This window comes from Nicotiana sylvestris, chromosome 4, assembly GCF_000393655.2.
Source record: "Nicotiana sylvestris chromosome 4, ASM39365v2, whole genome shotgun sequence".
NCBI classification, from domain to species: Eukaryota; Viridiplantae; Streptophyta; class Magnoliopsida; order Solanales; family Solanaceae; genus Nicotiana; species Nicotiana sylvestris.
The window spans coordinates 48020601-48077818 of record NC_091060.1 but is presented as its reverse complement, the minus strand read 5'-3'; the positions used below and the strand labels follow the sequence as shown (position 1 = coordinate 48077818).

Genomic DNA, 57218 nt, shown 5'->3' with positions numbered 1-57218 from the left:
CTTTCATAACCTAAGTGGCACAGCAACTAGAGAATGATTCGGGGTATCACAGAAGTTCGTATATCACACAACTCAAAATATTTAATTCAAGTAGTCAAACCCAAAAAAAAAAACCTATATAATCCAAGAAAATCTTGTACTCTAATGTGGGGCAGTTCTGCTGTTTCGGAACAGGTGATGACTACAGTGTAACATCCATTCCTCATCATGTGGTCTTGCTTGGACAAAAGATCTTGGGATTCATCTTTACTCTTGCCCAATTAATCTCTTCAACTTGGAATAAAACTGGGAGTTTTGACTGGAATTGCGATATCTTCCAGAGGAACTATCATTCACAGTAATATCATTGTCTTCACTCCCAGGAGAGGACGGAAGCGACAAACTGCTTGCAAGATCTGTATCCCACTGGTCACATTCTGATGCTGCACATTCTAAGATCAACTGTTTGGCCTTCTCCTCCGATTTTGGGCTTAAAGTGTCCCTAAGATCACATTCTGATGCTGCATATTCTAACTTAGGTCTTGGATTGTTCCAAATTTCATGACGTAAGATTGCAGCAAGTGAACGAAGATAAACGACCTCTTCGACATCACTGTACTCGTCCTTCTGATGTCCTAATAGACTCAGAAGATATCCACTTGTATCCGTATCAATTACCCGTTTCCTCAGCTTAGCTAATATTTCTTCATGAAGTTGTGGATTCCGAAGTTCTAGGCGTAATTCTGCGGTAATTAACCGAAGACACTCTACCTCTTCAACATCACTGTATCTGTTCTTCTGACGTCCTAATAGTTTAAGAAGATCCTCATCTGTATGCGTTAAACTAGTTACCCCTTTCCTCACCTCAGCAGCAATTTTATACTGCAGCAGTTTAGAAAAGAAGAAAGTAATATGCAAACCGCAAAAGATCACGCAATCAAACTTATCAGAATACTCTATCTCCAATAGTCAGTGGGATTGAAACACAATTGTGAGAACGAAAGAAAGTAATGAACACAAGAGCAAAAGCAAAATATAAAAACAATAAATAAATGTGAACGTAAACACGATAAAATAGAAAAATGGCCCATTTAAATATAGTTTCCATCAGACTCAACCACCTACATAGTTAAGGAACAGTATCCCCTTCTCAACGTAATTGACTGAACATTTTGGAATTCATCGAGGCAACTTGGTTGTAGAGATTTACTTAACTTAGTTTACTCGAAATTCTTCGCCAACATAGAAGCCAGCTATTTAGTTTCAGCTGTAGTTTCATCAAATACTGTTATTCGGCAACAAAAAGAGCCAAAAAGTAACAAAGGCAAGGTATTGACTATGGAGTTCTACGCTAAAAAGAAAACGAGAACATCATTCTTAACACATTGGGCACCAGTAGGAACATCTCTACTGAACCATTTCAATAGTACAGGTGCTGCCATGTCACGAAGAACGACCATGGAACTAATGGATGACTTCTTTCAGCTTGATCGGAATCGATCCCATGATTGAATAGCAGGGGAATCCTGAACTAGACACAACAGGATCAATTGACTTTGCAAATCTAATTGTGTGCAAGCATCTTTTCCTTTTATTTTTTAGTTTGGCACTACGCCGTCACGGACTGAAGCAAGTTCCCAGAGATTTTTTTCACTTGTTTCAGCACTCTATTGTGCTCTAAAGGGATTACATGTCATTTAAAATGCGTTTGCTAACAAGTGAATCCTTTTACAAAGTGATTACAGAAAATGAGTAACAAGAGCAGGGGCGAAGTTAGAGTGTCCGTTACGGATTCGGCTAAACCCAGTAGCTTTCATTCAAACTTTATATTTATCGTTAAAAATTCATTGATTATGTATAAATTTTTTTTGCAGAACCCAGTAACTTAATATAATTAGAATTTCGAACCTATACGCTTGAAATTTTGGCTCCGCCTCTCTACGAGAGGCCATTTTCCGTGTAAATAATATGAGAATAATAATGCAAATTAGAATAACCAGGTTTTCTCACTTGTCTAAACTAATGCATTATTTATTTAACTTGACCATGCATTCAGTAACAAATGGATGAATTAGTAACAAAGGCACATTGCATTTTGTTATATGCCTTCTTGACCAGCAAAGTGTGTGAGATATGCGTGAGAAGGGAAAAACAAAAGATATGTACTAGAAAAAGAAAACGACAAAATGAAGGTAAATTGCAAAACGGCGGATAAAGCAAGATTTATTTGCACTTACACCCATATTGCTCATTTGATTATATGTCATATCTGAGCCGTAGGTGGAAACAATAGCAGCTTCTTCATCTTCTTCACCACCCATGTCGAAATATTGTACTGCAACTCGCACACCAGTGAATAGTTATTAGAAGTGGGAAAGACAAAGAAATAACCACAGCCAAGGTCTATTATTATAACTTATAAGCACATAAGTTTACTTGCCTCCAGTATTGTAGGTGCGGACCACAAGAACTTCATTTCCCATGCTTTGTTGTTCTTCTAGAATTTCCTCTGCAGAAGTAACGACAGCTTGGCTACAATGATGCAACTCAATCAATTTTAATGTGGGAATATCCCCAATTTCTGCAGGAATCTCCTTCAACTTATAACAATGCCTTATGACTAGACACTCAAGGTTAGGAAGACTATCACTGGTTGCTTTCCATTGCACCAAGTTCGTCATCAAAATGTGTAGCAACTTGAGTTTCTTGAAACCCCCTTCGCTTAAATTCCAATTGGTCCCTTGAATAGCAAAATATTTTAGTCTGAGCATCTCAAGATTGGGTAAGCGACCAAGCATTGTCATATCCGTCCACAGTAAATGTGTTCCTACGAGTGTCAAACTCTTCAGGTTGGTTGGGAAAACTGTCACGACCCATTTTCTAAACAAGCCGGGACCGGCACTCGATCACTAAACCTGACCGAGCGAACCATCTCTGCTGATCAAATCTATTATAACTTCAAACTTTATATGCAACAAGTTAATAATCCAACCAAATACTTTTGATTAATATAAATATTTAAATAAAGCAACTCCAAAACTTTATACGTACTAACTACCAAATTTATGCTAAGTTATTATAATAAAAAAAAACATCTAAATCTTAACCCATTGACTATGTCTATGAAGCCTCTACTGATAAACTGACGCACTGCTCAGGACATGAGATTTCCTGGCCAGGTCTCTAAATAAACAAAGAAATAGCTAAATGAAAATGACTCTAAGAATACTCCACGAACAAAAGCGGAGCTCACCAATATCACTGGAAGGGAAGAAAATCCTAACTCGTAACCTGCTCGCCTGCAAATCCAGTTCCTACGTTGTACCGCAGACCAACGTAGGTTCCCAAAAGAGAACGTCAGTACCATCCACTGTACTCAGTGAGTCTCAACAACAGGGGGAGAAACTTTAATAACACATACGTTACAAGCAAAGGTTCTAAATGCATGTAAAACATAAAGCTTATAAGAATAATTCTAAAATAATTGCATAATAGCAATTTATGAATATTCTAAAAGAAATTCTTTTCCTTTTTCTTTCTTTGAAAAAAAAATACTTCACTTTATACTTTGGGAGTTCCAACTATCCTGACTTAATTCTGTCTCAGACACCGTGTGATCGGCACGGGTTCGATCCCAACCTGATCGAATAGGCCCAATCCACGAGGTGCCACTCGCTTCATGGTTCTCAGCGCTCATGTATCATACCTTAGCATGGCTAAGTAAATTCTCAGCAACGAGACCCTCGGCTCGTATGCTCCCTACTTTGGCACAAGTAGTTTCAGGAAGTCAACGCCTTGGTCAGGACCCTCGGCCTGGACGATGACCCCTTCTCAGAATAAAGGATACTCCCCAAAAATCTTTTCTTTCTAAAACTTCTTATTGTGACTTTTCAAGTCTAAATCCTTTCTTTATAGAACATTATGTACATGTTCATATTGGTGTCCTTAAATGTAAAGCATGGCATAAGAATGAAATAAACATATAAAAATATTTTCAAAGATTCTCTTCTTCATAATTTTCAACATGAAAATAGCATATAAGAACAACACAAAAATTTGAAAATTTAAGCACATATAGCGTAATAGACCATCTAAACTTTTGCTAGAACAAATTCTACATTAATGGGCTCACTCGCTCTAATTAAATAAAGATAAACTCTTTTAAGCAATTCATCAAACACCTTGTATGCGTGCTTTTGTGAGTTAAACCACTTTAGTAAAGAGTTATATCAACTCACCTCAAAACTCCTTGAGCCAATACGTAGACCCCAGTCCAATCGACACCAGTCAAACAATCGATTCTACAACAACCGGTGTATTTTGATCAATTTTAAAGTACTACACCTAATTATGAAATTTATTAATGATATAGAGGAAGAAGGGATTTAGCTATTCAATTCTTACCTATTACTACTGTAGGGTAATTGACAATAAGGGATTTTACATACCTGAGTTCAAGAATAAGTGAGTTGTGAAGAACCCTAGTATTTTTCGTTGCCTGCGTGCTAGGTTTCGTGAGCGAACAGAACTTAGTGTTCTGTTTTTTTTTCGTGGCCTCTGCTTTCTGCTTTTCACGATGGAAGTTTTTTGGTTAAGGCTTCAAGAGCCTTTGTCTTTAAGTGCCCATTTTATGGGTTTTTAGGCCTTTTTCCCTTTTTTTTTTTGTAACTAATAATTAATGATACCCACCTTTAATAAATAATAATATTTTCCTAATTGTATATCCAATTATTTATGAGTGTGTGTGTGTGTATATATATTTATGTATATTCACTATTAACAAGAAAAATAATAATAATAATAATAATAATTTAATTCTATAATTAGTGTATCTTGAAACTATTATAAATTTGAGGAGTGTTACAATCTTCCCTCCTTAAAAACATTCGTCCTCGAATGTTGCTAGGCCCTTATTCTTAAGCTAACAATCATTCCTTAGGTCCTTGAACCTCTTAAATTTTCTTAGCACTACTCACTTTTCCAAGGGACTTAACGTTTTTGGCTAGCTCCCTAAATTTTCAAAAATTTCGGTAGAGTTTCCCTTATAAATTGTACTATCCAAAAAAATATCTCTGTCACAAATACCACAACTACACCAACAACAACCAAATATACCATAACAGGCCATTCATAGGCACCATACACAACCCATAAATTAATTACTCACACTCCGGCAAGAAGGTACCACAATAACTAACAATTATCTGAAGCACAACACTTTAGCAAAAGTAAATCACTTTAATGAATTAAATATACTCTAGCGTAAACTAAATCACTACAACAACTAAATATAATCTAGGAAGGACATAAACACTTGCTAACTTGTATTTAATAAATGGAATATAAATGTAACACCGAACTTAGGTTCACATATCTTTTTCCTCAAATAAATATGGCTCATATCTTTCTCGACCTCCCATGTATCCTCTTTTGAATCATGATTACTCCACAAAACTTTTACCGATGCTAAATCTTTTGTTCTCAACTTTCTTACTTGCCTATCGAGAATTTCTATAGGTACCTCTTCATAAATCAAGCCTTCTTTAATTTCTATAGTATCAGCAGGTATTATATGCGACTCATCATGAATGTACTTTCTAAGCATAGACACATGAAAGACAAGATGAATAGAGGACAACTCAATGGGTAGCGCTAGCTTATAAGCCACGTTTCCTTTCTTTTCTAGAATTTTATAAGGTCTGATAAATCTAGGGCTAAGTTTCCCTTTCTTACCAAACCTCATAACTCCTTTCATTGGTGAAACTTTCAAAAACACCTTATCACCAACCATGAACTCTAACTCACGATGCCTCTTGTCAGAATAAGACTTTTGACGACTCTGAGCCTCTTTAAGTCTTTCTCTAATTAGCTGAACTTTCTCCAAGGCCTCACAAACAAACTCTGGACCAATCAACGGCACCTCTGCTGGTTCAAACCAACCTACCGGAGACCTACATCTCCGCCCATACAATGCTTCATACGGAGCCATACCAATGCTGGCTTGGTTGCTGTTATTGTAAGCAAATTCTATAAGTGGCAAGTGATCATCCCAATTACCTTCAAAATCTATAACACACGCACGCATCATATTTTTGAGAGTCTGAATGGTCCTTTCTGCCTGGCCATCGGTCTGTGGATGAAAAGCGGTGCTTAAATTGACCTTGGTACCTAATCTTTTCTGAAATGCCTGCCAAAAATTTGTCGTGAACTGAGGGCCTCTGTCAGATATGATTGAAACTGGAGTACCATGCAATCAGACTATTTCTTTTATGTACAACTGCGCATACTGCTCTGCGGAGTCTGTCGTCTTTACTGGTAGGAAATACGCGGACTTTGTCAGTCGGTCTACAATAACCCAAATTGAATCATGTTTACGGTATGTGCGAGGTAGACCTACTACGAAATCCATATTAATCATCTCCCACTTCCACTGTGGTATCTCTATATCTTGAGCTAGGACACTAGGCCTCTGATGCTCGGCTTTGACTTGCTGACAATTTAAACATTTAGCCACATGATCTGCTACTTGTTTCTTCATGCCTTTCCACCAATACAACTCTTTCAAATCTAGATACATTTTGGTAGCACCTGGGTGGATAGAGTACCTCGAACTGTGAGCTTCCTCCATTATGGCCTTCCTAAGACCATCTACATCAGGCACACATAACCGATCATTCAACTTCAAAACTCCGTCACTTCCTAGAATGAAAACAGTGATTTCTTTGCTTCTGACTCCTTCTTTTAATTTCACTAAGTACGAATCTTCGTCTTGCTTAGCCTTAACATGCGCAACAAGGGAGGATTGCGCTAAGGCATAAGCAGTTATGTCTCCTTCTTCGGTCTCATCCAATCTAATTCCATCATTTGCTAGTTTTTGAATTTCTCGACCCAAAGATCGCCTTTGTACTGCAAGATGGGCCAAGACACCCATTGACTTCCTACTAAGTGCATCTGCTACCACATTAGCTTTGCCCGGGTGATAAAGGATATTGATGTCATAATCCTTCAATAGCTCGAGCCACCTTCTCTGTCTCAAATTTAGTTCTTTTTGCTTGAAAATGTACTGGAGGCTTTTATGATCTGTAAACACTTCAGAATGCTCACCACAAAGGTGGTGTCGCCATATTTTTAATGCAAACACCACTGCTGCAAGCTCCAAGTCGTGTGTGAGGTAGTTCTTTTCATGATTCTTTAACTGCCTGGAAGCATAAGCAATAACTTTTCCATTTTGCATAAGAACACAACCAAGGCCCACTCTGGAGGCATCACAATACACTGTGAACCCACCCGAACCTGTTGGCAAGGTTAGCACAGGTGCAGTGGTCAACCTCTTCTTTAACTCTTGAAAACTCTGCTCACAAGCGTCTGACCATTGGAACTTAACTGCTTTCTGAGTCAACTTAGTTAATGGAGCTGCAAGTGAGGAAAACCCCTCTACAAACCTTCTATAGTAGCCAACTAACCCCAAGAAACTCCTAATTTCAGTTGGCGTTGTCGGCCTGGCCCAGTTCTTGACTGCTTCTGTCTTCTGAGGGTCTACTTTTATTCCTTCACTAGATACCACGTGGCCTAAGAATGCTACTGACTGCAACCAGAACTCACATTTTGAAAACTTGGCATAAAGCTCATTCTCCTTCAAGGTCTGCAAGGCTATTCTAAGGTGTTCTGCATGTTCTTCCTTGCTCTTAGAGTATACCAAAATATCGTCTATAAACACGATAATAAAGATATCCAGGAATGGCTTGAAAACTCTGTTCATGAGGTCCATGAATGCAGCTGGAGCATTTGTCAACCCGAAGGACATTACTAGAAATTCATAGTGCCCGTAACGAGTTCTAAAGGCTGTTTTAGATATGTCCTCCTTTCTGATTCTCAACTGATGGTATCCCGACCTCAAGTCTATTTTTGAAAAGTACTTTGCACCCTAAAGTTGATCAAATAAATCATCAATTCTTGGCAGTGGGTACTTGTTCTTAATGGTAACTTATTCAACTGCCGATAGTCGACACACATTCTGAGAGACCCATCTTTCTTTTTGACAAACAGGACCAGGGCACCCCACGGTGAAACACTCGGCCTGATGAAGCCCTTGTCAAGAAGGTCTTTCAACTGTTCTCTCAACTCATTAAGTTCTGCTGGAGCCATCCTATAGGGAGGTATAGATATGGGCTGAGTGCCTGGCATGAGATCAATGCCGAAGTCTATGATTCTTCCGGGAGGAAGTCCGGGAAGGTCATCTGGGAAAACTTCTGGAAATTCTCTAACAATTGGCACTGACTGAAGAGCTGGTGGTTCTGATTCTGGATTAATAATGTGAGCCAAATAGGCGAGACACCCCTTACTGATCATTCGTTGTGCCTTAAGATAAGAAATAAACTTACCTACTAGCGATGTTGAACTACCCTTCCACTCTAAAACTTCTTTATTTGGAAATTGGAACCTGACTATCTTAGCATGACAATCTAACATGGCATAGCAGGAAGACAACCAATCCATACCCATGATCACATCAAAATCCACCATTTCTAACTCTATGAGATCAGCTTTGGTGTTGCGACCTTGGACTGAAACTATACAGCCTCTATAGACTCTGGTGACTTTCACTGACTCGCCAACTGGAGTAGATACTAGGAATGGCTCACTAAGTTGTTCAGGTTCTAGTCCGAGGTTAATTGCAAAGTATGGAGTCACATATGAAAATGTTGAACCTGGATCCATTATGGCATAAGCATTATGTGAGCAGACTAAAAGTATACCTGTAATAACTTCTGCAGATGCCTCTGCACTCTGACGATCAAGTGTAGCAAATATTGCCCCCCTCCCTGAGTAACTCGGTATGCACCTTTGCCTACTCCATGCCTGGACTGATTATGAGAACCACGAGCCTGAGGCGGTGCAACTGCAGTAGCTGAGGAACTAGAAGGACGAGTTGATCCACCACTGAACTTACGTTGCAACTTTGGGCAGTTGGCCTTTATATGACCAATGTCTCCACAATGGTAGCAACCATGAAACCCGAGCTTGTACTGACCTGAATGTTGCCGCTTACATGTTCCACAAATACTTTGCTGGTGTGAATGTTGCTCAGCATTACTCTGGCTATGTGAGGATGATGTCCTAAAATTCTGATTCTGGCGAGACTGATTTCCATTATTCTGAGTACGTCTGAAGGAAGACCCACCACCTGACTGATGACTGAACTGAGCTGGTGCTAATGACTCCTTATTAGAGGAATTCCTTCCGCCTCCGCTGGATGTACCATTAAACCTGCCCGTTGTCCGGGATTTCTTGTTATGCTCTTTCTCTTCTCTCCTTTGTTGTCTGTCTTTTTCTAAGTGCTTGGCGAACCCCACAACAGATGAGAAAGCTGTCATTCCTACCGCTGCAGCTGATGTCGTATCCTTAATGTGGTAAGCCAAACCGCCAACAAACCTGCAAATCTTTGCTTTTTCTGTCTTAACTATGTGGGGAGCATGCTTAGCTAACCTTATGAATTCCATGTAGTACTCTTGCACACTTTTATTCCCTTGCGTGAGCTGTTCGAACTCTGTAGCCTTAGCTGCTATATCCTCTTCTGGGATAAAGTTAGCCATAAAGGCCTCTTAAAATTCTTCCCAAGTAGGTGGACCATCATCTTCATCTCTCTCTTTTTCCCACATCTCAAACCAAGCGCCAGCCACATCTCTAAGCTGGTAAGCAGCCAGCTCCACAGCTTTGTCATCAAATACTTTCATCACTCGGAGGGCTTTCTTAACACCCTCCATCTATAACATTGGATCTTCATCAACTATAGAACCATGGAACACTTGAGGACTCAACTTCAGAAATTCATTCACTCTTGAGGGCTCAGAATTGTTCTGCCTATTTGTTTGAGGTGGAATCTTATCTCTTTTCTCATTCTGGTTGGCCATAAAGGCCTTAAACATCTCCATAGCACTGTTGACTGCATTGAACATCTGACCCACCTCTGGGGATATAGTTGTTTGAGTCGGAGCTGCTGTTGGGGTTGGCGTTGGATCCTGAGGTACTTGCTCATCATGCTCCACCCCTTCTTCATGTTTAACCTGGGGTACTTGAACCCCCCTTGTGGATTTACCCTTCCTTTTCTGAGTTCGAGCCTTTTAAGTTATGCCTTGAGCCACAATAGTAGCAATAGTTTCTTGAGCAGCATCCGGAGTGTCGGTGTCAGAGTTGCAAGTACGAGCCATTTCTGCGAGTTTAGGAGAAAAGAATACATAAGATAATTTCTTAGAGGTAGGCTCTACTGCACGATCTAAAGTATGAAAAAAAATATTTTTCCTAAATGCTTGTAGCCTCCTGTTTATAAGTATGGCGCGCTTCATACACATAAACAAGACTCTACTAACACGGCTTCATAGACCCCTAGGACTCCATAAACCTGGCTCTGATACCAAGTTTGTCACGACCCATTTTCTAAACAAGCCGGGACCGGCACTCGATCACTAAACCTGACCGAGCGAACCATCTCTGTTGATCAAATCTATTATAACTTCAAACTTTATATGCAACAAGTTAATACTCCAACCAAATACTTTTGATTAATGTAAATATTTAAATAAATCAACTCCAAAACTTTATACGTACTAACTACCAAATTTATGCTAAGTTATTATAATAAAAAAACATCTAAATCTTAACCCATTGACTATGTCTATGAAGCATCTACTGATAAACTGACGCACTGCTCAAGACATGAGATTTCCTGGCCAGGTCTCTAAATAAACAAAGAAATGGCTAAATGAAAATGACTCTAAGAATACTCCACGAACAAAAGCGGAGCTCACCAATATCACTGGAAGGGAAGGAAATCCTAACTCGTAACCTGCTCGCCTGCAAATCCAGTTCCTACGTTTTACCACAGACCAACGTAGGTTCCTAAAAGAGAACGTCAGTACCATCCACTGTACTCAGTGAGTCTCAAAAACAGGGGGAGAAACTTTAATAACAAAATGCATGTAAAACATAAAGCTTATAAGAATAATTCTAAAATAATTGCATAATAGCAATTTATGAATATTCTAAAAGAAATTCTTTTCCTTTTTCTTTCTTTGAAAAAAAATACTTCACTTTATACTTTGGGAGTTCCAACTATCCTGACTTAATTCTGTCTCAGTCACCGTGTGATCGGCACGGGTTCGATCCCAACCTGATCAAATAGGCCCAATCCACGATGTGCCACTCGCTTCATGGTTCTCAGCGCTCATGTATCATACCTTAGCATGGCTAAGTAAATTCTCAGCAACGAGACCCTCGGCTCGTATGCTCCCTACTTTGGCACAAGTAGTTTCAGGAAGTCAATGCCTTGGTCAGGACCCTCGGCCTGGACGGTGACCCCTTCTCAGAATAAAGGATACTCCCCAAAAATCTTTTTCTTTCTAAAACTTCTTCTTGTGACTTTTCAAGTCTAAATCTTTTCTTTATAGAACATTATGTACATGCTCATATTGGTGTCCTTAAATGTAAAGCATGTCATAAGAATGAAATAAACATATAAAATTATGTTCAAAGATTCTCTTCTTCATAATTTTCAACATGAAAATAGCATATAAGAACAACACAAAAATCTGAAAATTTAAGCACATATAGCGTAATAGATCATCTAAACTTTTGCTAGAACAAATTCTACATTAATGGGTACTCACTCGCTCTAATTAAATAAAGATAAACTCTTTTAAGCAATTCATCAAACACCTTGTATGCGTGCTTTTGTGAGTTAAACCACTTTAGTAAAGGGTTATATCAACTCACCTCAAAACTCCTTGAGCCAATACGTAGACCCCAGTCCAATCGACACCAGTCAAACAATCGATTCTACAACAACCGGTGTATTTTGATCAATTTTAAAGTACTACACCTAATTATGAAATTTATTGATGATATAGAGGAAGAAGGGATTTAGCTATTCAATTCTTACCTATTACTACTGTAGGGTAATTGACAATAAGGGATTTTACATACCTGAGTTCAAGAATAAGTGAGTTGTGAAGAACCCTAGTATTTTTCGTTGCCTGCGTGCTCGGTTTTTTTTTTTTCGTGGCCTCTGCTTTATGTTTTTCACGATGGAAGTTTTTTGGTTAAGGCTTCAAGAGCCTTTGTCTTTAAGTGCCCATTTTATGGGTTTTTTTTAGGCCCTTTTCCCTTTTTCTTTTTTTTGTAACTAATAATTAATGATACTCACCTTTAATAAATAATAATATTTTCCTAATTGTATATCCAATTATTTATGAGTGTGTGTGTATATATATATATATATTCACTATTAACAAGAAAAATAATAATAATAATAATTTAATTCTATAATTAGTGTATCTTGAAACTATTATAAATTTGAGGAGTGTTACAAAAACTTCCCATAGCAGACCAGGCAGCATTTGGAAAAACTCTACGGAAGAGGGAATTGCTAGCTGAATTCTTAGCTTCTGGAGATCAGCTAAGCAAATCAGACTATCAATAAGCTTAGACCATTCATGATTATCTGGATGGATCAATACTCCCAGCTTCTTTATTTTAGGGGCTGCTGTAAGAACTTCTATCCAGTTGGAATTTGCAGCGGGTATTGAATCAAGTGTTTCCAAGTTCTGAAGACCCAAAATATTTTCTTCCTTTGGAGGAGCATGCACATACATTCCCCCATAATAGATGTATCTCAAACTTGACATCTTCCAAATTTCCGATGGCAGGGATAATTCATCTCCAACTGGATGAACAATCAGCGTCTGTAGATTCCACAGATTGGATATTGATGCGGGAACATTGGTACCAGTAGTACAGGCAACGTATCTCAAGTGTATTAGCTGTGTTATGTCACAAGGAAAACTTGAAAAGCGAATACATTCTACATCCAATATCCTTAGCAGTTGAAAACGAGAATCTACTATTTTGCAGCACAGATAGTCAAGGTAAAATGTATGGGATACACCCAGGCATAAGATTGCCCGAACAGAATTCAAATTACCTTTCTCCAAGTCAAGATTCTGGTTATTTAAAGCATCTGGATTCAAACACATTTTGCGTTCAATCTCCATACCTTCAGAGGACACATCAAAACATTTAGTTATGATATTAAAAAACTTCTCAGCTTTTCCTTCTTTCAAGCATAATTGTCGAAGGAGGTCATGAATTGTGCAAGTTCTTAATTTACCATTGGCTCGCTGTCTACTAGCCAAAATCAAACTTCTACTAACGAGATCCTCTAAAGACTCTTCCGCTACCTCTTCCAACATTTTATCACTCTTTGTGTTTAGAAAACCCTCAGCAACCCAAATTCTAATCAACTTATCTGCAGGAATCTCTGCATCTTCGAGGAAAGCTCCCGTATAAAGAAAGCACGCTTTTAAGCTAGGAGGCAACCAGTTGTAACTCAACGACAATATTGCTAAACAATGCTCAGTGGTGGAACCTACATGTGAAACCACATTTTCAGCAACTTTTTTCCAATCTTCATATGTCCTATTCATTTTGGAGAGAAGCCCACCAATGACAACAAGCGAGAGGGGTAATCCTTGACAATGTTTTGCCATCTGCTTCCCTATTTCCTCCAACTGAGGAGGACAGTCTTCCTTTCCAAATACCTTGTCAGACAGCAAAGTCCAACCATCTTCAAAATTAAGGAAAGGCATGTGATGGGGAGGGCAACCATTACCAGCACAATCAGCTACTTCTAGAAGCCTAGTAGTTATCATGATTCGACTTCCATTATTATCATCAGGAAATGATCTTTTAACTAGGTCCCAGGCCTCTATACTCCATAAATCATCCATAACTATCAAATATCTTTTGCCTTTTAATTTTCTATATAAGTGCTCTAATAATTGGTCATAGCTCTTGTCATGATATACTGCAGTCACATCAGAAGTACCAAAGCTTAAAACATTTATAAGAATTTCTCTTGCTTCATATTCTTGAGAAATAGTAACCCATGAAGAAACATCAAAACGAAATAATACTGATGGATTGCTAAAAACTTGCCTGGCAAGAGTTGTCTTACCCATACCGCCCATGCCAACAATTGAAACAATATTAAGCTCCCGCGCTTGCCCAATGAGTCGATCTCTTATGTCGTTGAAGTCATCCTCCATGCCAATGAGAGTAATTTCCTCATCCAAAACATCCCTAGACGAGAAGTTGTTGCTGGCTGTTCTTTGATGTGTAGGTGGTCATTCTTGAACTTCATCACCTCTCCTTGTATTGAATCCATTACATTTGCTATTTGCTTCAACTCGTCATAAAGGTTACAACGAGCATTGTTTTTATCATTTTTAGTGTTAGCCACTTGGATACTTCTTAAGCACAAATCAACAGTATCTTCTGCTTTATAAGCTGCATCTCTAATCTTTCTCTCCAAAAAAGTCAACCATTCTTGATCATTGATCCGATTTCCAATATCCACAAGGAAAGTTTGCAAGAAAACCAGTGTTTCATAGAGAGAATCAAGGGGTCCCCGAATATTTTCAGGAATCAAAGTTGGATTGAATTGCAGGACTTGCTCAAGAGTTGTCATTAGTGAAGTTATAACAGCATAAGCCATCTTTGTCTCTCTCGCCAGATCTGTTTCGGTGCTTTTCAGTGAAGTTATATCAGCAAATACTTAGGAAAATGCATAAATGTTTCTTACTCCGCCCCACAAACCAAGTAGTATTTTTTTATTGGATTTACTTGTGGGTTTCTTTAAGAAGCACGAGAGCGTAATTTAAGGGTCTGTAAGTTCATGAACTCGTGCTACCCATATGAGATTGAGAGTTTATACAAGTTTACACAGGAATCTTGATTTCATTAATGATTTCTAATTTGTAAACATTTAACCAAACAAAAAATTAAAATTATTAAATTATTGTCCGCTCAGCTCAATACTCGTTACTTACGACATTGTAATACGCTGCACCTCAAACAACCAACTTGAACATGTTTAAAACTTCTGACTAGTAAGTGGGAGTCTAATTGTAGTAACCAAAAATGGAATTTTTAACTCCTGTAGCAAATAACACTTTATTTATTTTAAATAAATATCATTTAAAAAAATTATATTTTATAGATACCTTTTAAGGTTTATTGCTGTGAGCACGTGATTTTTGTTTACACGACAATTACTCCAAAAGAAATTAAAAAGATAAAACAAATGGTTTTGTTGTACAATTTTTGGAGTTTACGTGGCACTTTTGGCAGTTATTTGTAGTGTTGTTTGTGATTGTTTAGTATCGTCGAACAAAATACAAAAAATATATACGTCACATGTTGAGTTTAGGATGTCATTCTACTATTAGGAATTAATCAAACCATAATTTGGTTATTAAAAGGAAAATCACAAAATATGCATTTTTTATTCTACTTGTTGTCATTGAGTGATTTTATTTTAATTAAATGTTTAATGTGAGTGATAACTGTTTGTTTGAGTATTAATTAATATATGTATGGTTTTATTTTGATTTTTACAATTTAGTTAGTAATTTTGTGTGAATTAGAAATCAAAAGAAGAAAAGAATTGGTTTTTATAGGATAAATCAGAATTGGGCCAGTTTCAGACCCAAAAATCAGGCCCAAACTCATTAACCCAGTCCGGTCCCAGACGCAAAAGGAAACGACACCGTTTTTGGCACCCTCCATCTGAACCGTTGGTCAAACAGATCCAACGGTCCAGGTCAGGCCTGTCACTAGTCCAAACGACGTCGTCTCTTTAAGTTAAGAGATCAAAGCCGTTGATCACCAATGATCCAACGGCCAAAAATCCAACCCCCGTCCCGTATATAAACCTCCCCCTTCACCCTGCGCCCTAAGCCAAACCCCCCCTCCCTTGAGTCGTCTCCCTCACCAGACCCAAACCCCACGAAACCCTAGCGCCACCCCCCTTTCCCCTCACTGTAAACCCGGCGGCAACAACGCCGGTGACCCCCAGACTAATACCCCTAGGCCACCTCGACCCCCTGAACACAGATCTACTAACCGTAGGTCTCGAATCTTCCCCCACCGTCTCGAATCTTCATTTGAAGATTCGAGCCGGACCCTAACCCATGCCAAAACCCCCCAAATCCATGCCAAGCACTCCCCTGACCTCCCTCGTGACCAAACCAGGCTTGGTTTGGTCCGAATCTAACCAGAAAAACTTGAATCCCAAATCTGCCCTAGGAACCCTAGAAGTCCAGAATCTGAGTTTTTGTCCGTTTAAACAAGAAGTTTGAGGTCTAATAGATTTTAATCGAAGTATTCTCAGTTGAGAACACTTCGATTAAAGTCCGTTCAACCCCAAAAGAGGTTCGAGTCAAAATTCGAGACATGGTCATCTGATTTTCAATTCTTTAAAGTATTTTCTTCTTCTTTTCCTTGCCAGTTCTGTTGTTTGTTTTGCTTAATGTTTGTTCATGTGTTTAAATGGTAGTGGATTTGTTTTGTGTCGACTGTTCTGTCCACCTTGCCTGGACCTTTATTTGGTCAAGTTTTTCTCTATTTTAACTGATTCGGTGTATGTGTGTTAAACTATACAATCGATTGAAAATGAATTTGGTCGATTAGTTAGTTTCAGGTTTAAGTTTGTTTTGATAGTACAATTCGCACCTCCTGTTAGTACTATTCGATCCTGATTCATTTGGTATGAATTGAATGTGCGCATTGTAATTCACGCAGTTGATTCGATACATGTCGTCAAATAGTATCAGTTTGGATTGATAGTAATTTGACTCCTGTTGGTTTAATTTTATTCGAATCAGTTGAGAATTGATTACATAGTGTGTTGGCCTTTTAAGTTGAATCAGAAACCACAGTAGCATTGGTTATAGCTGTAATTTTAATGAAATCTCAGAATTTAAGTCAAGTGGACTGCCAGTTTGAGTGTGGGTTGAACCTTTAGAATAATCCATAGTGCAAACACACCTTGGCTGACATCTTTACAGATGAGGAGTCAGGTGTAAACTGAGTTTAATAATAAAAAGGCTGAAGATGCACATGAGAATGGTAGTGGAACCTGCTGTACAACAAGGTATCCACTGCTTTTCTGAATTTCAGCAGTTTAAAGTAGAAGAAACCCCATGCCTAGACAATCCTAAGTGGAGATGACAGCCTTTAAGGTTTATTTTAAGCCCTGGGCAACCTGTCTTTAAAGGCAGTTTCTTCCTTCTATAAAGGGGACAGTGAGGAGTTCAGAGAAAAGAGAGGTTAAGAGCTCAGAAAAAAAGATAGAGGAGGGAGAGTTCTGAAATCAGAAAGGTAGGAGAGAAAAAGAACTGGAAAGGAAAAGGGGTTTTAGGACCAAAAGAGATTTGAGAACAAAGAAGAAGCTGAAAATTCTACTTTTACTCACTTTTTCTGTTTGAAATCAGCATCAACTGTTTTGTTCTATTCGAAACTTGAGTTTCTTTCCTTGAGTGTCCGAAGATCAGAAACTTTGTTCCACTGTTATTGCGGATCCATTTATTTTCTGCCCGATCTCAACTGAACCTCCGAAATTTTGTTTTGTTTGGATATTTGAGTACTGCTTCATTGAGATAATTCTGGTTCTATCCACTGGGGTGTATTCTGTTTGTTCGTTACTATTGCTGTTCGCTGCTGCCATTCTCTTGTTGCTATTGCTCCTGCTTACCCCTGTCTCCTCTTGTGTCCAATATTCAGGTACACACTTAAGCTTTACGCTGATGTAATAATAACAATGGGTGTGAAATGAAAGGCGCAAAGAATTTTCAATCGTTTGGTGTTGTACCAATAGTCTTATAGAGTATTAGTAGATTTGTGTAGTTCTTTAGGTTGTGACTCAACAGGAAACACATTAGGTAGTTTCGTACTTAATTGAAACTTAGTTGTTTAGGTACTGTGATTTATAGTGGTTCAGTTGTATGTATGATAATTATGCAATTTGTAAAATGCACGAGTAGTTGGTATATCAATAACTAGACTTCATCTTTAGTTATATTTTGTACATAAGGTATTGTTTCTAATCTTGCCAAATGTAATATAGTTTCTTTTTCATCATTTCAGCTAACTTTATTAAATCCGATTCTGGTAGGCAGTCTATAGAACCATGTTCGAATCCCATTAGTAGCAGTTTCTAGTAGTTGACTCCATTAATCTAGTTTAAATAAGTTAGTTTAAATTCGAACTTGAAGAACATTTAGCGTAAGTTTAGCATTTTCATTAATCTTGTATGTTAATCTCCTTTAGAAAATTAAAAGCATGTTCACCCATGGAATGAGGCAAGAAACAACTCCCGCCTCGTAAATAATTAATCAGATAATTAACAAGAATCCGTGTTTGGCCAAGCATGTAGTCCAATTAGTATGTATTTTTCTTTCTTCCATTTCTTAGAGACGAGCATAATAGAAAGAGTGTAGCCATTGTAGGTTTATCCTTTCGTAAGATGATACGAGCCTCGCCAAATAAAATGCACAAACTGCGGGCCCTCATAAATGTTTTTATTAAAAATACTTAGAATTTGGGATGAGCCGTTTAAGCAAATTTCACGGCCTTCCTCAAAGATAATAACATGTTAGTCTCTTTAGGTACGTTTTTAATAATATCACTTTCCTAAATTAGGGTGCGCATTTATGTGACCCAAACCCAAATCTCAACGAAGTCGGAATGTGTTAACAACCACGGGTGCATTGATTGCGACATGGTTTGAGATGCATTTTCATGACGTTGCAATTCTATTAAAAAATAATAATAATAAAAGCGGTTTAAACTTAATGAAAGCACATAAGTCATAACATGTATTAAAATAAGATATTTAGCCATTATAACAATTTAAGCGACCGTGCTAGAACCACGGGATTCGGGGGTGCCTAACACCTTCCCTCGGGTCAACAGAATTCCTTACTTAGAATTTCTAGTTCGCAGACTTCATTTGGAAAGTCGAATATTTTCCTCGAATTGGGATTCAAGATAAACCGGTGACTTGGGTCACCAAAAGCCAAACCTTTCCCAAGTGACGACTCTGAATTAAATAAATAATCCCCTTTCGAATATTGTCACTTAAATGGGAAAAACTCCCTCGCGCATTTTACCCTTCGGGGCGGGTGTGCAAAAAGGAGGTGTGACAGCTCTGGCGACTCTGCTGGGGATTGGCTACCCAGAACCACTGGTTCAGGGTTCAAGAATTCGAGCTTAGAATAATTGTTATATTTGGCTTTATTATCTGATATTTATTACATGTTTCGGCATAACATGCTAAATGTTGTTTTTACCGCTTTGATATTATCTGAACTGCATATAAACTGTGTTGAAACCCTTCTCTTCTTACCTCCGGGGAGAAGCTCGCTGGTCGAAACTCCCTATTCTGTTAGTGTCAATACCTGAAATAAGAAAAAGGCCGAACAAGTTACAAAGCCGGACGATCTCGCGGGTCCCCGGTACGTAGCCCCCTCCTCGACTCGAGTTGTCCGCTCGGGTACACAGTCTAGAACATATACCCAGGTTATAAACCTAGTATAACAAAACCTCATGCCGGATCCCTAGTAGGAACGTTTATTTGCATCATGTTGCATTTGACATAGGGGACTCAACATAGGGGTTGAGTTCGTCTAGGACATGCAACCTGAAATGAAAAGACCATCTTGCTGCATCCCGTTTGTTTTGCACATTTATTTGCTTCAGTTCTGCATGCTGACCGGTTTCTAAAAAAAAAAATTTAAAAGAAAATAGCAGCGTAGGGAGATAATTACTTATTTTTGGAAAAATAAAACCAATGTCCAAGTAGTGTCAAAACCTCGCCGGAATTCTCTTAAAAAAAATGAAAACAAAGTTTGTCTTTTGGTTTGATTTATTAAAAAAAAAAGAAACATATATATATAAATTTTTTTTTCTGTTAATCACTTCAAAATCCAAAAATATATACATACTTATTTAAAAGTAAAAATAAGGGAAAATTCAAAATTCAAAAGAATGTTGTTTCTTTTGTAGTATCTCTTTTATAAATTCAGACTAATAGTCCAAATACTTCCTCAAAAGATTTTTCGAAATTTCAAAAAAAAAAAAGGGGTAAAAAAAAAGTTCAAAGAAAAAATATTTCTTTAGTCTTCATCTCTTTTCAAGAATAAAAAAAAACAAAACAAAATATAAAAAATCCAGAAAAATATTTTTTCTTTAAAAGATTGTATTCAGAAGGGGTTTAGTTTATTTACTCTACGCCTGATCGGCCCGAACTACGCCGGTTTGATTCTCACAGGGTGCGAGATACGTAGGCAACCCTCATCGGGTCCAACCTCCCCTTTTCAAAATAGCCAAAATGTTAGAATTTTAATTTCGTCATGAATGAGTCGGGTAATGCCGTTTGGTCAAGGATAGCCAAATGTTTCCGAACGGGACGCCGGAAGGCTGACTTTGCACAAACGGCCATTATTGGTCATTTTTATTTTTTTGACAAAATTGCCCAACAGCCTTAGGATCCTCGTCCCCGAGGCTCTGTGAGGCCGTGTTCCCCATGTTGGTTCATTACTAAAAAAGAGAGTCATAAATAAATCAAGTGATTGTTTTTGTCAAAAATAGCCAAATGTTCCCGAAAGGGACGGCGGAAGGCTGATTTTGCATAAACGGCCACTTTCGGTCATCTTTTAGAGTTTTTGATCGGTTGATCCTCACAGCCTTAAAATCTTCATCCCCGAAGTGCTGAAAGGCCGTGTTCGAAAATCGAATCTTCTTTTTTTAAAAAAATATAGTCAAAATATTTTTGAGTCAAATCATTTTGCTTAAAGTCACCTTAATAAATGTGCAGGATGAGCACAATGTAAAATGAACACTTTTCGATAATGACTGAAATCCCTGTCAAGTTATAGCTATGGTGGAATGATCTAGGTGCTGAAGGGCAAGATGAGGTCAAGAAATATCTGAAAGGTCTCACGGGTTTATTGGAAATCCATCCTCGGGGAGATATCATAAGAGCTTTGGTCACCTACTGGGACCCAACGCACAATGTTTTCCACTTCTCCGATTTTGAACTCACCCCGACTCTGGAGGAAATGGCTGGGTACATCGGAAATACTGAACTTCCATTAAGGCAAAAATACCTGGTTGCCCCAAGAGCTGTCACGGTGCATCGATTTCTAGACTCATTAAAAATACCCAGGACGGTCCATAACCCAGATTTGGCCGCCGGTTTTTGTAATCCATGCTTCATATACGACAGGTATGGTCATGTAGGAGGATTCAACAATCCGATTAACAAGCTATGCAGCAAAGGTAGTCGTCAGAAGTGGGATGAGCACAGACGGGTGGCTTTCATGATAGCATTTTTGGGCCTTCTGTTATTTCCGAGGAAAGATGGAAATATTGATCTGAAAATATCCGGGGTCGTCAGTACTTTGCTCACTCAGAATGACAGCACTCTCGCGCCTATGGTGGTATCCGATATCTTTCGAGCTCTCACAGCCTACAAAGCCGGGGGGGGGATTTCTTCGAAGGGTGTAACTTGCTGCTACAAATATGGATGACTGAACATCTCTGCCATCGTTCCGAGCTTTTGAGCCATGGTTCCTCAAAGAAAACTTGCATAGAAGAGTTTTACACGAGAACCAAGGAGGTCAGTCTGCCCAAAGGAGTTATGGCATGAACTTCATTCTTTCAGACTCTCACTGCCAGCCAAATACAGTGGACACTGGGATGGTTGCCTGTTGATGAGGTCATGTATATGCCAGCAACTAGAACTCATTTCCTACTGATGAGACTTAAGAGCATTCAACCTTACCCGCCCTGCCGAGTCTTGAGATAACTCAGAAGATGCCAGATAGTACCACACGAGGAAGATCTTAGTGCTCAAACAATTGAGATAAACCCCGACGGACAATTTCCTGAAGCAAAAATCCGCCAGATCTGGAATGAATGTCAATATTTGAAAGCAGATACTTGTGTGCAGGATCGGGCCAAAGGTGAAATGGAGCCAGGTTACCTTGCATAGTACAGAAGAGAACTTGAACACGAAAAGCCGGCTAAAAGACCTCACATCCTGAATTTCGCCGAGTCGTCGCAAAGGCAGTGGGATTGGTTAGCAAAAGAAAGAGGCTATCAAGCCGAAATCAGCAAGTTGAAGCAACAAGTTAAAGGTCTGAAATATGAGCACAACGTGCAAGTTGCTACCGATCTGGGAGAAAAGAACAGGTTGACCCAGGAAAACGAGATGCTCAGGGCCCAGATCAAACAGATAAGGATAGATGCTGATAATCAGCAAAGGAGCCGGTCGGATGAACGATTGATAAAAGCTTTAAGGATAGAGATTGGGGAGTGCCGGAGTGAGTCAGAAACTACCATAGCAGGGCTCTAAGTACACTGGGAAAGAAGGACAGAAAAGCGTAACCGGCACCTGCGACAGTTGGAAAGGGATCATGAGCGAACCATTGCCAATCTGAAGGAAAAGGTGGACAGAGCGTTTGAGCAAACCCGAACCCTTGGAGTTGAAAATAGACATTGCCGCAAGCTTTTAGCTCAGATGGAAGTAGAAATTCAGCAGTGGCAAAATCAATGCCTCCAGGATTATCGGGTTATGACAGCCCGTAAGGATCAAATAGAGCACCTACTCAAAGAAAGAAGGCAAACCAGGGATAAGATTAAGACCATTGCCCATGCCATCATCAGAAGGTGTCTACGATGTGAAAACATGACAGCATTACCGTTCTCTCGGCAGTGATGATTTATGTCAAGCAGACCATGCATGAGCTGGAACAACTTGAAAGGGACCTCACACCTAAGACCGCGGCAAGGCCGAATGATGCCCCGCGGGCGCCAATTCTCGGAACCTTAATGTATTCATAGGTCGAGTCGGTCCGTCTTTTGCATCAAGGTGTATTAGTCTGTTGAGTCTGTACTTATTTCAAGGCTTGTTATTTTCTTTTTTTCGAAAATGTTAGTTTGTAATAGATTGTTTCAGTAATAAAATGTTTGCTTCTTTTACACTCATCTATTTTGAACTACGTAATGATTTGATTCACGCGGCTTCGTGATACGTAGGCAATCCTCATCGAATCCGGTCACATTTTTAACTGCAAATAACGAAAATGATAATAATAGGAAATAATAAAATAATAATAAATAAAGGAAAGCCTAAAGAGAAGTCGGAATGACGCATGTCTTCGTTGCAAACATGTAGAAATTCACTTAACTGTATAGGTGCATCACGCCCCAACGTGCGATTACCTATTTGTTATTTGTTTCAAACTAACCGTTTGCTTGCTGCTGAGTTATCCAGGTTTTTAGAAAAGGTTGTTTGGTTCGGTGGAGGTCTGGCCTCACATTCATACTTCACAAGGTCGAAAGGAAGTGTTCAGTTACCCGTTGTTAAGTCGAGAGGGAGTATTCACACTTACTTCACAAGATCAAAGGGAAGCATAAAGATGTCTTCAAAAATTCTTTTGCCGACAATTCCTGTTTCCGAGGAGAGTTCAATCTCGGCCGTCCTGACGCCCGAGTCAGCAACTGCTGAGGAAAACAGAATCCTGCGGCTCCGCATGTTGGAAATGTTGGATGACTGGAATAACGAAAAAGAGCCACCGAGTGTAATCCCTGGGTTCCCTGAGTTGTTCTCCAGGACAAGTGGGACTTCCAACGTCCCCATAAACTATCCAGCTACCCCATTCGGGTACTCAGCCATTTCAGCCCTCTCTACTGGATCGCCCTCTGATTCTTATACCCAGATATCAACAACGGACGTAGCTACGAACATATTCACTGCACCTCCCTGTCCAATCATGGCACAACCTGCTACACACAAGCCAAATTTTGACTCATCCTCATTCACATTCCAAGAACCATCCTTCTCACTGGAACCAACTCGGTTCACCACCAGCACTCATCCTCAATAACCTCAATACGAGTTTGCACCTGGGCGGGATCAAAACCCCAAAGCTGCTGAACAAGATGAGATGGCGAAAAGGATGAGGAGCCTCGAGCAGAGTTTGAAAAACATGCAAGGTTTAAGCGGACAGAAGAGTGTCTCCTATACCGATCTATGCATGTTCCCTCACGTGCACCTACCCGTGGGTTTCAAAACCCCAAAGTTTGAGAAGTATGACGGGCACGACGACCCCATTGCTCATCTCAAGAAGTATTGCAACCAGTTGCGGGGAGCCGGCGGCAAAGAAGAATTATTGATGGCATACTTCGGAGAAAGTCTGATAGGAATGGCTTCAGAGTGGTATATGGACCAAGACATATCTCGATGGCATATATGGGATGATCTCGCCAGAGATTTTGTGAGACAATTCCAGTATAACATCGACATTGCACCAGACAGAAATTCTCTGTCAAACTTGAAGAAGAAACCTTCAGAAAGCTTCAGAGAATATGCTATTAAATGGCGCAAGCAGGCATCGAGGGTAAAACCTCCCATGGACGAGTAGAAATGGTCACTACTTTTCTCCAGGCTCAAGAATCAGACTATTTCCAGAATATGATGTCAGCCATGGGAAAGCCTTTCGCGGAAGCAATCAAGATCGGGGAGATGGTAGAGAATGGTTTGAAAACGGGTAGAATCTTAAGTCAAGCAGCCATAAGGGCAACCTCCCAAGCCGTCCAAAGCGGGTCCGGAGGGATGGAAAGAGGAAAGAAAAAGGAAGAAACATCCATGGCGGCATCAGAAGCGAGGGAATATCGTAATCCTAGGCCCCGCTTTCCAAAAAGAACCCCACAACATTACTACCCCCACCAAAATGTGACTTATTCTCCTCAACCCTACATGGTCATGAATACCCAGCCTTATGTCCATCCACTGCAGCAAGCCAATCGAGGCCAAGCTCCACCTCCTAGAAATCAGCCTCCCTACCGGAACCACTATAATCCATAGCCCCCTCAAAATAACTTCCGCCCTCAGGAACCACCTAGAAGACGGAATTTCACACCCATCGGTGAACCATATTCTACTTTGTTCCCAAAGCTAGTCCAGATGGGTTTCCTGCAGCCAGTCCCTCAGACAAGGAACAATCCGGCATCACTTGCTTACAAAGCCGGTGTTAGGTGCGCTAATCATTCAGGAGCAGAATGGAACGATACAAATGATTGTTGGGCTTTGAGAAGGGTAGTTGAGAACTTAATAGAGCAGGGGAAGATAGTACTAACGGACGAAGAGGTCCCAAATGTGACCAACAATCCTTTGCCCGCCCACAATAACGGGCCGTTGATTGGAATGATTTGTGAGGACAAAGAATTTGATCCTGCTTTAAAAGCTATAATCGCCATCGTCGATGCAGGGAAAAAGCCTAAAACCACCCCGAAGCTAGAGAAAGGGGAAAAGAAGACTAGTGCTGTCAAGGTTGAGCTCGAAAAGAAGGTTGAGACAAAAACAGTAACGATGGTGCCTATGAGGAACGAAGTTCTTTACGTTCCACGAGGTCGAGCAGAGAAGCCGCAGAGATCCGAAGTCAAAAGGGCAAGACCAGTGTACGTACCAAAGGGGGCCTATGTGGTCCGGGGGACGATTCAACCACCTCAGCTGAATGAGCCAGTGGTTATCGGACGCGTACCACAGAAGCCAATGACAGACCCGTCCACAGTACCGTGGAACTATCAAAGAACATTGGTTACGTACAAAGGCAGAGAAGTCACGGGAGAACTTCCGGAGAATGCTTTCATTGGAAGGTATTCGAACACTCAAGAGTTAAACAACGCCACACGGAAATGCTTCCCACCCAAGGAGCCTGTAAGCGTTGAGGAAGCGGAAGCTTTCTTCCAAAAGATGAAAATGTCAGACTACGAAGTGGTGGATCAACTACGCAAGTGCCCCGAGCAAGTGTCCATGCTATCTCTGCTGATGAGGTCGGCCGAACACCAAAAGATCTTACTCAAGACCCTGAACGAAGCGTACATACCAGTTGAAACCTCAACCGAACAACTGGAACGAATGACGGAGAGGTTCTTCGCCGTTAACCAGGTCTCTTTCAACAAGAACGACTTACCTCCAGAGGGAGAAGCTCACAACAAAGCCTTACATCTGACAGTTAAATGCGAAGACTACTACGTCAAACGAGTAATGTTGGATGGAGGTTCAGGTGTTGACATTTGTCCGCTTTCCACACTGCAAAGAATGGAAATTGGGACCGAAAGAATCCGCCCCAATAATGTCTGCGTAAGGGCTTTTGATGGCGTCAAGAGAGACACCCTCGGGGAAATAGACTTGGTGTTGACTATAGGACCGGTGGAGTTTGAAATAACTTTCCAGGTGCTTGACATGGATACGTCTTACAATTTTCTCCTCGGCAGACCTTGGATTCATGCGGCAGGGGATGTACCTTCCACTCTTCACCAAATGGTGAAGTTTGAATACGAAGATCGGGAAATTGTTGTCAACGGAGAAGACGAACAGTCTATTTATCGGGACCCATCCATCCCATATCTTGGAGCAAGGGAATGGAGCGAGCACACGGTTTATCAAGCTTTCGAAGTTGCGCTAGCAGAGCAGTACGAAGAAGGAAGACCTTGCCCCCAACCTTTCTTGTCCAACACCTCAATCATGGTGGCTAAAGAAATGATCCGACATGGATTCAGGCCAGGGAAATGGCTCGGACGAACGTTGCAAGGAATAACGGAACCCATCACCCTGCCTTCCACCAAGAAACCTTTTGGGATAGGTTTTCAACCCACTCCAAAAGATGAAGAGTGGGCAAGGAAGAGGAAAAATGAGGGTTGGAAACTACCTCGTCCATTGCCAGATTTATACGAGACTTTTGTCGGACTGAAATACATCGAAGAAGAAGACGATGAGGTTTTCACGACCGAAGAGATCGAGGAGATATGTGGGGCAATGAGAGGAATGCTCTACGAAGCTCACATGGTTCAACCAGGAGAAGGCACAAGCACCGCTGAGATGCTATATGTGGGGCCAAACGCCAAGCTTCGAAACTGGGAGGCCACGCCATTCCCAATTAGACAGGAGTCCGGGTAGACCTGTCCTGCCACCTTTCCTGCATCACGAGTTATCCCCAGGATGTAACTCGGACGTTTTTCCCTTCAGTTTCTTGTTTTGAATTCCTGAAATATAAACCTTGTTATCTTCCAAATTCCAAGGAATAAAAATCAGTATTTTCTCATTTTTTCCTTTATTCTGATTTCTGTTATTTTTCCTTTATCTTTTCTTTCAGTTATAATAATGCGGCTTTAAATAATATGACATGCTTGCGGACTTCACGCCTAGATCACAACGAGCTGTTTAATTGTGAAATAATGAACGAAGAATCGGAATATGACGAAGAAGAGGCTTTTAGGGAAATAAATCGAGAATTGGAACACTTTGAGAATAAACCTAAGCCGAATCTGAATGACACTGAACCGGTTAATTTGGGAACTCCTGAAGAAATCCGAGAGACCAAAATAAGCATTCACACGGACGAGAAAACGCGAGACGCGATAATTCAACTCCTTTTTGAATTTAAAGATGTGTTTGCTTGGTCATACGATGACATGCCAGGATTAGGTGTTGATCAAGTGGTGCATAAATTGCCAATTCACCCTGATTGTCCTCCAGTTCAACAAAAGCAAAGAAAGTTCAAAACTGATGTCAGTGACAAGATTAAAGAAGAAATCACCAAGCAGCTGAAAACGGGAGTAATTCGGGTAGTCCAGTACACCACGTGGTTGGCGAATGTAGTTCCAGTGCCGAAAAAAGATGGGAAGACTCGGGTATGTGTGGATTATCGAGATTTGAACAGGGCGAGTCCCAAAGACAATTTCCCATTGCCCAACATCCACATCCTTGTTGATAATTGCGCCAAACATGATATCCAGTCTTTCGTAGATTGTTAAGCCGGGTATCATCAGGTGTTGATGGATGAAGAAGACGCCGAGAAAACTACCTTCACTATACCTTGGGGCACTTACTGTTATCGGGTTATGCCATTCGGTCTGAAGAATGCTGGGGAAACTTACATGAGAGCCATGACTGTCATTTTTCATGACATGATGCATCAAGAGATAGAGGTGTATGTGGACGACGTGATAGTCAAGTCCAGGACTCGGGACAATCATGTCCAAGACTTGAGGAAATTCTTCGAGAGACTAAGAAAGTACGACTTGAAGCTGAACCCGGCCAAATGCGCCTACGGAGTCCCATCAGGCAAGCTTTTGGGTTTCATAGTAAGCAAGAGAGGTATAAAATTAGATACAACAAAGATAAAATCTATCAGAGATCTACCTCCCCCAAGAACGAAGAAAGACGTGATGAGTCTATTGGGCAGGTTAAACTATATCAGTCGATTCATTGCCCAGCTGACTAGCACATGTGAGCCCATATTCAAGTTATTGAGGAAGGATGCGGCGATCAAATGGACAGTTGAATGTCAAGAAGCTTTCGACAAGATCAAAGAATATCTTTCAAATCCCCCAGTTTTGGTCCCGCCAAAGCCAGAGAGACCCCTGTTCTTGTATCTGACAGTCTTGGAAAATTCTTTCGGTTGCGTCCTCGGGCAACATGACATAACCGGAAAGAAGGAGCAGGCAATCTATTACTTGAGCAAGAAATTCACCGGCTACGAGGCCAAGTACACTTTGCTGGAAAGAACGTGTTGTGCTTTGACGTGGGTTGCTCAAAAATTGAGACATTATCTCCAAGATCACACTACTTACCTCATAAGCAGGTTGGATCCTTTGAAGTACATATTTCAGAAACCAATGCCTACTGGAAGACTGGCCAAGTGGCAAATCTTGCTTACTGAATTTGACATAGTCTATGTCACCCGCACGGCAATGAAAGCCCAGGCATTAGCGGATCATTTGGCCAAAAACCCGGTTGATGAGGAATACCAACCGTTGAGTACTTATATTCCGGATGAAGAAATAAACACCGTAGAAGTAGTCTCGGAAAACGCTCATGTTTGGAAGATGTTCTTTGATGGGGCCGTAAACGCCAAAGGTGTAGGAATCGGGGCAATTTTGATCTCACCCTCTGGTCAGCACTATCCTGCTACAGCTAGACTGCGTTTCTTTTGCACAAACAATACAGCTGAATATGAAGCCTGCATCATGGGCATGCATATGGCGATCGATCAGGATGTTGAAGATTTATTGATTATGAGGGATTCTGACCTAATTATCCGGCAAGCCCAAGGTGAATGGGAAACTCGGGATGTCAAGCTTATTCCTTACCGACAGCACGTGGAGGACCTCGGCAAGCGTTTCAAATCAATAGAGTTCAGGTATATCCCGCGGTGTCACAATGAACTAGCAGATGCACTTGCTACCTTAGCTTCAATGTTACCCTACCCAGGCAACGCCCACGTCGATCCCTTGGAAATCCAAATCAGGGAAAGACACAGTTACTGTAATGTAATCGAGGCAGGATCACGTACACAGCCATGGTACCATGATATCAAGAGGTTCTTGAAGACACAAGAATACCCCGAACATGCTACTGTAGATCAAAAGAGGACTATCAGGAGGCATGCAGGAGGTTTCTTTTTGAGCGGTGAGGTACTGTATAAAATAACCTCGGACCTCAATTTATTAAGATGTGTTGACGCCGAGGAAGCGGGAAGGATCATGCATAAAGTACACGCAGGAGTGTGCGGCCCCCACATGAACGAGTATGTTTTGGCAAAGAAAATCCTTCGAGTAGGTTATTACTGGATGACCATGGAAAAAGACTGTTTTAGCTTCATTCGAAAGTGTCATCAGTGTCAGGTACACGGTGATTTGATTCATGCACCTCCTACAGAACTGCATCCCATGTCTGTACCTTGGCCATTTGTTGCTTGGGGCATGGACGTCATTGGTCCGATCGAGCCGAAAGCCTCAAATGGACACAGATTCATATTGGTTGCTATCGACTACTTCACGAAATGGGTAGAAGCTGTCACTCTCAAGTCAGTCAATAAGAAGGCTTTGGTGGATTTTGTACATTCAAATCTTATCTGTCGTTTCGGTATTCCTGCAACTATCATCACAGATAACGCGGCAAACCTGAATAGTCACTTGATGGGGGATGTATGCGAACAGTTCAAAATAACGCATAGGAACTCCACTCCTTATCGGCCCAAGGCCAATGGCGCTGTTGAAGCATCAAACAAGAACATTAAGAAGATTTTGAGGAAGACGATCCAGAGTTCCCGACAATGGCATGAACAGTTACCCTTTGTATTGTTGGGATATCGCACTACAGTACGCACATCAATAGGGGCAACCCCTTACTTGTTGGTGTATGGGACCGAGGCTGTGATACCAGCAGAGATAGAAATTCCTTCGCTCCGAACCATTGTCGAAGCAGAAATTGAAGATAGCGAGTGGGTTAAGACTCGATTAGAGCAGCTGACTTTGATTGACGAGAAACGAATGGCTGCGGTTTGTCACGGGCAGTTGTACCAACGAAGAATGACCCGTACTTACAACAAGAAAGTCCGACCCAGGAATTTTGAAGTGGGTCAACTGGTGTTGAGGCGCATTCTGCCACATCACCAGGAAGCGAAAGGAAAATTTGCTCCTAATTGGAAAGGCCCATACATCATCAGGAAGATACTGCCGAGAGGAGCATTGTATCTGGGCGATATTGAAGGAAATGATCCTGAAACAGCAGTGAATGCGGATGCAGTCAAAAGGTACTATGTTTGAGTTTACTTCAGCGATATTTTGACACATTTGAGATGATGAAGGATTTATCCCCACTACCCAAACACTATCAACTCTCTCCACAAGCCCTTTGAGCCGGCTACATTTCTTTGGCTACTTTACAAAAAAAAAACAATTTTTTTTTATTGGCCTGAACTACGTCTAACTTGATTCCGAAAGGATACGTAGGCAGCCTCCCTCTAGGGTTCAGTCACACCAAAAATAAAATCCAATTTACCCTGAAATTGAAACCGGGGCACACCAAACGGCTTAGAAGTTGCAGTTTCATCTACCATTATTTTACCAAGCACAAGTCCTTCGGATCAATCGCCAAAGGCAGGGGAAGCCGAGAGACATCATGATTGAAGGCCGGCATATTCAAATTGAGAGAAATAAAACGAGAGAGTCTTGTCGGTGAAAACCTTCGGGCACCATGAGGCGACGAGAGTAGAGAAATCGAAAATGAGAGAGCTTGTTTAGTAAAAACTCGCAAAGAGTGCTATCAAGCGACAACAAGAAGAGAAATGAGAGAGGTCGACTAGCGAAAACCCGCAAAGGGCTCTGTCGGCCGAAAAGATGATTCCACCTCAGAAATTCTTGGCAAAGTTCCACCGGTTTGGAAACATAGATCCACTTTGGTTCATGAGGAAATGCAAGTTCGTGAAGGTCAGGCGTCCAGTCCAAAAAGCATGTCATGTCAATTTAAAGTCAGCATGTTTTCCTCAGATAAGTCTTTCTTGTCCCGAAAGGGACACTTCTCTTTTAAATTTGTTTTCTCCGTTCTTTGTTTTACTTTTCTTTGAATCCCTTTCATTTTTAACCCCAAGTTCCAAATATACTGGAAAGAATAGGTGGCAGGACCGGTTTCACGGAGCTCCGTTTAGTAAGAAGTAAATACCCCGCTTCAGTGGTACGTCTGTCCAGTCCTGATTGATCATGATGTTGGTTGCATTCGAAGTAAAGCCACACACACCCACAAAAAAAAATATATAATAAAAAAAAAACGACAAATCCCCACAGGGTCTCCCTTTGTACAAATCCCCACAGGATCTCCCTTTGTAAAAATCCCCACGGAGTCTCCCTTTGTAAAAATCCCCTAAAGAGTCTGCCCCAGCTGTCACACCTCCTTTTTGCGCGCCCCGTCCCGAGGGGTTAGATGCGCGGGTGGAGTTTTTCCAATTTAAGTGACAATATTCGAAATGGGATTATTTATTTAATTCAGAGTCGCCACTTGGGAAAAGTTTGGCTTTTGGTGTCCCAAGTCACCGGTTTATCTTTAATCCCAAATCGAGGAAAATATTCGACTCTTCCAAATGAAGTCTGCGAACCAGAAATTCTAAGTAAGGAATTCTGTTGACCCGAGGGAAGGTGTTAGGCACCCTCGGATCCCGTGGTTCTAGCACGGTCACTTAAATTGTTATAATGGCTAAATATCTGATTTAAATACATGTTATGACTTGCGTGCTCCCATTAAGTTTAAACCGCTTTTATCATTATCATTTATTTTTATAGAATTGCAACGTCGTGAAGATGCGTCTCGAACCACGTCACAATCAATGCACCCGTGATCGTCAACACATCTTGACTTCGCTGAGATTTGGATTTGGGTCACATCAATGTGCACCTGAATTTGAGAATATATTTTAACTTAAAGTCGCGCCTAAAGAGTCTAAACGCGTTATTATCTTTGGGGAAGGTAGTGGAATTCTCTAAACAGTCCCTCCCAAATTCTAAGTATTTATCGTGATCAATTATTGAGGGCCCCGCAGTTTGCATTTTTATTCGGCGAGGCTCGTCTCATTATTTAAGAAGGGTACCCTACAATGACTACATTTCTACTACATTTATCTTTAAAGAGAAGGATGATGCCGAATTTTGCGGGTTTGGACAAATACGGACTGAATCCTTATTATGTTTGCCGAAACTAAACTTGTTTGATTACCTGATTGATTGTTCATAAGGTGGGGGTTACCGCATGCTTTGTCTTCATCGAGTGGATAACTTATTAATTCGTTAAATGAGATTGCAAACAAACTAACAACATATATTGAGTTATGTTTAATGACCTCCAAGTTCTATTTTTTAACACTTTAACCTATTTGAAATTGATAAACGAAATCGACTGTTTTACCAGGGGAATTACTACTAAGTGAACTCAAAAAATGGTTATTAGTTTTTCTCAACAATCATCACATTATTTCGAGACAAACAATCTATACCGAAACTCAGTATCGAACCTGCATTGGGCGAATGAACTGACAGGAGAACTGGCATTCATAGCCAGACTCTTAATGTGACTGCATGGGAGTTTGTTTGGGATACATTTATCCCGGACCCAGTACCACAATTTTGTTGATTCAGTGGTCTAGGCAAAATACATACAAGTGCCTATGACTCTATGTTATACAGTCATAACTAAACCAAACAAGTGTTATACTGAACTGAATGTATACTAAATCAAAACATGTTGTCTATGTCATACTGTCATTACTATTGAACAATGCTATCTGACAATCCATCTCAAACAGAATGTATGCTAGTTTATACAAAGTATTTGCAGTTTGCAGTAAAATATACAATCCCAAATATCATTCGACCTATTTTTAACACCAATGTTATAACATGAACAACTGTTCTTTTCTCTATTTCTGCTTCAACTTCAAACTTTCAACCATACAAAGTTTCAGAGGTTGTGTACCTGGAAATATTTGACAATTGGAGGAAAGGGGGAAGTCAGCAGAGTATGATGACAACAAAATGCAGCAGCAATCACAGCACTATCAGTAGCAGCAGGGCAGAATAGCAGCAGACAAAGCGATACAGCAAGAAAACAAGCTCGAGTGCAGTGATACAACTATGGCCAATAGAGAACAAATGGCCAAATAACAGCAGCACCCAGTGGAGTAGAATCAGAATTCCAGATAGATCAAAACAGTAGTAAACCAATGAAAGCACTCAACTAATAGACACAACTGAGATTTCAGAGGATCAGAATTGGTTTGAACAAATTGAAACAACTGAAAAACCCAATAACAATAGGAGGAAGAAAGTTTCTGATTATTGGTTGTATCCCTTCTATCCCTTAATCTCCCTCTATCTATGTGTATCTATTTTGCATGTATTTCAGCTCTCCTTTTCAAACTCCTCACAGTATGTCTATATTCTTTTCCCTTATCTATTCAGCTCTCTTTCCCCAGAAATTCCTCACTGTGTGTGTTTATTTTCTTTTCAGCCCTCAAGGTCCAGTCTCTCTCTATCTATTCTGTATATCTCCCCCTTTTATAAGTCCCTATCCTACTCTTTTTTAAACAGCCTGTTTTCAGAAATCCAGTACCCTTCCCATGTGCCTTCTATTTTCAATTCCAAACTTTAGCTAATTAAATATTAAACCCCATCAACATTCCCTGGCAGATTTTACTTTTAAAAGGTTTAAACACTTCTTTAAACTAAAGCCAAGTATGGGCAGTAGGATAGCATATGCTGTCAAAACATTTTAAAATCAAACAAGGACCTTTATGCAGGCCACAGGTTGTGCACAAAGCACATGAGGAGCACCAATGCACATGAGGTGCACCAATGCAAATGTTGTGCAGGAGTGCACATGCCATCCAATTCAGCATTTTAACCAAACATCCCTTTTACATTACTGATCTAAATCAACAGCTATAAGTAAACAAAATTGTTTCTCAATTGATTCAAAAAAAAAAAAAAAAAAATGTTCGACAGAAACAAATCGCTTTGCTATGCTCAGATAGTTGAAACTAATTGACGACTCATGTCGACTCGACTATATTAGCATTATCGTACACAATCGTAGCCGAAAATCAAACATTCAGAAGTATGGGACACATGACTCGACTTATACTGATTAAAATAGAATGGTGCATCCGAGGAATCAGTTAGTTAGTACAAATTGGAATACAACCAATACGCATGCCGTATCAGAATAGGAGGAGAAGGATTCAGACAAACACAGATGTTCAAACAGAGTGGACGAACAAAAGTTGATAAAAATTCAAAACACAAATTGACACAAAACATGAACAGACATCTAATCCCTCACATGGACCAAACAAATAAGGGAAGAAGGCAGACTCACCTCAAATCCTGAAAAATCGGAAACCTTGAACCGGACTTGGACAGACTTTCTTAAGGCTGAACGGACTTTAATCGAAGTGTTTCTCAGATGAGAAACACTTCGATTAAGGTCCCTTGGACCTTAATTTCTTGGCTCGAACGGGTATGAACTAGTGACGAGGAACTACAAAGTTCCAAAACTCAGATCCGGGATTCATGTTTCCCTGGTTAGATTCGGACCAAACCAAGTATGGTTCGGTCACGAGGGGGGTCTGGGGAGTATCTGGTACAAAACTGGGGTTGGTTGGGTCAGATCGAGTTTTGACTCGAATCTTCGAATGAAGATTCGAGGACCTGGGGGGTGATTCGAAACATGGGGTTGGTAGATTTGGGTTCAGGATGGCCTGGGGGTCCTATGGTGTTCAAGGGAAGGTCACCGGCATCCATGCCGCCGGCTTTCATGGCGGAAGTATGCAGAGGCGGCTAGGGTTTTAGGGCTGTTCGTTTGGGGAGACGAAGCAGCCGGGGTATTGGATAGGGGGGGTAGGGTAGTGTTATGTACTTATATAGTTAGTGGGCAAGTGGATCCTGGCCGTTGGATGAGACGAGATGAAGGGCCAGGATCCTTCGGCTAACAGGGAACGACGTCGTTCCAAGGGTGAAGGGTTAGGGTCGGTCCGGGTGAGACGGGTCGGGTTTATTGGTGGGTTATGGGGATTGATCTTGGACCGTTGGATCGGCTCGGTTTAAACGGTTATGATGGGTTGGCATCGAAACGACGTAGCTTTGATGTTAAACTACGTCGTTTCATGGCCTGGGGGTGGGCTGTTTGGACTGGTGGCTTGGGCTGTCCGCTTGGGCTGAGTTCGTTGGGCCAATTTTAACAAATTGGCCCAAGTCCGGAAGGGCCTTTTCTTTCTCTCTTTTTTTTTTTATTTTTTTTTTTATTTTTTATTTCTTTTCTTATTTGTTTTAAAACAAAACTAAAAAAAATCAAATTAAAATTAAATACACACTCAAATATAATTATTTGCGCACATACTAAAGTATTTCAAAACCGGTAAAGTCAAACCAAACAAAATCACGGACGAAAAATGCCTATTCACGATTTTCTATTTAATGACCGAATTACGGTTTGAATTACGCAGGACACATATATATTTTTTGAACTTTATTTTAATAAAGTAAATAAATAAGAATGGGCCAAAATCACAAATAAATCCACAAGGTGCCGCACAGAAATCCGAAATTGTACAGCGGGGCCAATTATATATTTTTTATTTCTTTTTGGAGCGATTGTCGTGTGAAGCAAAAATCACGTGCTCACAGCTGCCCCTCTTTGTTCGGAAACACGAAGGGTTTTCGTGCAAAGATCAAGTGAGCGTGTATGAGCGATTTTTGCCTATAGACCACTCCGTATGAAGCATTTTTTTTGAAAGATCTGACCGAATCTTGCTTCAAAGATTTCCTACATATCCTGGGCTAAACAGGAATCAGGTCAATGTAGTTCGGGAGGTTTTGGTAGCTGGGACTAACATGGGATTGCAATGCTTGCTGCTACTGCTGCTGCTGTTGCCACTGCTACGTTACTGACCGCCTTATTACAACCAAATGGAAATTGGAAACTGAGCTAACTACTTATATGCATGTCAACTGCTAGTTACAAGATTCCTATCTATGATTCTTTTACGACTTGATCTTGGGTCTTAGCTGATTCTGCTTGTAGACTCCGATCTGAATCTTGATGCTTGCGAGTTGCAGCGACTTGTTTAACCTCTGGGATACTGAGTGAGACGCGATTGGCAGGGTTCAAGCCCTTAATTAAACGTTGGAGTCAATCCTCCTTGCATTTACTCCGATATCTCGGGACATCTTTTTTTTTTTTTTTTTTTTTTTCTTTGATTCCGAACTGGGATTCATCTCGTGGGTCATTTCGATTCATGTGGCTCGAGGTCAGACCTGCGGGAGAAAACAAACGAACGAAATTTTCTGCCCCAGTTTCACTAGGAAAATTTCGTTAATTAATCACCAGGAAGTTCATAAAATTGATGAAAGAGGATATGCGTGCTCAGTTCGGGGTTGGAGCCCTAATATCGACTAGCTGGGGAAAGGTTCAGTGTAGGGTTTAAAACCCTAACGCCGAACAAAGGAAGAATTCAGTTTAGGGTTTAAAACCCTAATGCTGACTAAAAGGAAAATTCAGTTTAGGGTTTAAAACCCTAATGCTGATTGCATTAAAAAGCTCAGTTTAGAGTTCAAAACTCTAATGCTGGCTAAAAGGAAAAAGTTCAGTTTAGGGTTTAAAACCCTAATGCTGACTAAAAGGAAAATTCAGTTTAGGGTTTAAAACCCTAATGCTGATTGCATGAAAAAGCTCAGTTTAGAGTTTAAAACTCTAATGCTGGCTGAAAGGAAAAAGTTCAGTTTAGGGTTTTAAAACCCTAATGCTGACTAAAAGGAAAATTCAGTTTAGGGTTTAAAACCCTAATGCTGATTGCATGAAAGAGCTCAGTTTAGAGTTTAAAACTCCAATGCTGGCTGAAAGGAAAAAGTTCAGTTTAGAGTTTAAAACCCTAATGCTGACTAAAAAGGAAAATTCAGTTTAGGGTTTTGAAACCCTAATGCTGATTGCATGAAAGAGCTCAGTTTAGAGTTTAGAACTCTAATGCTGGCTAAAAGGAAAAAGTTCAGTTTAGGGTTTAAAACCCTAATGCTGACTAAAAGGAAAATTCAGTTTAGGGTTTAAAACCCTAATGCTGATTGCATTGGAAAAGCTCAGTTTAGAGTTTAAAACTCTAATGCTGGCTGAAAGGAAAAAGTTCAGTTTAGGGTTTAAAACCCTAATGCTGACTAAAGGAAAATTCAGTTTAGGGTTTAAAGCCCTAATGCTGATTGCATGGAAAAGCTCAGTTTAGAGTTTAAAACTCTAATGCTGGCTAAAAGGAAAAAGTTCAGTTTAGGGTTTAAAACCCTAATGCTGACTAAAGGAAAATTCAGTTTAGGGTTTAAAACCCTAATGCTGATTGCATTGGAAAAGCTCAGTTTAGAGTTTAAAACTCTAATGCTGGCTAAAAGGAAAAAGTTCAGTTTAGGGTTTAAAACCCTAATGCTGACTAAAGGAAAATTCAGTTTAGGGTTTAAAACCCTAATGCTGATTGCATGGAAAAGCTCAGTTTAGAGTTTAAAACTCTAATGCTGGCTGAAAGGGAAAAGTTCAGTTTAGGGTTTTAAAACCCTAATGCTGACTAAAGGAAAATTCAGTTTAGGGTTTAAAACCCTAATGCTGATTGCATGGAAAAGCTCAGTTCAGAGTTTAAAACTCTAATGCTGGCTGAAAGGGAAAAGTTCAGTTTAGGGTTTAAAACCCTAATGCTGACTAAAAGGAAAATTCAGTTTAGGGTTTAAAACCCTAATGCTGATTGCATTGGAAAAGCTCAGTTTAGAGTTTAAAACTCTAATGCTGGCTAAAAGGAAAAAGTTCAGTTTAGGGTTTAAAACCCTAATGCTGACTGGCTGGGGATAAAGCTCGAGAATACTACACGATCTATTTTTGAGTTTTCTTGTTTTAGATAAAAGGGAGTTTCGTGGAAGCTTACCTTTCGAGTGAATTCCTTATTGCCAAAATGTTTCTTGTACCTTCCTCTTTGGGCGACACCTGCTTCTTGCACGGTTGTCTTGGATTATACCTGTTTCAACTTTTCAGATAAAGAACAATTGTTAGTTCGGAAATGACGGTTGGTTCGGTGACCTTGATCGTTCCCAATTGCTTTGTTGCATCTCATATTTCTGTTGCGAAATCGCGCCATTGATTTGATTCGAATGGCGAAACCTTTAGACCGCTTAGGCTTGTATTTCCAGATTCTGTGATGATTTGCCTCGTAAGGCTCTTTTTTTTTTGTTGTCCCGTTTTGCTTGGAGGTCCTCAACGGGGATTTTATTGGAGGTATTTTGTGGGGATTTGTACAAAAGGGAAGCTTTGTGGGGAATATTTACAAAGTGGATTCTTTGTGGGGAATTTTGTACAATGGGCATGCTGGGGATTTATTTCAAAGTGGGATTTCTAGGATTTGTTGGGGTAAGCTTGTTGGGGATGTCTACAAAAGGACCCGCTGGGATGTGCTGGGGAGGTTCCATTTTTTCCCTTTTTTTTTTTTTTTTTTATAATTTTATAATTTGGGGGGATTCTGTGGGAGATTGTACAAGACTCTGTTGGGATTTGTACAGGGGGGAGACTCTGTGGGGATTCGTCCGAAGGTGGACTTGCTGGGGAAGATTTCAAGATTTCTCTCTTTTCCTTTTCTCCGGAACACCATCAAACGTCATGATTCATCATGCTTGGGTAATCATATCAACGAGATGAGGTGCTTTCCTTCATGAGACGGGATTCCGTGTAAACAAACCATGCCACCTACCCTTTCCGGTGTGTCCTGAACTCGGGGTTAAAATGCAAAAGGGATTCGAAAAGAAACAAAGCAGGGGAAAACAAATCAGAAAAGAAATACCCTTTTCGGGGAGAGAAAGACTTATCTGAGGAAGATAACGTTGGCTTTAAATGACATGACATGCCCTTTGGACTGGACGTCTGACCTTCTAAGAGCTTGCGTTTTCCTGAACCAGAAACGGACCTGTGATTCCAAACTGGTGGCATTCTGCCGAGACTTTCTTGGGGTGGCGTCATCCTTTTCGGCCGACAGCGCCCTTTGCGGGTTTTCGCTGGCTGACCTCTCTCATTTCTCTCCCTGTCGTTGCTCGATAGCACTCTTTGCGAGTTTTTACTAAACAAGCTCTCTCATTTTGGTTTCTCTTCTCCCGTCGCCTCGTGGTGCCCGAAGGTTTTCACCGCCGAGACTCTCTCATTTTATTTCTCTCAACTCAGGGTGTGCTGGTTTCCTTTGGTGATGCTTATTGGTTTCCCACCATCTTTGGTAATTGATTTGAAGGCTTGTGCCTGGTGAAGAGAGGTAGCTGATACTAAACTTCTCAAGTGTCTGACATGCCCCGGTTTTCAATTTCAGGGTGAATGGGATTTTGTTGTTGGTGTGACTGAACCTCAGGGAGAGGCTGCCTACGTATCCTTTCGGAATCAAGTCAAACGTAGTTCAGGCCTCAATCAATGTTTTGTTTTTTTTTTTTTTTTTTTTTTTTTTTGAGAGGATTGGGTAGTGTTTAGGGAGCAGTGGGGAATAAAACCTTTGCCATTTTCGAATGTGTCAGGACCACCGGAGTATGATTTAGACGTAGTACCTCTTGACTGCATCTGCATTTACTGCTGTGTCGGGGTCATTTCCTTCGATATCACCTAAATACAATGCTCCCCGCGGCAGTATCTTCCTCACAATGTATGGGCCTTTCCAATTTGGGGCAAACTTTCCTCTTGCTTCTTCATGATGCGGCAGAATACGCCTCAGTACCAATTGTCCTACTTCGAAATTCCGAGGTCGGACTTTCTTGTTGTAAGCACGGGCCATCCTTCGTTGGTATAACTGTCCGTGACAAACTGCAGCCATCCGCTTTTCATCAATCAACGTCAATTGCTCCAGTCGAGTCTTAACCCACTCGCTGTCCTCGATTTCTGCTTCGACAATGATTCGAAGTGAAGGAATCTCTATCTCTGCCGGTATTACGGCCTCGGTTCCATAAACCAAAAGATAAGGAGTCGCTCCCACCGATGTGCGCACCGTAGTGCGATACCCCAATAACGCAAAAGGTAACTGCTCATGCCACTGTCGGGAACTTTGTATTGTTTTCCTCAAAATCTTCTTGATGTTTTTATTTGCAGCTTCTACAGCACCATTGGCTTTTGGCCGATAAGGAGTGGAATTCCTGTGTGTTATCTTGAATTGCTCGCACACATCTCCCATCAAGTGACTGTTCAAGTTTGCTGCATTATCTGTAATGATAGTCGCAGGAATACCGAAGCGACAGATAAGATTTGAGTGTACAAAATCCACTACAGCTTTCTTGGTGACCGACTTGAGAGTGACAGCCTCTACCCACTTTGTGAAGTAATCGATGGCAACCAGTATAAACCTGTGTCCATTCGAAGCCTTTGGTTCAATTGGTCCAATGACGTCCATGCCCCAAGCGACAAATGGCCAAGGTGCGGACATGGGATGCAGTTCTGTGGGAGGTGCATGAATCAAATTACCGTGCACCTGACACTGATGACACTTCCGGACAAAGCTAAAGCAATCCTTTTCCATGGTCATCCAGTAATAACCTGCTCTAAGGATCTTCTTCGCTAAGACATACCCGTTCATGTGAGGTCCACATACACCTGCGTGTACTTCGTGCATGATCTTTCTTGCTTCCTCGATATCGACACATCTTAAGAGATTGAGGTCCGGAGTCCTCTTATATAACAATTCACTGCTCAAAAAGAAACCACTTGCATGTCGCCTAATGGTCCTCTTTTGATCTCCAGTTGCATGCTCGGGGTATTCTTGTGTCTTCAAGAATTTCTTGATGTCATGGTACCAAGGCTGCGTATTTGATCCCGCCTCGATTACACAGCAGTAACCGTGTCTTTCCTTGATTTGGATTTCCAAAGGATCGACGTGGGCGTTGCCCGGGTAGGGTAGCATAGAAGCCAGAGTAGCAAGTGCATCTGCCAGTTCATTGTGAAACCTCGGAATATACCTGAATTCTATTGAGTTAAAGCGCTTGCTGAGGTCCTCCACATGTTGTCGGTATGGGATAAGTTTGACATCCCGAGTTTCCCATTCGCCTTGAACTTGCCGGATGATCAGGTCAGAGTCTCCCATAATCAGTAAGTCTTCGACATCCTGATCGATTGCCATATGTATGCCCATAATGCAGGCTTCATATTCAGCTGTATTATTTGTGCAGAAGAAACGAAGTCTAGCTGTGGCGGGATAGTGCTGACCGGCAGGTGAGATCAAAATTGCCCCGATCCCTATACCCTTGGCATTCACGGCTCCGTCAAAGAACATCTTCCAAACATGAGCTTCCTCCGAGATCGCTTCTACGGTGTTTACCTCTTCATCCGGAAAATAGGTATCCAATGGCTGGTATTCCTCATCGACCGGGTTTTCGGCCAAATGATCTGCTAACGCCTGGGCTTTCATTGCCGTGCGAGTGATATAAACTATGTCGAACTCCGTAAGCAAGATTTGCCATTTAGCCAGTCTCCCAGTAGGCATTGGTTTCTGAAATATATATTTCAAGGGATCCAACCTGCTTATGAGGAATGTAGTGTGGGCTTGGAGATAATGCCTCAGCTTTTGAGCAACCCATGTGAGAGCGCAGCATGTCTTCTCCAACAGAGTGTATTTGGCCTCGTAGCTGGTGAATTTCTTGCTCAGGTAGTAGATCGCCTGTTCCCTCTTCCCGGTCACGTCGTGTTGCCCCAGGACGCAGCCGAAGGAGTTCTCCAAGACTGTCAGATACAAGAAAAGTGGCCTTCCTGGTTCGGGAGGGACCAAGACTGGGGGATTCGAAAGGTACTCTTTGACTTTATCAAAGGCTTCTTGACACTCCGTTGTCCACTTAATCGCCGCATCCTTCCTTAACAACTTGAATATGGGCTCACACGTGCTTGTCAGCTGGGCAATAAACCGACTGATGTAGTTCAGCCTGCCCAAAAGACTCATCACGTCTTTCTTCGTTCTTGGGGGAGGTAGATCTTTGATAGATTTTATCTTAGTCGGATCTAGCTCGATACCTCTCCTGCTTACGATGAAACCCAAAAGTTTACCTGACGGAACTCCGAAAGCGCATTTGGCTGGATTTAGCTTCAAGTCATACTTCCTTAGCCTCTCGAAGAATTTCCTCAAGTCTTGGATGTGGTTATCCTGCGTCCTGGACTTGACTATAACATCGTCCACGTACACCTCTATTTCCTGATGCATCATGTCATGGAAAATGGCGGTCATGGCCCTCATGTAAGTAGCCCCAGCATTCTTTAAACCAAATGGCATGACCCGATAACAGTAGGTGCCCCAAGGCGTGGTGAAGGCAGTTTTCTCGGCATCCTCTTCATCCATCAATACCTGATGATACCCAGCGTAACAATCTACGAAAGACTGTATCTCGTGCTTGGCGCAATTGTCAACGAGGATGTGGATGTTGGGCAGCGGGAAATTATCTTTAGGACTTGCTCTGTTCAAATCTCGGTAATCTACACATACCCGAGTTTTCCCGTCCTTTTTCGGTACTGGAACCACATTCGCCAACCATGTTGTGTATTGGACTACCCGGATCACTCCTGTTTTCAGTTGCTTGGTGATCTCCTCTTTAATTTTGTCACTGACCTCGGTTTTGAACTTTCGTTGCTTTTGTTGAACCGGAGGACAATCAGGATGAATCGGCAATTTGTGAACCACTAGATCGACACCTAGTCCCGGCATGTCATCATATGACCAAGCAAACACGTCTTTAAATTCAAGAAGAAGTTGAATTATCGCCTCTCGCGTTTTCTTGTCCGTGTGAATGCTTATCTTGGTCTCCCGGATTTCTTCCGGGGTTCCTAAATTTACCGGTTCAGTGTCATTCAGATTCGGCTTAGGTTTATTCTCGAAATATTCCAACTCTCGGTTTATCTCCCTAAAAGCCTCTTCCGCATCATATTCTGGTTCTGGATTCATTAATTCGCAATTAAATAGCTCATTGTGACCTGGGCGTGAAGTCCGCAAGCATGTCATATTTAAAGCCGCATTATTAGGACTGAAAAGGAAGATAAGAGGAAAAGTAATAAAATCAGGACGAAAGAAAGAATAGGAAAGCAATGATGATTTTTTTTATTATTTTCTTTTGAAAATTGGAAGACAACAACGTTTACAACTAGGAATTCGGAATAACAAACGAAAAGAAGAAAACGTTCAAGTTATGTCCCGGAGATCACTTGTGATACAGGAAAGGTGGCAGGACAGGTCTACCCGGACTTCCGTCTAGTTGGGACTGGCGTGATCTCCCAGTTTTGGAGCTTGGCGTTTGGCCCCATGTATATCATCTCAGCAGTGCTCGTGCCTTCGCCTGGTTGAACCATGTGGACCTCGTAGAGCATTTCCCTCATTGCCCCACATATTTCCTCGATTTCCTCAACTGTGAAGACCTCATCTTCTTCTTCTTCAGTGTACCCTGGCCTGACAAAAGTCGCATGTAAATCCGGCAGTGGTCGAGGCAACTTCCAGCCCTCACTTCTCCTTTTCTTTGCCCATTTTTCGTCTGCTGGAGTAGGTTTGAAACCTAGTCCAAAAGGTTTCTTGACGACTGGTAAAGTAATGGGTTCCGTCGTTCCCTGAAGATTTCGTCCAAGCCCCTTCCCTGGCCTAAATCCGTGTCGGATCATTTCTTTGGCCACCATAACCGAAGCGTTAGACAAGAAAGGCTGGGGGCAAGGTACTCCCTCTTCGTGCTGCTCTGCCAATACCACCTCGAAAGCTTGATAGACCGTATGCTCACTCCCTTCTCTTGGTTCAAGATACGGGATAGATGGGTCCCGATAAATGGCATGTTCATCTTCTCCATGGACCACGATCTCTTGGTCTTCATACTCGAACTTCACCATCTGGTGAAGAGTAGAAGGCACGGCTCCTGCCGCATGGATCCAAGGCCTGCCAAGGAGGAAATTGTACGATGTGTCCATGTCTATCACCTGGAAAGTGACTCGAGATTCGACTGGTCCTATGACCAGCAACAGGTCTATTTCTCCCATGGTGTCTCTCTTGATACCATCGAAAGCTCTCACGCAGACGTTGTTGGGTCGGATTCTTCCGGTCTCAATCTCCATTCTTTGCAGCGTGGAGAGCGGGCAGATGTCAACACCTGATCCCCCATCCAGCATCACCCGCTTGACATAGTAGTCCTCACATTTGACTGTTAAATGCAATGCCTTGTTGTGTGCGGCTCCTTCCGGGGGTAGATCGTTCTTGCTGAAGGAGATTTGGTTGATGGCGAAGAATCTTTCTGTCATCCGCTCTAGTTGCTCCACCGAGGTTTCGACCGGTACGTATGCTTCATTCAGGGTTTTCAACAGGATCTTTTGATGCTCGGTTGACCTCATTAATAGTGACAGCATGGACACTTGCTCAGGGTGCTTGCGCAGCTGGTCTATCACTTCGTAATCCGGCATCTTCATCTGTTTGAAGAATACTTCCGCTTCTTCAACACTCACAGGCTCCTTTGGAGGGAAGCGCCTTTGTGTGGCGTTGTTCAGTTCTTGGGTATTTGAGTACCCTCCAACGAAAGTATTTTCTGGAAGTTCTTCCCTGACCTCCTTACCTTTATATGTTACCAAAGTCTTTTGATAATTCCACGGCACTGTGGACGGGTTGGTCATTGGCTTTTGTGGCACGCGTCCGATAACCACTGGCTCATTCAGCCGAGGTGGTTGAATCGTCCCCCGGACCACATAGGCCCCTTTTGGCACATACATAGGTTTTGTCTTTTTGATCCCGAAGTTCTGCGTCTTCTTGGCTTGACCTCGCGGTATGTAAAGAACTCCACCCTTTGCCGGTACCACTTTCTTCTCCACCTTCTTTTCAGGCTTGCTTTCTGCAGCCTTGGCCTCCTCCCCCCTTTCTGATTTCTGGTCTGTTTCAGGCCTCCTCGCTGTGTCGACAATGGCAATTATGGCTTTCAAGGCAGGGTCGAACTCTTTGTCTTCACAAATCATGCCGATCAGCGGCCCATTATTGTGAGCGGGCAATGGATTGTTAGTTACATTTGGGATCTCTTCGTCCCTTAGCACTATCTTCCCCTGCTCTATCAAATTTTCGACCACTCTTTTCAATGACCAGCAGTCGTTTGTATCATGACCCTCGGCCCCTGAATGATAGGCGCATCTGACTCCGGCTTTGTAAGAAGGAGATGTCGGGTTTTGCCTTGTTTGAGGGATGGGTTGTAGGAAACCCAACTGAACCAACTTTGGGAACAAAGTCGAGTATGGCTCACCGATGGGCGTGAAAGTCCGCCGTCGAGGTGGCTCTTGGGAGCGGTAGTTATTTTGAGGGGGTTGTGGGTTATAGTGGTTGCGGTAAGGAGGCTGATTTCTGGGAGGTGGAGCTGGGCCTCGGCTGGCTTGTTGTGGTGAATGGTTATAAGGTTGGGCATTCATGACCATATAAGGTTGATGAGCATATGCCGCATTTGAGTGGGGGTAGTAGTGTTGTGAGGCCCTTTCCGGAAAATGGGGCCTGTGATGACGATACTCCCTTGCTTCAGAGGCTGCCATAGCCGTTTCTTCCTTCTTCTTCCCCCTTGTCGTTCCTCCAGACCCACTTTGGATGGCCTGAGAGGTTGCCCTTAGGGCTGCTTGACTCAGAATCCGACCCGTTTTCAGCCCATTCTCTACCATTTCTCCTATCTTGATTGCTTCCGCGAATGGCTTACCCATGGCCGACATCATGTTTTGGAAATAGTCAGACTCTTGAGCCTGGAGAAAGGTAGTGACCATTTCCACTTCATCCATGGGAGGCTTCACTCTCGACGCCTGTTCACGCCACTTAATAGCATACTCTCTAAAACTTTCCGACGGCTTCTTCTTCAAATTCGACAGAGAGTTTCGGTCTGGCGCAATGTCGATGTTATACTGGAATTGCTTTACAAAATCTCTGGCGAGATCATCCCATATATGCCATCGGGACATTTCCTGATCCATATACCATTCCGAAGCTATCCCTACTAAGCTTTCCCCAAAATATGCCATGAGCAGTTCTTCTTTTCCGCCGGCTCCCCGCAATTGGTTGCAGTATTTCTTAAGATGTGCAATGGGGTCACCGTGCCCATCATATTTCTCGAATTTGGGGGTCTTGAAACCCGTTGGCAGGTGCACGTGAGGGAACATGCACAGATCGGCGTAAGAGACGCTCTTTTGTCCACTCAACCCTTGCATATTCTTCAAACTTTGTTCAAGGCTTCTCATTCTCTTAGCAATCTCATTTTGTTCTGCAATCCTGGGGTTCTGTTCCTGTCCCGGTGCGAGTTCGCACTGAGGCGGTAGAGGATTATTGTTGGTAGCGAACCTGGTTGGTTCCATTGAGAACGATGGTGCTTGGAATGTAAAAGAGGATGAGTCAAAGCTGGGCTTGTATGTGGCAGGCTGTGCCGTAGCTGGGCAAGGCGATGCAGTAAAGATATTCATGCTTGCATCGGTGGCCGACATTCGGGGATGAGGCTCAGAAGGTGATCCGGCGGAGAAAACGGAGTTGGCTGGATACCCGAATGGGGTAGCAGGGTAATTTATGGGGACATTAGAAGTCCCACCTGACCTGGAGAATAATTCAGGGAATCCGGGGACGACACTTGGCGGCTCTTTCCCGTTGTTCCAATCATCCAGCATTTCCAACATGCGGAGCCGTAGGATTCTATTTTCTTCTGCAGTTGCGGATTCAGGCGTGAGGACGGCTGAGATTGAGCTCTCCTCAGAGACGGGGACTGTTTGCAATGGAATTTCCGAAGACATTTCCACACTTCCTTTTGACCTGGTGAAGTAGGTGTGAGTACTGTTTCTGGTCCTAACAATAGGTAGTTGAACACCTCTCCTTGACCTCGTGAAGTATGAGTGCGAGGCCAGACTTTCACCAAACCAACCGTCTTTTCAAAAACCCTGGAAACATGCTCAATGACAAGCGCACGGTTAATTTGTAGCAGATAACAGATAGTTAATCTCACGTTGGGCATGATGTACCTATACAGTTAAGTGGATTACTATATGTCTGCTACGAGAGCATGCGTCATTCCGGTATTTTCCTCTTATTTCCCCCTCTTTTTTTTCTTTTTTTTTTTTTTTTATCTTATTTTCATTTATTTTTCTTTTATATATATATATTTTGTAGCAAAATAAAATGCGATCGGATCCGATGAGGATTGCCTACGTATCACGATACTCACGTGAATCAGATCATTACGTAGTTCGAAAACACGAATGAACGTGAAAGAAACAAAATCTTTATTATTGAAACAGTCTATTACAAACTACATTTTGCAAAAGAAAAAGCAAACTTTGGAAATAAACCTAGACTCAAAAAATAGACTAAAAATCACCCTGATGACAAAACAGGCAGAAGATGCTAAGATACAGATTTGACCTATGAATGCATTATGGTTTTAAAAATTGGTTTCCGCGGGGCGTCGTTCGGCCTCGCCGCGGTCCTAGGCGTGAGATCCCTCTCAAGTTGCTCTAGCTCGTGCATAGTCTGCTTGACATAACCCATTACTGCCGAGAGGACGGTAGCGCTGGTCATGTTCTCACATCGTAGGCATCGTCTGGTGATGGCATGGGCAATGGCCTTGATCCTATCTCTGGTTTGCTTCTTCTCTACGAGCAGGCGTTTTGTCTGATCGCTGCATATCTTGAAAACTTGAGCATCTTGTACATGCTGATGCTTCAGTCGTCGTACTTCCAACTTCATCTGGGCTATTGAGTCATACCAGTATCTGCTCTCAATTTGGAAATCCTTGGCCTGATTAGCTGTTTTGATCTCAAGTGCAGCCATCTCTCTTTTTATCTTAGCAACAGTCTTCTCATGGTCGCTTTCCAATCGATTCAGGTACCTGCGATGCTTATCCGTTCTTGTATCCCACTGTGCTTTGAGCTCTGCTATGATGTTTTCAGATTTCTCCAAACCATCTCGCCATTCCCTGATTTCACCTTTTAGCCCTTTTATCAGCTGCTCGTCCGATCGACGCCTTGGTTGTCTATCTGCATCCAACCTTATCTGTTTGATCTGGGCTCTGAGCATTTCATTTTCTTGAATCAACCTGTTCCGTTCTCCCAGATCGGTAGCAACTTGCACGTTGTGTTCATATTTCAATTTTTCCACTTGTTGCTTTAACCCGCTGATTTCGGTGCAATAGCCTCTTTCTTTTGCTAACCAATCCCACTGCTTTTGTGATGATTCGGTAAAATTCCGGATGTGGGGTCTCTTAGCTGGCCTTTCATGCTCGAGTTCCCTTCTGTACCATGCAAGGTAACCTGGCGCCGTTTCTCCTTTGGCTTGATCCCGCACGCAAGTATCTGATTTCAAATATTGACCCTCATTCCAGATTTGGCGAATCTTTGCTTCTGGGAACTGTCCGCTAGGGCTTATCTCAATTGCTTGAGTGCTTAGATCTTCCTCATGAGGTACTGTCTGGCATTTTCCGAACTGTCTTAAAACTCGGCCGGGTGCGTAAGGTTGAATGCTCTTAAGCCCCATCAGCAAGAAATGAGTTTTAGTCGCTGACATATATAAGACCTCATCAACGGGCAACCATCCCAACTTCCATTGTATTTGGCTGGCAGTAAGAGCTTGAAAGAACGAGGTCCAAGCCAGGACTCCTTCGGGCAAACTGATCTCTTTGGCTCTTGCGTAAGATTCTTCTATGCGGGTCTTACCCGGGGAACCACGGCTCAAAATCTCGGAATGATGGCAAAGGTGCTCGGTCATCCATATCTGCAGGAGCAAGTTACAACCTTCGAAGAAATTTCCCCCAGCTTTACAAGTTGTGAGAGCTCGAAAGATGTCGGATACCACCATAGGCGCGAGAGTACTGTCACTTTGCGTGAGTAAAGTGCTGACGACCCCCGATATCTTCAAATCAATGTTTCCATCTTTCCTGGGAAATACCAGAAGTCCCAGAAACGTTATCATGAACGCCACCCGTCTGTGCTCGTCCCATTTCTGACGAACTCCTTTGCTGCACAGTCTGTTGATTGGATTATTGAATCCCCCCTCGTGACCGTATCTATCATATATGAAGCATGGAGTACAGAATCCGGCTGCTAGATCCGGGTTGTGGACTGTTCTAGGTATTTTCAATGAATCCAGGAACCGATGTACCGTGACGACTCTTGGGGCGACCAAGTATTTTTCCCTCAACGGAAGTTCAGTATTCCCGATGTATCCGGCCATTTCTTCCAAAGTTGGGGTGAGCTCAAAATCAGGGAAATGGAAAACATTGTGCGCCGGGTCCCAATAGGTAACCAAAGCTCTTATGATATCTCCCCGAGGCTGGATTTCCAACAGACCCATAAGACCTTTCAGATTTTTCTTAACCTCACTTTGCCCTTCAACACCTAGATCATTCCACCATAGCCGTAACTTGATAGGGATTTTGGTCATTATTGAAAAATGTTCATTTTGCATCGTGCTCATCCTGCACATTTATTAAGGTGATTTTAACAAAAATGAATGACTCAAAATATTTTTCAAAGGGGACCAAGCTTTGAATACGGCCTTTAAGCACTTCGGGGACGAAGATTTTAAGGCTGTGTGGGTCTAAAAACGCTAAGCAAAACCCAAAAGTGGCCATTTATGCAAAGTCAGCCTTCCGGCGTCCCTTTCGGGAACATTCGGCTATTCATGTCAAAACAGCATCACCTGACTTATTTATGACTCTTTAAAAATTTGAAACATATATTTTTTTTGATTTTGGCTATTTTAGCAAAATGGGGGTTGAACCCGACGAGGGTTGCCTACGTATCTCACATCCGGTGAGAATCAAACCGGCGTAGTTCGGGGATATCGTAAAATAGGGAAAAAATCGAATAAACCTAGAAATCAAGAATGCGTATTTTTTTTTACATTTTTGAAAAGAGATAAAGATTATATTGTATTTCTTTTTAGGAAAAATTTGGACCTTTAGTCTGAATTCATAAAAGGGGTACTACGAAAGAAACAACACATTTTTTTTGAATTATGAATTTTTTTTTTTTTTTTACTTTAAAAATAAATACCCTTTTTCTTGATTTTGAAAGTGATAAAAGAAGATTTTTATAAAAAATTTTTTTTTAATGACTCTCAATAAACAAGACAGTTTTTTTTTTTTCTTCTTTTTTTTAAGAAAATTTCGGCAAGGTTTTGACACTACTTGGACATTGGTTTTATTTTTCCGAAATTAAGTAATTATCTCCCCTACGCTGTTACTTTCCCCTTTTTTTTTTTTTTTTTTTTTTTTTTAGGAACCGGTCGACATGCGGAATCGAAGCAAATAAATGCATAACACAGATAGGAATGCAGCATGATGGTCTTTCCATTTCAGGTTGCCTGTCCTAGACGGACCCAACCCCGGTGTTGAGTCCCCCTAAGTCAAATGCAATGTGATGCAAATAAGCGTTCCTATTAGGGATCCGGCATGAAGTTTCGTTATACTAGGTTTAAACCTTGGTATTTGTTCTAGACCGTGTACCCGAGCGGACAACTCGAGTCGAGGAGGGGGCTACGTACCGGGGACCCGCGAGATCGTCCGGCTTTGTAACTTGTCCGTCCTCTTTCTTATTTTAGGTATTGACATTAACAGAATAGGGAGTCTCGACCAGCGAGCTTCTCCCCGGAGGTAAGAGGAGAAGGGTTTCGGCACAGTTTATATACAGTTCAGATAATATCAAAGCGGTAAAAGACAGCATTTAGCACATTATGCAAAAACATGTAATAAAGATCAGATAATAAAGCCAAATATAACAATTATTCTAAGCTCGAATTCTTGAACCCTGAACCAGTGGTTCTGGGTCCATTAGTCCCCAGCAGAGTCGCCAGAGCTGTCACACCTCCTTTTTGCGCGCCCCGTCCCGAGGGGTTAGATGCGCGGGTGGAGTTTTTCCAATTTAAGTGACAATATTCGAAATGGGATTATTTATTTAATTCAGAGTCGCCACTTGGGAAAAGTTTGGCTTTTGGTGTCCCAAGTCACCGGTTTATCTTTAATCCCAAATCGAGGAAAATATTCGACTCTTCCAAATGAAGTCTGCGAACCAGAAATTCTAAGTAAGGAATTCTGTTGACCCGAGGGAAGGTGTTAGGCACCCTCGGATCCCGTGGTTCTAGCACGGTCACTTAAATTGTTATAATGGCTAAATATCTGATTTAAATACATGTTATGACTTGCGTGCTCCCATTAAGTTTAAACCGCTTTTATCATTATCATTTATTTTTATAGAATTGCAACGTCGTGAAGATGCGTCTCGAACCACGTCACAATCAATGCACCCGTGATCGTCAACACATCTTGACTTCGCTGAGATTTGGATTTGGGTCACATCAATGTGCACCTGAATTTGAGAATATATTTTAACTTAAAGTCGCGCCTAAAGAGTCTAAACGCGTTATTATCTTTGGGGAAGGTAGTGGAATTCTCTAAACAGTCCCTCCCAAATTCTAAGTATTTATCGTGATCAATTATTGAGGGCCCCGCAGTTTGCATTTTTATTCGGCGAGGCTCGTCTCATTATTTAAGAAGGGTACCCTACAATGACTACATTTCTACTACATTTATCTTTAAAGAGAAGGATGATGCCGAATTTTGCGGGTTTGGACAAATACGGACTGAATCCTTATTATGTTTGCCGAAACTAAACTTGTTTGATTACCTGATTGATTGTTCATAAGGTGGGGGTTACCGCATGCTTTGTCTTCATCGAGTGGATAACTTATTAATTCGTTAAATGAGATTGCAAACAAACTAACAACATATATTGAGTTATGTTTAATGACCTCCAAGTTCTATTTTTTAACACTTTAACCTATTTGAAATTGATAAACGAAATCGACTGTTTTACCAGGGGAATTACTACTAAGTGAACTCAAAAAATGGTTATTAGTTTTTCTCAACAATCATCACATTATTTCGAGACAAACAATCTATACCGAAACTCAGTATCGAACCTGCATTGGGCGAATGAACTGACAGGAGAACTGGCATTCATAGCCAGACTCTTAATGTGACTGCATGGGAGTTTGTTTGGGATACATTTATCCCGGACCCAGTACCACAATTTTGTTGATTCAGTGGTCTAGGCAAAATACATACAAGTGCCTATGACTCTATGTTATACAGTCATAACTAAACCAAACAAGTGTTATACTGAACTGAATGTATACTAAATCAAAACATGTTGTCTATGTCATACTGTCATTACTATTGAACAATGCTATCTGACAATCCATCTCAAACAGAATGTATGCTAGTTTATACAAAGTATTTGCAGTTTGCAGTAAAATATACAATCCCAAATATCATTCGACCTATTTTTAACACCAATGTTATAACATGAACAACTGTTCTTTTCTCTATTTCTGCTTCAACTTCAAACTTTCAACCATACAAAGTTTCAGAGGTTGTGTACCTGGAAATATTTGACAATTGGAGGAAAGGGGGAAGTCAGCAGAGTATGATGACAACAAAATGCAGCAGCAATCACAGCACTATCAGTAGCAGCAGGGCAGAATAGCAGCAGACAAAGCGATACAGCAAGAAAACAAGCTCGAGTGCAGTGATACAACTATGGCCAATAGAGAACAAATGGCCAAATAACAGCAGCACCCAGTGGAGTAGAATCAGAATTCCAGATAGATCAAAACAGTAGTAAACCAATGAAAGCACTCAACTAATAGACACAACTGAGATTTCAGAGGATCAGAATTGGTTTGAACAAATTGAAACAACTGAAAAACCCAATAACAATAGGAGGAAGAAAGTTTCTGATTATTGGTTGTATCCCTTCTATCCCTTAATCTCCCTCTATCTATGTGTATCTATTTTGCATGTATTTCAGCTCTCCTTTTCAAACTCCTCACAGTATGTCTATATTCTTTTCCCTTATCTATTCAGCTCTCTTTCCCCAGAAATTCCTCACTGTGTGTGTTTATTTTCTTTTCAGCCCTCAAGGTCCAGTCTCTCTCTATCTATTCTGTATATCTCCCCCTTTTATAAGTCCCTATCCTACTCTTTTTTAAACAGCCTGTTTTCAGAAATCCAGTACCCTTCCCATGTGCCTTCTATTTTCAATTCCAAACTTTAGCTAATTAAATATTAAACCCCATCAACATTCCCTGGCAGATTTTACTTTTAAAAGGTTTAAACACTTCTTTAAACTAAAGCCAAGTATGGGCAGTAGGATAGCATATGCTGTCAAAACATTTTAAAATCAAACAAGGACCTTTATGCAGGCCACAGGTTGTGCACAAAGCACATGAGGAGCACCAATGCACATGAGGTGCACCAATGCAAATGTTGTGCAGGAGTGCACATGCCATCCAATTCAGCATTTTAACCAAACATCCCTTTTACATTACTGATCTAAATCAACAGCTATAAGTAAACAAAATTGTTTCTCAATTGATTCAAAAAAAAAAAAAAAAAAAAATGTTCGACAGAAACAAATCGCTTTGCTATGCTCAGATAGTTGAAACTAATTGACGACTCATGTCGACTCGACTATATTAGCATTATCGTACACAATCGTAGCCGAAAATCAAACATTCAGAAGTATGGGACACATGACTCGACTTATACTGATTAAAATAGAATGGTGCATCCGAGGAATCAGTTAGTTAGTACAAATTGGAATACAACCAATACGCATGCCGTATCAGAATAGGAGGAGAAGGATTCAGACAAACACAGATGTTCAAACAGAGTGGACGAACAAAAGTTGATAAAAATTCAAAACACAAATTGACACAAAACATGAACAGACATCTAATCCCTCACATGGACCAAACAAATAAGGGAAGAAGGCAGACTCACCTCAAATCCTGAAAAATCGGAAACCTTGAACCGGACTTGGACAGACTTTCTTAAGGCTGAACGGACTTTAATCGAAGTGTTTCTCAGATGAGAAACACTTCGATTAAGGTCCCTTGGACCTTAATTTCTTGGCTCGAACGGGTATGAACTAGTGACGAGGAACTACAAAGTTCCAAAACTCAGATCCGGGATTCATGTTTCCCTGGTTAGATTCGGACCAAACCAAGTATGGTTCGGTCACGAGGGGGGTCTGGGGAGTATCTGGTACAAAACTGGGGTTGGTTGGGTCAGATCGAGTTTTGACTCGAATCTTCGAATGAAGATTCGAGGACCTGGGGGGTGATTCGAAACATGGGGTTGGTAGATTTGGGTTCAGGATGGCCTGGGGGTCCTATGGTGTTCAAGGGAAGGTCACCGGCATCCATGCCGCCGGCTTTCATGGCGGAAGTATGCAGAGGCGGCTAGGGTTTTAGGGCTGTTCGTTTGGGGAGACGAAGCAGCCGGGGTATTGGATAGGGGGGGTAGGGTAGTGTTATGTACTTATATAGTTAGTGGGCAAGTGGATCCTGGCCGTTGGATGAGACGAGATGAAGGGCCAGGATCCTTCGGCTAACAGGGAACGACGTCGTTCCAAGGGTGAAGGGTTAGGGTCGGTCCGGGTGAGACGGGTCGGGTTTATTGGTGGGTTATGGGGATTGATCTTGGACCGTTGGATCGGCTCGGTTTAAACGGTTATGATGGGTTGGCATCGAAACGACGTAGCTTTGATGTTAAACTACGTCGTTTCATGGCCTGGGGGTGGGCTGTTTGGACTGGTGGCTTGGGCTGTCCGCTTGGGCTGAGTTCGTTGGGCCAATTTTAACAAATTGGCCCAAGTCCGGAAGGGCCTTTTCTTTCTCTCTTTTTTTTTTATTTTTTTTTTTTTATTTTTTATTTCTTTTCTTATTTGTTTTAAAACAAAACTAAAAAAAATCAAATTAAAATTAAATACACACTCAAATATAATTATTTGCGCACATACTAAAGTATTTCAAAACCGGTAAAGTCAAACCAAACAAAATCACGGACGAAAAATGCCTATTCACGATTTTCTATTTAATGACCGAATTACGGTTTGAATTACGCAGGACACATATATATTTTTTGAACTTTATTTTAATAAAGTAAATAAATAAGAATGGGCCAAAATCACAAATAAATCCACAAGGTGCCGTACAGAAATCCGAAATTGTACAGCGGGGCCAATTATATATTTTTTATTTCTTTTTGGAGCGATTGTCGTGTGAAGCAAAAATCACGTGCTCACACCAGCAAATCCCCACAGAGTCTCCCCAATAAAAATCCCCACAGAGCCTCCCTTTGTACAAATCCCCACAGAGTCTCCCCAATAAAAATCCCCACTGAGTCTGCCTCGGTAAAAAATCCCCAAGCAGAATGGGATTGAAGAACCAAAACCTTACACGGGCAAATCATCACAAAATCCGGGAATGCGAGTTTGAGCAGTTTTAAAAAGGGTTTCGCCTGTTGAATCCAACCAATGACAGAGTTTCTCAACAGGAATAAGGACGGGACAAAGCAATTGGAACAATTAAGGCCATCGAACCAACCACCATTTCCAAATTGACAATTGTTCTTTGTTTGGAAAATTGAAACAGGTGTGATCCAAAGCAACCGTGCAAGAAGCAGGTGTCGCCCAAAAAGGAAAGAATGAGTGCAAGAAACAGCTTTGCAATAAGGAATCTACCCAAAAGGGAAGTTTCCCCAAAATTCTCTCCTGCATTTTACTAAACAAAAATAATAATAAAAAAGAAGTAAGAAGAAAACTCAAATAAAAAGAGGGTCAGTTAGAATCCTCGGCATTTTCCTGTTAGCCGACATTAGGGCTCCAATCCCTAAGTTGAGCGCTTTTCCGTTTAGCCAGCATTAGGGCTCCAATCCCTGAATTGAGCATTTTTTCTGTTAGCCGACATTAGGGCTCCAATCCCTGAGTTGAGCGCTTTTCCATTTAGCCAACATTAGGGCTCCAATCCCTGAACTGAGCATTTTTCTGTTAGCCGACATTAGGGCTCCAATCCCTGAGTTGAGCATTTTTGTAGCCAGCATTAGGGCTCCAACCCCTGAACTGAGCGTTTTTCTGTTAAGCCGACATTAGGGCTCCAATCCCTGAGTTGAGCGTTTTTCCGTTTAGCCAGCATTAGGGCACCAATCCCTGAACTGAGCATTTTTCTGTTAAGCCGACATTAGGGCTCCAATCCCTGAGTTGAGCATTTTTCCGTTTAGCCAGCATTAGGGCTCCAATCCCTGAGTTGAGCATTTTTTCATTTAGCCAGCATTAGGGCTCCAATCCCTGAACTGAACGTTTTTTCTGTTAGCCGACATTAGGGCTCCAATCCCTGAGTTGAGCACTTTTCCATTTAGCTAGCATTAGGGCTCCAATCCCTGAACTGAGCATTTTTCTGTTAGCCAGCATTAGGGCTCCAATCCCTGAACTGAGCATTTTTTCTGCTAGCCGACATTAGGGCTCCATTCCCTGAGTTGAGCATTTTCCTGTTAGCCGACATTAGGGCTCCAATCCCTGAATTGAGCATTTTGTTTTAGCCAGCATTAGGGCTCCAATCCCTGAACTGAGCGTTTTTTTTCCTTTTAGCCAGCATTAGGGCTCCAATCCCTGAACTGAGCGTTTTTTCTTTTAGCCGACATTAGGGCTCCAATCCCTGAGTTGAGCACTTTTCCATTTAGCCAGCATTAGGGCTCCAATTCCTGAACTGAGCGTTTTTTCTGTTAGCCGACATTAGGGATCCAATCCCTGAGTTGAGAACTTTTCCATTTAGCCAGCATTAGGGCTCCAATTCCTAAACTGAATATTTTTTCTATTAGCCGACATTAGGGCTCCAATCCCTGAGTTGAGCACTTTTCCATTTAGCCAGCATTAGGGCTCCAATCCCTGAACTGAGTGTTTTTCCTTTAGCCGACATTAGGGCTCCAATCCCTGAGTTGAGCAACCTTTCTTCTGCCGACATTAGGGCTCCAATCCATGAGTTGTGCATTTTTACCTTTGGCGACATTAGGGCTCCAATCCCTGAGTTGTGCTTTGTAGACTAGAGTTTTTTCCAATCCCATCATCAGTGCTGTAAATTTTCATGGCAATTAACTCACGAAATTTGCCTAGTTGAAACTGGGGCAGA

General features: G+C 41.5%; 2 protein-coding genes across 2 annotated transcripts; both read right to left on the bottom strand.

Moving 5' to 3' along the window:
• Positions 1-7878: 7878 nt before the first annotated feature.
• Positions 7879-9572, bottom strand: LOC138889516 (uncharacterized). The gene is made up of 2 exons (XM_070172832.1): positions 8822-9572; positions 7879-8687 (listed from the first exon to the last, which is right to left on the bottom strand). The coding sequence occupies exons 1-2, from the start codon at positions 9570-9572 to the stop codon at positions 7879-7881; spliced, it is 1560 nt and encodes a 519-aa protein (XP_070028933.1).
• Positions 9573-9743: 171 nt separating this feature from the next.
• Positions 9744-14632, bottom strand: LOC104219147 (putative late blight resistance protein homolog R1B-14). Its single transcript, XM_070172831.1, has 2 exons — positions 12258-14632; positions 9744-10097 (listed from the first exon to the last, which is right to left on the bottom strand). The coding sequence occupies exons 1-2, from the start codon at positions 14076-14078 to the stop codon at positions 9744-9746; spliced, it is 2175 nt and encodes a 724-aa protein (XP_070028932.1). The 5' UTR covers positions 14079-14632.
• Positions 14633-57218: the final 42586 nt, after the last annotated feature.

What these genes read in the sequence shown, in the direction of transcription:
- LOC104219147 (XM_070172831.1), bottom strand. Translation starts at nt 14,078, where the DNA reads ATGGAGGATGACTTCAACGACATAAGAGATCGACTCATTGGGCAAGCG. An exon ending in TATTATTTTTCTTGTTAATA is followed by an intron (nt 10,098 to 12,257) that starts GTGAATATATAT and finishes ATAACTTAAAAG; the next exon opens with GCTCGAACTCAGAAAAGGAA.
- LOC138889516 (XM_070172832.1), bottom strand. Translation starts at nt 9,572, where the DNA reads ATGGCTAACTTTATCCCAGAAGAGGATATAGCAGCTAAGGCTACAGAG. An exon ending in CAGGCATGGAGTAGGCAAAG is followed by an intron (nt 8,688 to 8,821) that starts GTGCATACCGAG and finishes TAATGGATCCAG; the next exon opens with GTTCAACATTTTCATATGTG.